Genomic DNA, 60,948 nt, shown 5'->3' on the forward strand with positions numbered 1-60,948 from the left:
TCCAGAAAATGAATGCACTGGAATTGACTAGGTGGTAACTCTGGACCCAGACTGCACATTTTAAAAAACTGTAGGAGTGATGGAGGTAACAAGAGGCTGAACTAAGGAGAGGCTACCAAGAGTTCAGCTGTTGCAAGTGAAAACCTCAACTAGCCCCCATTTTTCTCTCTGCACTATCAGCTGTGAAAATGGCAGTAGCTGCAGAAACACGGAGCAGATCCTGGGAGCTGTTGGCTGGGGCCAGGGTGGGCAGAGGAAACCTCCTTCTTTAAAAGTTGGGTTGAAGGTAGGTATGGGGGATTCCTGAGGGACCAGCAATAGTCCTCTGTGCTGGCCTCTATGCCTCCTACAAGCACCTGCTAGGACGTAATGAGACAGTGCACCTATTCTGGTGGTTATTCGAAAAAAAATCTTTCTTTTAATTACTATTTTTACAAACCAAACACTCTCACTTCTCCCCTGCCCCCCTTTTTCCATCTTCCTGTTAACTGCTAACCAGCTCTCTATCTCTATTTCTAATCATGTGTTATAGGTGATATCATATAATATTTATGTTTATGTGCCTTGATTATATCATTGAGCATAATGTTTTCAAGGTTATTCTGTATTTCAGTGTATCTCATAATTTCATTCTTTATGCCTGGATAATATGGTGTGCATGTACCACATTTTGTTTATCCATTCATTTGTTGATGGACACAGGTGTTCCACCTTTTGACTATTGTGAATAATGCTGCTATAAACATTGGTGTACAAGAAACTGTTTGAGACCTTGTTTTTACTCTCCTTGGGTATATAACTAGAAGTAGGATTGCAAGGTGATCTAGTAATTCTGTATTTACCTTTTTGATGAACTGCCATATTGCTTTCCAAAGTGGCTGCACCATTTTACATTTCCATAAACAATGCACTAGAATTCCCATTTTTCCACATCTTCTCCAACACTTGTTCTTTTCCATTTTTAAAACAATAGCCATCCTTTTGTGTGACTTGGTATCTTGTTGTGGTTTGATTTGCATTTCTATAATGATTAATGATGTTGAATATTCTTTTACGTGTTTTTTTTCCATTTGCATATCGTCTTTGAAGAAATGTCTATGCAAGTCCTTTGCCCATTTTCTAATTGTCTAATTTGTCTTTTTTATTGCTGCACTGTAAAAGTTCTTTATATGTTCAAGTTATTAAACCCTTGTCTGATATATGATTTGAAACTATTTGCTCTTTTCTGTAGGTAGTCTTTTCTCTTTCTTGATAATTTCCTTTGATGCACAAACATTTTTAATTTCGATGAAATCAAATTTATCAATTGTTTCTTTTGTTGCTTGTGCTTTTGGTGTCATATCTAAGAATCCATTGCTGAATCCTTTGTCAAGAAGGTTTGCTCCTATGTTATCTTATAAGAGTTTTATAGTTTTAACTCTTATATTTAGGTCATTGGTCCAGTTTGAGTTATTTTTGTATATGGTGTGAGCATTTAACTTCATTCTTATGAATGTGGATAACAAGTTTCCCCACCACCATTTGTTGAAGATACTATTCTTTCTTCAGTGCCTGAACCAGCATCCTTGTCAAAAATCAATTGGTCATGGATATGTGGGTCTATTTCTGGACTTTCAATTCTGTTCCACTGATCTGTCTGTTTATCTTTGTGGCAGTACCCCACTGTTTTGATTATTGTCACTTTTAGTGTAATTTGAAATCAGAAAATGATTCTGTTCTATATCAAGATTGTTTTGAGTATTCAGAGCCTTTTTTAGTTTGCTATGGCTGCCAGAATACAATATATCAGAAATGGATTGGCTTTTATAAAGGAAAAGAGTTTACAGTTCTAAGGCCATAAAAATATCTTGACTCAAGAAAGGCCGATCTGGGAAGGCTCATGACTGGCCTCTGCTGGTCCTTTGGCTTCTGGTTTCAAATAGCTTCCCTGGGAGCGTTTTCTTTCTGTATCTTCAAACAGCTTTTTCTGTGTCAGCTCTGAAGTTTTTTCCAGAATGGTTCCTTCTTTTTTTAAATTTTTTTAAATACAAAAAACCCCAATAAATGCAAATATTCCCATTTTGATCATTCCATTCTACATATATAATCAGTAATTCACAATATTGTCACATAGTTGTATATTCATCATCATGATAATTTCTTGGAACATTTGCATTTATTCAGAAAAAGAAATAAAACAAAAACAGAAAAAATTATACATGCCATACCCCTTACCCCTCCCTTTCATTGATTAGTAGCATTTCAAATTAAATTTATTTTAACATTTGTTCCCCCTATTATTTATTTTTATTCCATATGTTCTACTTGTCTGTTGACAAGGTAGATAAGAGGAGCATCAGACACAAGGTTGTCACAATCACACAGTCACATTGTGAAAGCTATATCATTATACAATCATCTTCAAGAAACATGGCTACTGGAACACAGCTCTACATTTTCAGGCAGTTCCTTCCAGCCTCTTCATTTCATCTTGAATAACAAGGTGATATCTACTGCATGCGTAAGAATAACCTCCAGGATAACCTCTCAACTCTGTTTGGAATCTCTCATCCCTTGACCCTTTGTCTCATTTCACTCTTCCCCCTTTTGGTCGAGAAGGTTTCCTTAATCCCTTGATGCTGAGTCTCAGCTCATTCTAGGGTTTTTCTCAATCCATTGATGCTGAGTCTCAGCTCCTTCTAGGATTTCTGTCCCACATTGCCAGGAAGGTCCACACCCCTGGGAGTCATGTCCCACATAGACAGGGGGAGGGCAGTGAGTTTTCTTGTTGTGTTGGCTGGAGAGAGAGGCCACATCTGAGCAACAAAAGAGGCTCTCTTGGGGGTGACTCTTAGGCCTAATTTTAAGCAGGCTTGACCTATCCTTTGTGGGGTTAAGTTTCATATGAACAAACCCCAAGACTGGGAGCTCAGCCTATAGCTTTGGTTGTCCACACTGCTTGTGATAATATCAAGAATTCAACTTGGGGAGGTTGAATTTTCCCCCATTCTCACCATTCCCCGAAGGGGACTTTGCAAATACTTTCCCATTCACTCATAAAATCACTCCGAGATTTATCGGGGCATCACTTTGGACAAACCAACAAAATCTCATGTCCTACCCAAGGTTCCATGTACTTACGGTGTTCAACCAAGCTATCTACATAAGTTATATTAAGAAATGCACTAGTCAAAATATAAATTTTGTACTAAACATTTTTTGCTTTAGTCTCGCACATAAATTGAAATTTTAAAATATTAATTACCATCTATTTTCAGTACCCTGCAGTAATGACATTCCTTTGTTCTTCCTCATGCAAAAACATTTTTAAAATTTGTACATTTAGTCACTATCATTATACACTTTAGGCATTCCTGATTATACCATCTCAATCTTTATCATCTATCTTTCTTTGTGATTTCATTTATGCCCCCAGCCATCCTCCCTCTATCATTCTCACATTCAGCTTCATTCAGTGTTTTAACATAATTGTATTACAGTTAGGTAGTATGGTGCTATCCATTTCTGAGTTTTTATATTCAGTCCTGTTGCACGATCTGTATCCCTTCAGCTCCAATTACCCAATATCTTACCCTATTTCTATCTCCTGATGGTGTCTGTTACCAATGAAATATTCCAAGTTTATTCACTAATGTCAGTTCATATCAGTGAGACCATACAGTATTTGTCCTTTTGTTTTGGCTAATCTCACTCAGCATAATGTCCTTAAGGTCCATCCATGTTGTTACATACTTCATACCTATATTCTGTCTTACAGCTGCATAATATTCCATTGTATATACATACCACAGTTTGTTTAGTCACTCGTCTGTTGATGGACATTTTGGCTGTTTCCATCTCTTTGCAATTGTAAATAATGCTGCTATAAACATTTGTGTGCAAATGTCTGTTTGTGTCCTTGCCCTCATGTCCTTTGAGCAGATTCCTAGCAATGGTATTGCAGGGTCATATGGCAATTCTATATTCAGCTTTTGAGGAACCGCCAAACTGCCTTCCACAGCGGTTGTACCATTTGACATTCCCACCAACAGTGGATAAGTGTGCCTCTTTCTCCACATCTTCTCCAGCACTTGTCATTTTCTGTTTTATTGATAATTGCCATTCTAGTGAGTGTGAGATGATATCTTATTGTAGTTTTGATTTGCATTTCTCTAATGGCCAGGAAAGTTGAGCATCTCTTCATGTGCCCTTTGGCCATTTATATTTCCTTTTCTGAGAAGTGTCTGTTCAAGTCTTTTTCCCATTTTGTAATTGGATTGGCTGTCTTTTTGTTGTTGAGTTGAACAATCTCTTATATAAATTCCGGATACTAGACCTTTATCTGATATATCATTTCCAAATATTGTCTCCCATTGTGTAGGCTGTCTTTTTACTTTCTTGATGAAGTTCTTTGATGTGCAAAAGTGTTTAATTTTGAGGAGTTCCCATTTCTTTCTTTCTTTCTTTAATGTTCTTGCTTTGGGTGTAAAGTCTATAAAACTGCCTCCAAGTAAAAGATTTATAAGATATTTCCCTACATTTTCTTCTAACAGTTTTATGGTCTTAGACCTAATTTTTAGGTCTTTGATCCATTTTGAGTTAACTTTTGTATAGGGTGTGAGATATGGGTCCTCTTTCATTCTTTTGCGTGTGGCTATCCAGTTCTCTAGGCACCATTTATTGAAGAGACTGTTCTGTCCCAGGTGAGTTGGCTTGACTGCCTTATCAAAAATCAGTTGTCCATAGATGATAGGGTCTATATCTGAACACTCTTTTTAATTCCATTGGTCAATATATCTATCTTTATGCCAGTATCATGCTGTTTTGACCACTGTAGCTTCATAGTATACCTTAAAGTCAGGTGGTGTGAGACCTCCGACTTCATTTTTCTTTCTCAGGATACTTTTAGCAATTCGGGGCACCCTGCCCTTCCAGATAAATTTGGTTATTGGTTTTTCTATTTCTGAAAAGTAAGTTGTTGGGATTTTGATTGGTATTGCATTGAATCTATAAATCAATTTAGGTAGAATTGGCATCTTAACTATATTTCGTCTTCCAATCCATGAACACAGTATGCTCTTCCATCTATTTAGGTCTTCTGTGATTTCTTTTAACAATTTCTTATAGTTTTGTTTGTATAGGTCTTTTGTCTCTTTAGTTAATTCATTCCTAAATATTTTTTTCTTTTGGTTGCAATTGTAAATGGAATTCATTTCTTGATTTCCCCCAGATTGTTCATTACCAGTGTATAGAAACACTACAGACTTTTGAGTGTTGATCTTGTAACCTGCCACTTTGCTGTACTCATTTATTAGCTCTAGTAGTTTTGCTGTGTTTTTTGGGGGGTTTTCAACATATAGTATCATATCATCTGCAAACAGTGAGGGTTTTACTTTTTCCTTTCCAATTTTGATGCCTTGTATTTCTTTTTCTTGTCTAATTGCTCTGGCTAGAACTTCCAACACAATGTTGAATAAAAGTGGTGATAGGCATTTAATTACCTTAATTAGTTTATTCTGTAGATTGCTTTCACTTCTTTTACCTAGGGTTTTCTTGCTGGATGAATTTGTTGTCTATCTATTCTTTGACATTCAGTTCAGTTCTTTCTGGACCTCTAGCTTAGGTTTTGTTTAACAGAGGAGAATTTTTCCATTCTTGTTTTCTTGTTTCTTGCCCTGCTTGTATGGTGCCTTTCCCCCCCACCCTTAGGAGGGTCTACATAGGTATTATAGACCCCAGCTGGATTTTCCTAGACCAAACTGGCCTCCTATCAGGAGGAAAGAGTCACCTGTGTCAGTTTACCCTGAGGGTGAGAGCCAGCAGGTTGAAAGACTTTCTTGTGAAGTCTCTGGGCTCTGTTTTTCTTATCCTGCCCAGTATGTGGTGCTTGTCTGCCTACAGGTCCCTCCAGCATAAGATGATGTAGTATCTTTAACTTTGGCCGACTCTCCCTGCTGGAGGCATGGTGGAGACAGAGGAGAGGTTGTAGGCTGGTTTTAATGGCTTCAAATTACCAAGACCTGGTGTCTGAATTCCTTAAGGGAGGGATTCCACCAGAGTTGGGATTCACCCCTCCCCTGGGGAAGGCACAGGCTCCAGACAAGCCCTCAAATGAGCTTGTTTCTGCCTATGTCTGGGGTAGTTGCAGCCTGAAAAGCCCTGCGGCAGTATCCAAAGACAGTCAAGCCTTTGTAGAAACACAGCCACAAAAAACTCTGTTTCTTTTCTTTTTTTCTTTTTCCATCAGCCCTGCCTCCTTGGAGCCAGGGCAAAAATGAGTGACCTCCGCTTTCACCAGGTTCACCTGAGCTGGGCGCCTATTTTAAGTAGTCAGAATTTGTTAATTAATTCCACAGTTGGTATTTGGTTGGGCTCAGCTCCTGCTGCTGGTAAAGTCTCTTTCCTTTCCCCTCTGGGAAGCAGGCTGTGGGGAAGGGGCACCAGCTGCCATGGCTTGGGGTACTCACGGTTCTGGGGAGGCTCACAGCCAGTCAGACTGGTCCAGAATGGGGTACGCTGTGTGTCTGGTCACTGACGTGGCCCCAGGAGCTGTTCTGTACTGTTTCTGGTTATTTAGTAGTTGTTCTGGAGGATGAACTAAAGCGCGCACATTGCTAAGCTGCCATCTTGGCCCACTAGTTTTCTGAGTGTTTAATCAAGATAGGGACTGGTTTTTTTTCAAATGTCTTTTCTGCATCTATTGAGATAAACATTTTTTTAAAATTTCATTTTATTTATGTAGTATATTACTTTGACTTTTTCATATGTTGTACCATGCTTGCATTTCTGGGAAAAATTCCACTTGGTCATAGTGAATAATCTTTAAATATGCTGTTGGAATTGGTTTGATAGTATTTTTGCATCAATATTCATTGAAATATTGTCTGTAATTTTCTTTACTTGTAATGTCTTTATCAGGCTTTGGTAATCAGAGTAATGCTCACCTCATAGAATGAATTAGGAAGTGTACCCTCCTCTGAGTTCTTTGGAAGAATTTGAGAAGGATTGATATTAATTCTTCTTTACATGTTTTGTAGAATTCACCAGTGTCTGTTCTTATTATAGGTTTATTGATGTTTTCTCTTTCTTCTTGGGTCAGTTTGGGTAACTGTTATATTTCTAGGAATTTTTCCATTCCTTTTAGAGTATCTAGTTTGTTGATGTACAACAACTATATACATATATATTATAATATTTTCTGAGAATATTTTTATTTCTCTAAGGTCAGTTGTGATATCACCATTTTCCCTTTCAATTTTAATTATTTGCATTTCTCTCTCTTTTTTTTCATATAGCTAAAGATTTGTCAATTTTATTGACTTTTCTCAAAGTACCAACTTTTAGTTTTGTTTATTCTCTCAATTATTTCTATTCTCTATTTTACTTATTCCCATTCGGATCATCTCAGTTGATGCAGAAAAGGAATTTGACAAAATCCAGCACCCTTTCTTGACAAAAACACTCAGAAAACTAGGACTAGAATGAAACTTTCTCAACAGGTTAAAGGGCAAATATGAAAAAGCCACAGCTAACATCCTACTCAATGATGAAAGACTGGAAGCTTTCCCTCTAAGATCAGGAACCAGACAAGGATTCCCACTGTCACCGCTGTCTCTTTTCTCTGACAAAAATTCTTTAACACCAGGATGAAATGTCGAAGGACCCTCTCTCCAAACCTGGCCACTAAACCAAGTTTGTGGAGTTATTTAAACTCTTTTGTTTCCTTTAAGTACACGTTAATCTCTGTAAATGGATGATGATTATTTAGACACATAGTCCCTGATTAAACCGAGAAACTTCTGTTACAAGATCTAATTATAATTTCTCCTTCCACAGGTACATGAAATTATCTAACTATTTTAACTAAAGTAAACTAACACAGTCTTGTGATCCAGGCTTTGTCATATGTTATATTAATAAGAAACAGTATGAGAGAAAATATATAATTTAAAGCAAGTAAGAACATTTTCTCAGTTTCTTAGGTAAATATATAATGGTAGTAGGGGGAAGTGAGCGTTGGGAAACAATTCTACATGAGTTTCTTGCATTTCTCATAAAGCACAGAACTGATGGCCCCTTGTGCTAGACTATCTTCTCAAGCATGTATATATAGCTAATAGACGTAAAAGATTGTTGTCTCTTTCTGGAGGAAAGGAGCAGGTTTTCTTATAGTCTTATGGTAGGCAGAATAATGGTCTCCCAAAGAAGTCCATTTCCTAATCCTGGTAACATGTGTTACTTTACATGGCAAAGGGGGATCAGTACTGAAGATTGAATTAAGATTGCTAATCAGCTGACTTGAAGATAGGGAAATGATTCTGTAATATCCAGGTTGTCCCAATAAAATTACAAGGGACCTTTAACATGGAAGAAGGAGACAGAAGAGAAGATCAGAATGATATGTGAGAAGAACTTGAATTGTTTTTGATAGCTTTGCAGATGGAATAAAGGGGGCTAAGACCAGGGAATGTGGGTAGCCTCTAGAAGCTGTATAAACAAGGATGTGGAATTTTTCATAGAGCCTGAAGAAGGAAGGCAGCCCAGCTGACACCTTGCTTTTAGTTTGGTGAGCCCCAGTTTGGACTTCTGAACTCCAGAACTGTTAGTGGTTGTGCCACTAAACTTGTGGCAATTTGTCACAGCATCGATAGGAAACTAATAAACTCGGAAGATAAAGACAGTGTTGCCCTCTGGAGCAGTGGGTAAACATGCTTTTTATATACTACAATAAGGATAATGTCTGCCTCCAGAGCAAAATGCAGACATGCTTATTTCTCGGTATAAAAGGTTTAGGTTCCCTAAATTCAGGTTTCCTCTGCTGTAACACAGCCCACTATGAATGCAGAAATTATCTGGCTCTCTATGCATCATAGTGTTAGAACTGGGGTTTGGAGGAACTGACTCAAATGCTGATATTCTGGCTACTGTTAAAAGTATTGACCTGTCCTTTTTCTGTTGTGACTATCGACCTGCCCTGCCTCCATAAAATTGTAGTAGACTGACTTGTTAACTTGCAAGCAGATTCTTCACACTTCTTAACAGTGTGTTCTTTGTTAATGCACCTCTAGAAAAATTTCTTAAAAATCCTTTAGACTGGGGCTAAGCAATTAGGTAAATATTACATTCAAGATACTTTTTGCTCTCTTTTTATACTTTAGGATAAAGTGCCTCAATGTCTCTATCTTTGCAAAGATCAGAAATCAATCTATCCACAGATTGGAAATAAAAAACAAAACCTAAAACTAGTTGTCTTCTCTTTCTCCATGCCATGCTGCATGGAAGAAAGGATCCTCAGGAACTTGCCTCTCATTCTTTTATCATGTCTTTGGATTTCTGGTGAATTAGATTTTTCTCTTGGTTATATCATCCCTGGTTTCTACAGACACTTTTTTGTTCTTATCCCAAATTCTGTGGCAAAGTTCCTGTCAGTGTTTCGAAAGTCATCCAGAACAGCTCTTGTGTTTCACAGATCTGAAAATCAAAGGTTCTACTGACCAAAAGACTTGTTGCCTTAAGGTTCTTTGGAGAAATTGTCTTAACCACTTTTATTCCCTTTCTCCCAGACAGAAGGCCTGGCTCAGGTATTGGCTTAATTTAATATTATGGCTTCTACTTTGGACCTCCAGAAATATAACTCTGAAATTGAAATTACTGTGTTCACAGTCTGACTGTGGCCAGAGAAACTGACATGAGAACAAGTTGGAAAGAAGCTCAGAACTGTGTTCATATTATAATTAATTATGTAATCCAAGAAACATTTATTGAAGGCACTGTTTTAAGTTGGGAACATTTTATTGGGAAAGAAACTGAGAAGGGGGATTCTAGAACCTGGAATTTTGACAAAGCTTGGGAATTCTAAGGAAAGGAGAACTTTCTGGTGTTCATCCTCAATTTTTTTGCATGGAATAATCCATTTTTTCCAGAATCAGATGTTTCATTGAAACCTTTCTTGATGTTAGCGAGAAAAGGGGTATAGATGTTCTTTTTCTTTTCCAATGCTTTTTCTTTGAGGGAAATATTAAAAAGCCTTATTTATCATGGTCCTAGAAATCCCCCATAAATAATATGGGCTAAGGCTTTGTCTGTTCAGCCTTGGACTCATTGAATTATTCACACTTGTCCTGGGTTATGTCTGAAATGTGTGCTTCTAGTATTTCAAGGAGCATAAAAAGACCATCTCCTTTCAGAGATTTGGAGGTAGCTGGAATTACCAGGTTGTTTAATCATTACTCTTAATGTGTTCCATGCAAAATACATTATGTGTGATATTCAAGTTTAAAGAAGAGAAGATTGGGTCATCTAGAAGTAGAAATTTGTTTTTTAGCAGAGTCTCTTTTTGATTGGAAAAACATAAACAAGGGATTTTATACATTCTGGAAAAGTTACATAATCTAAGCTTTTCTGTTCTGACCATGACAAAGAAAAGGGAGAAAAAGCTTCCATGTGTGGTAGAAATACATTCTGAAAGCAGGGCCCTGTCAACCCCCACCCTGGGTCCCTCCAGCCTTTGAATGTGAGGAGTATCTATAGAACAAAAGATACTTGAGAACAAACTATAAGCCCAAGTAATGTCTTTTGTATTCATTGCCAAGGAATGGCTCTTATAAAAAATATCCTGCCATGGTCTTATATCCTAAAGATGTCTCCCAGACTGAATTTATATGTAGGAAAGAGATCACATCTAGTTCATTGACTGATAAAGCCATAAGTGATAGCACATATGATTTCTACCATTTTTATGAGAACTGCTTTTAGATTTAGACATAATTTATGTTGGTTGATATTTAGCTATTTAAGATGGATTCATACAAATATTTAAAAACTGTTCCTTCAGTAGGCCATGGAGATCAATGCTTATGATCTAATAATTTTCATATGAAGACATTTTTCTATAAAAGAAACATCTATTGTTATTCATGCACCCATTCTTGGTATTGGCTTGGCAAGACATCTCCATTTACCTGGTTACTGTTCTGGAATTGGAATGGTAATCCCTGGAAAGAGATAAAATTTGGGGCAAATTTACTTTATAAGCTGTTCTAGTTTGCTAGCTGCCGGAATGCAATATACCAGAAATGGAATGGCTTTTAAAAAGGGGAATTTAATAGGTTGCTAGTTTACAGTTCTAAGGTTAAGAAAATGTCCCAGTTAAAGCAAGTCTATAGAAATGTCCAATCTAAGGCGTCCATGTAAAGATACCTTGATTCAAGAAGGCTGATGAAGTTCAGGGTTTTTCTCTCAAGTGGAAGGGCACATGGTGAATGCAGTCTGAGTGTCTCCTTCATTTGGAAAGGCACATGGTGAACACGGTCAGGGTTCCTCTCTCATCTGGAAGGGCACATGGCAAACATAGCATTATCTACTAACTTTCTCTCCTGGTTTCCTGTTTCATGAAGCACCCCTGGAGGCATCTTCCTTCTTCATCTCCAAAGGTCGCTGGCTGGTGGACTCTACTTCTTGTGGCTATGTCATTCTGCTCTGCTCTTCCTGAATCTCTTTCATTCTCCAAAATGTTTCCTCTTTTATAGTACTCTAGAAACTTATCAAGACCCACCCAAATGGGTGGAGACGCGCCTCCAGCTAATCCAGTTTAACAACCGTTCTTGATTGGGTTACATCTCCAGGGGGATGATCTAATTACAGATTCAAACATACAGTATTAAATATACTGTATTATATTTAATATAATTTAAGGGATTATTCTGCCTTTACAGAATAGGATTTAGATTAAAACATGGCTTTTCTAGGGGACATACATCCTTTCAAACCAGCACATAAGCCTATAACTTATCGGTAGATTTCTATGGTGGAAAAGAAGTTTGGGAAAACTTACTTTTTCACAGATGAGCAAGGCAAGAAAGTAAAGAGCAGGATAGAAATAATTAAGGAATAAGTAAAAATGCTACATTTCCTCTCATGGGACAGATTTTTCAAGAACTCCCAAGGGCCAAAAATAAACTATGACCTCTAAAATTCCTTTGCAGTTGTGTTCTAAGAAGTAATTAAATCCATTTAATATTCTTGTCTTTTCACAACATAATTTATTCCTACTCTGACATTAAAGATTCTAACAGAATGTGTTGTTAATTGTGTAAAATAAATCTTTAAGTAGTTAATATGGATGAGGCACTTAGAGCAGGATCTGGCACATGGTTGTACTAACATGTATTTGTTATTATTATTTATTCAAAAGACTAAAACAAATCTTAGGGAATCTAAGAGCATGTAAACTGTTTAGGGGTTGGTCTTTAGAAAGCTTTCTGGTCAAAAGTTTCTGCAGCCCAGCATGACATTAGATTGAATGAGTTGAACTGGTTTCCCAAAGGGCTTGATGACTGTTTTGACTTTTTAGGATGATTTTGAGGCAGTTTTTGTCTAATGGCTTAGGCCAAAGTCTCTCTTTTATGGTCTCTTGAGTTTGGGGGGAGCAATTGGGGGTGTTTTGAAGTAGCCAACCAATAGATGTCGCTTTCTACTCATCTTCTCTTGACTTTAGAAAATATGCCCTGGGTTTAAACTTTTTGATTTTCTTTCTTTTTTTTTTTTTTACGTCTATAAATAGTGTCTATGTCAAAGCTAAACGGGAAATTTAATTTTAGATTAGTAGATAAGAGACACAATACTCAACTCCTTGGAATGATTAAACTTTGTGCCTGTTTTAAGTGGCCTGACTCAATGTCCCTAGACAGCTAAATTTGGAAATGTAGTATTTGTGTTTTTCTTTCTACACCAGACCGTTTTGCCTGGGTTTGTCTTTATTCAGGCCAAAGTTCATGGGCCTTTAGCAATCTTTGGGTGAAAAGACTATTCTTCTGATATCTGTTCAGAGTTGCTCTGGTGAAAAACTGATGTGAGTTTGCTTACCTCACTCACTGCCAAAATCAATTAGGAAGAGCCTTTTGTTTATCTCTATCTTATCATTTATAATACCTTTTCGAAATTGTTCATTTATTTTTCACCTACAACGGCCCTTAAGTAACCTCTACAATGTAGACTCTTCCCTTTTACTCTTAATTTTTTCCCTAGTGCATTGTCCAGTACTCTTACATCAGATATGTCTTTAATATGTATTTGTTGATTGAGTGAATAAGTGATAAAGTAGAGCTAAAAAGTATCTAATGGTGCTTTGATCTTGTTACGTGCTATATATCTGAGGGTTTCTGTCTTTCCTAGCTTGGACTTTTCATGCAAAGACTTGTTTTGAAGTGTTAAATCACACTTTAAATGGCATGGAATGAGGAACTTTCTCCAGCAAAAGAGGCAGAATTTGGGACATACTGGTTTTCAATTGACTTAGAACCTTTTGTCAATTTTTAATTGGGCATTTCCTTTGGTGCATGTAGTACTATCTTCCAGATATGATGGGATCTTTTTCTGAGGAGTTGTTTATCAAAATAGTTCCTTGGAACTCTGACAAACAAAATTTTAATGAACAGAAAGTTGAGGGTCATTATAAATTAAAGTGAAGTTTTTACTTGCAGCTTAAGTAAATGTTTTATGATTCCGCTTTACTGTGCCTGACGAGGCCTGGCATGATGCCTACGTTGGCTTTGTCTATTAGAGGGGAGGAGTCTCACTTTTAAGCTGACAACTCATAAGGGATATGGAGACTTTGTCCCAATGTTTTGAGGAATATATTCCAAGACCATAGTAAATCTTCAGTTAGGAAATACCACTAGACAATATAATTTACCCCATGGAATACAATAAATTGAAAAAACAGTAAGTGACCTTCTTATACCTATAATGCTGGTATAAATAGCAGACTAGAGTCATTTATAAGGTTATCAAAATAAACACTGCCACATTAAATAAAGTCTACAATATGTTATATGACATTGTTACTATGGTACCTTAACGATGATATTACCTGAACTCATCAATACTAAAGTGAATGGTGCTTATTTCTTTGGTACATTGTACAATCAGATCTAGCCAGATTTAAGTAGTTTAAAAGGTCCCCTAGGCTTTCTGGAGGTTGCTCCGTGTCAGGCTTCTTCAGAAGAAGGAACTTAAACAGCAATGGAAAAGATTAGGGGACAATCATGAAGCAGAAGGTGTGACGCTAGAGAGAAGATATTCTTGAATCAGGCTCTTTCTTGAAACCATGATTGGCAGTATTTCTTCTCTTTTGCAAATTTTTATGTGCTTCTGTTATGGAGATAACTGAGACTCCTTTCCCTGGTAATCATAAGGCTTTATCCCATTGAAGAACTATCACTGGTGAAGATCATTAGCAACTTTGGCTATGAGAACATGTCCAAACTTTATGAAGATTTTAGCCAATGTGACAGGATTGAAATTTACACAGATGGGCTCCGTCTGGCCTGTGGCGCATGTCCCGGACTGGCGGCTCCTAGCTTTCGAGGCTGAGCTCGATGCTCGGCGTTACAGAGCTGGTGGTGACTCTCCTCTTCAACTAGAAAAATGGCAGTGTTCAGGAACTTAAAACTTCTTATCTGGAAGAATTTCATCCTAAAGAGATGCTGGAAGACACGAAAAGGTTCTTACTGGAAGAACAGTCATCATATTGCAACTTACATTTTTGTTCTTTTTTGGATTAACATACAGTTTTCACTTTTATTTTTGAAGCGGAAGACTCTGTTCTAGGCAGTCATTCAATGCCTTCATTTAATAGTTACATAATTAAGGATCCCAAACCTTTCTATGTGTTGGCTGGAATTTTTTTTGATCATAGCTTCAAAGACAGCAAGGAGCCCTTGCCACTTTAGGTTAAGTATCACTTGAGCTTCAGTTACATAAAGAGGAGTTATTTGTTGTCAGGGTTAATCTTCTTTCGAGATGATGGTGAAGGCTGGAGCACACCCTATCTTTATCCTCCTAACCCAGGACAAGAATCTCATAAATATTTATTTGCCAATGGGGAATGCCGTGGATACTACAAAGAAGGCTTCCTGGCCATATAGCATGCTATGAATAAAGCCATCATGTGGCACCATGCTCATGATGCGATGACCCAGATGTTCAAGGATGTCACTGTGCTTATGAAGAGATTCCCATGTGGAGCCTATGTCCAGGATTCTTTCTTCCTGGTCCTACAGAGCAAGTTCCCTCTGCTCCTCAGGCTCAGCTTTATCTGTATTGAGTTACTCATCAGCAACTCCACTGCACTGGAGAAAGAGAGAAAGCTGAAGGATTATATGTGCATGAGGAGACTGCACAACTAGCTGTGCTGGGTTGCCTGGTTCATAATGTTCTTCCTTTCTGTCTTGATTGCTGTCACCCTCATGATCATGCTTTTCTGCACAAAGGTGCAGAAATAATGTGGCAGTGTTCATCAGTAGTGACTCTGGTTTGATAATTCTTTTCCTAATGTGTTTTGCCATTGCCACAATTTTCTTTGCTTGTATGAACAGCACATTCTTCAGAAAAGGTGTAGGCATTCAGTGGAGGAATATAGGCAGTATAAATAGAGACTTTAACTTCACTCAGGTGCTGCTCATGCTGCTACTTGACTCTTATACAGTTTAGTGGCCTGGTATGTGGAGTCCATCTCCCCGGGGGAGTACGGTGTGTCCAAGCCCTGGTACTTCTTTGTCATCCCCTCCTACTGGAATGGAGCACCTAGAACTCTTGCCTACCCATTGCTGGATCCTGAAGAATCTCTGAAAAACGGGTTCATTCAGGATGGGCCTAGTGATTTAATAAAGGGAGTTGAAATTCAGCATCCATACAAGGTATTTCACGTAGGGAGGAGTAAACACACAGCAGTCAAAAACCTGATGATTAATCTGTACATGGGGCAGATCGCTGTTCTTCTGGGATATAATGGAGTAGGGAAAACCACTACCTGCTCTGTGCTCACAGGTCTTTGTCCCCCTTCAAGTGGACAAGTATTTATCAATGGGTGCGAGATTTCTCAAGACATGGTTAAAATCCAGAAGAGCTTGGGCTGGTGCCCCCAACATGATATCCTGTGTGATAACTTGACTGTAGCCAAACATCTTTATTTCTATGCTCAGCTGAAAAGATTACCCTGCCAAAAGTTCCCTGAAGAAGTCCAGCAGATGCTGCATGTCCTCAACCTTGAGGACAAGCAGAACTCTAGGAACAGGTTCCTTAGTGGGGGCTTGAGGCGCAAGCTGTCCATCGGCCTCGCCCTCATAGCAGGCTCCAAGGTGTTGATGCTGGATGAGCTCACCTCAGGCACGGATGCCATCTCCAGGAGGGCCATCTGGGACCTTCTGCAGCAGCAGAAAACTGACCGGACCATCCTGCTGACCATACACTTCATGGATGGGGCTGACCTGCAGGGGACCACATCGCCATCAGGGCCAAGGGTGAGCTGCAGTGCTGAGTTCCTTCCCACTCCTCAAGAAGAAGTATGGTGCAGGATATTGTATGACTTTAGTGAAAGAATCTTATTGTAACATAGAGAAGATTTCTCCTCTGATTTATGATCACATGCTAGATGCAGTTTTAGAGGATGACACTGGAGAAGAATTAACATTTGTACTTCTGAAAGAGAAGCGCACAGGTATGGACCCAGGAGGCCTGGAATAATTGTTTGCATGACCTGAGTGTTCCCATCTGTGTCATGGGTGCTCTGTGATGTCAGAGTCCAGGACCAGTACGCCTTTGGCACTGCCACTTCCTGTAAGATACCACACCACCATCAGAGTGAGCTTTCAAATACAGCCTTCTGATTATGTCACCTCCCTCCTTGAAAGCCATTTCTGGTTCCCAGTTTTCCCCAGGTTTAAGTCCAAATTCTGTAATAGAGCTTGCAAGGCCCCTTTATAGTATGAACTCTAATTACCTGTACTCACATTACTGGGTTCAGATGAACATTATACTTGACTTATTCTAAATTAATTATTTTAGACCTCAGGTTCACAGCACTTTCCTCTCTCCCTTTCCTCTGATGTCCCTCTCAGAGAGAATCTTGTCTTCATTTAGAAAATAAAAACCATCAGGCAGTAACTGTAGTATATCCCTTTCTCAATTCAACAAACCTGCTTGCTTCTGTATTCTTTTTTTTCCTCTTTTGTTACAGCTAAGAAAGTGATTCTCCTCTTATCAAAATCCTGTCCCTCAACAACAGCTCAGAATCCCATCCACCTCACCTTTTCAAGAATTTACTTGTTTAACATTCCCTCTCTCATCTGCCTTATAAATTTTTCTCTGTACTGAGTCATTGCCACCAACAGAGTAGCATAATCTGGATAAATAACTTATTAAAATATTTTTATTGACAAAGCAACAGACAAACACAGTCTTCATATACAAACATTCCATACATGGTGTACAATCAGTGGCTTACAACATCATCACAAAGTTGTGTGTTCATCATCATGATCATTTCTTAGAACACTTGCATCACTCCAGGAAAAGGAATAAAAAGAAAAAAGAAAAAACCATACATACTGTGCTGGTTTGAAAAGGCTTCTGTAACCTAGAAAATCCCAGTTTTAATCCTAATCAACCTTGTGGGAACAATGGTTTCTTCTAATCCCTGTTCAGTGCTGTATGTTGGAAACTTTAATTAGCTTATCTCCATGGAGATGTGACTCAATCAAGTGTGGGTATTAAACTTGATTAGGTAGAAATGTGTCTCCACCCATTCCAGGTGGGTCTTGCTTGATTTTACTGGAATCCTTTAAAAGAAGAAGCACTTTGGGAAAAGCTAGAGAACAACAAGAGAGAAAGCCTCAAGATTCTGAGAGAGCAGAGAACAGAACCATGAAGCAGAGAGTCTACCAGCCAGCGACCTTTGGAGATGAAGAAGGAAAGCTCCTCCCGGGGAGCTTCATGAAACAAGAAACCAGACCAGGTGCCCCTCCAGCCAAGAGAGAAACGAAAGTCATTGACCTTCTTGAACCAAGGTTTCTTTGATGCCTTAGATCGAATATTCTATAGTCTTGTTTTATTTGGGACATTTTCTCAGCCTTAGAACTGTAAACTAGCAACTTATTAAATTCCCCTTTTGAAAAGCCAAAAAAAAAGAAGAAATTACACAGATGTGTAATTTTTGCATTTTATATAACTGACCTTATCTTGCTCTTGTGCCTCCTGATGGGGAAGGAAAACAAAACAAAACTTCTTAAACTGGTCAATTAAAAGTAAGCCAGTTTCTACTGGTTTGAAAGAGTCTCTTTCTGTTAAGTATTTATTAGTAATTTAACCTTCCCAACTCTGCTTCTCAAGGGATCCTTCCCATGATGGTGTCTGGATTTAAGAAGCTTTGTATCTTGATGAGGGTAGGAGAAGGAGCCTCTGTTCCTGGACTCCTACTGGCATCATCTTCTGTCTTTCATCCCACTCTGGTAACGAAGCATCTGTACTGGTGTCCCTGGTGGGCTAGTTGGATCCTGTTCCTGGGTATTGTCCTGTCTTCCGCTGCTGATGACCGTGAGATCTGCAGTTACCTTGGGATGTGAGATCTCTGCAGGCTCTTGCCTTCTCCTGATCCTAGGCCTCTGCCAGTCATTGTGAACAACTTTGAACTGCACCAATAGGTTACTGGGTATCTTTGGTGGAAAACAAGGTATAATCTAGAATACTCTTCCAGTTACCTGATTTTATGCAGGCTTTTTCCTTTCATTGTCTGTGAACTTTTTATAATTCTGTAATAGTAGAAAACTAATAATGATGCAAATGATTCTTGACTATAGCAATGAAAATTAACTTGTACTATGAAATGCAATAGATTATTGTCCTGTGGACAGATTCATTTGCCTCTATTTTTGAATGTATTTCAGCATTCATATATATAGATATGTTTATATATATTCATATATATGACTATTATAATAAAAATACATACATACATTTTTAAATTCTCCTTTAAACCAGTTGTAACATCAAATTGGTTTGTTCTTTAATTGATGAATTAAATAAAATCATTGACACATGCTCATTTTTGTATTTGTATGAAGTTATTACACTTTTTTTAAAAAAAATTATGCTTTAACAAATCAACTGCTCCTCTCAGAATTTCCATGTTCCTCACGGAGGCATTTGAAAGATCCATGATATTCTGCACACTATGCAGGAGCTGTGGGCAGCTAGAAGTGCTGTCTCCGTCTCATCTGACGAGACACACCCTCTCTCTACCAGCCTTCCTCTACTAGCCTATACTTTGCTGGGCACTCTGGGAAAGTGGAGCTGCAGTCTGGATGTTCACAGATTTTCTCTCCTTCATCTGTGTTTTTCAGGGTTTCTTTCATGTTGTGGCTCAAGAGGGAGGATGTAACCCCTAAGTTTTTCCTTGGGACTTCAGTCAACATGCATCACTAGTCTTTGTACTTCTAATTCTTTCTACCTTCTGCATGCTACTTGAATCTTTGTTTCCTTTTCTAGGCACAGGAAAGCTGTTTCAACGTAATAACCTGCATCCTCTCTAACTTATGTCTTATAGTAAACTCTATAACTTTGTTTTATGTAATCAAAGTTATCAATGTTTCAATAGGATTCAAAGGGAAGGAAAACCTTGGAACAAAAGGGATCTAGAGATTACTGATGTGAAAATACATTGACTTTACATCTAAAAATATTATCCTGCTTCCATATGACTGTGATTTTTTTGTCTGTACTGATTATTTCTTGCAATAAATAACCAGTGTGTTCTTTGGTACTGGAGAAAATGCTTATATAACATGTTCAATGAATGCTGCATATCATATTTACTTCATATTCTGAGAAAAATGCTCTGTTAACATTTCGAATCTACCTTTAATCATGCAAAGTTTAGTCTCGCTGGAATTATTTTTTACAAGCTTCTGACTTTTTCTCTAATTACATTTATCTGAAGAGTCATCTGTTTTTTTATGCATCTCTTCATTCTGTAAGTTGACCCCTTTTTATTTTTAGTACAGTATGATTTCTCATGTATATGCAATTTTTGCACTTGGTATGCTCCTTGACACAGTCTTAAGAATTGCTTTATCTTTTTATATAGGGTGCATGGTGAAATTTACATAATATATTCCAGTGTTTGCTGAATTCAACATTATTCTTTAATTTATCCAAAACTTAAATTCTCTGGCTTCTGTCATCTCTTTCTTAGATTTATTTACTTTATCTTTTCTTGCATAATCAGTCAACTTTATCAGGTGGTAGGTGTGAAAGGGCACTTTCCACTGAGAATCAAAGAAGTTGTATTACCTGACAAGAATAACCCCATAGGTCAGACCTTGGAAGCTGTGTTGGATTATAGATATTGAGCTGTTCTCCAGGGCCACTCGCTAAAATCTTATTCCCCTTAGACTCAGTTTAATTCCTCCCTTTGCAAAATTAGATATTATTAAGATCACAAAACTTCTGCATTTCTCATGTATGGTTAAACCCTTGGATGCTAAATCTATGAATGTCAAACTAAATTAATCCATAATTTACAATGTATACTGATTTAGACTGCTAATTTAGAATAAACTATTTCTATGACATTAATCATGATAAAAATAGCTAAACAGCTGTTGTTCATGCCCTGTGTATGGGGTACTAGTCTAAATATTTTTTATTGTGCTAACTATTTAAACGTCTTAATTTTATAAGGTAATACAAAACATTATTTGTTTGATACAAAACATCAATATAAGGAACTATTACATTTAAAGGGGAAAACAGTTTATGGAATTAAAAAAACACTGTTAAAGAACAGTTCTTTTACCTTCCTGTTTAAACCAATGGACTGATATCTGATAAACTAGGAGACCAAAAGAACCCTTTTGAATTGTAATCTCTCCACCTGCTTTTTGTTGTCCTCATTGACTAGTAGGTCTTGTGGATCCCATTAACCAGGAAATATAGACCAAGGTGCAAGGGTCAGAAACATGCTTTAGATAAAGCAAAATTTACATAGAAAGGTTTTGGACATAAGTGTGGGGGTATGTTTTAGGACTTAAACACTTTTTATATAATTTTCTTAGTACTTTGAGGCAGATAAAACTATTACTTTTTATTGTAAACATGAGGAACCTAAGTTACAGGGAGGTTAAGAAACTTCTCCAAGGTCACACAGCTAGCAAATAGTGGAGCAAGGATTCATCAGCAATATTTTGATCTGGGACTTTCTGAATTCCTCTTGGTTGATACTGATGAATTCTAGACAATTAGAAAATGTGACAGATGGATAAAATGTCTTCCAGTATAATTACCATGCCCCCTTCGAAACTAAATGAAGAGCTTTAAAAAGATTTAATAATGCTTCTCTAAGATTTTTTAAAATTTATTTTTTGCTCCCTATTCCCTACCCCCACCCTGTTCTGTGGTAACCTGATTCTGACTCTATGATTATGTTTATGTTCTAAAGCTATTTTATGCTTATTGGTTCCTGACAGTTCTCAGGTGGGGGCCGGGGCTGGTCCTACTTTGGAGACTGATTGACTTTGGTTGTGACCATCAGCTGGTCATGATGGACAAAAGCTAGCAGATTATCAGCACTTTTAGGTTATGAGAATCACTATAAAAAATCATCCTGATACATATTTTAATGCAATACTGTAGTGGATCATTATAAAAGTGTCTTTTATGAATTTATTTAAGTGACTTTTTTTTTTTTGCATGCTGTATGATGGGGTCATAGTTCATTCTTTTTCCATATGAGTATCCTGTTATTGCAGCACCATTTGTTGAATTTTTGTTTGGTTGGTGTGCTTGTTTGAAAGGATTATGTACCTTAGAAAAGCCATGTTTTAATCCTAATCAATCTCGTGGGAGCAACAGTTTCTTCTAATCTCTATTCAGTACTATAGGTTGGAAACTTCCTGAGATTATCTCCACAGAGATGTGACTCAATCAAGTGTGAGTATTAAACCTGATTAGATGGAGACACATCTCCACCCATTCTATGTGGGTCTTGATTAGCTTACTGGAATCCTGTAAAAGAAGAGGTATTTTGGAGAAAGCTACAGAATGCCACAGAACCATGAAACAGAGAGTCCACCAGCCAGTGACTTTTGGAGATGAAGAAAGAGAACACCTCTTGGGGAGCTTCATGAAACAAGAGGCCTGGAGAGAAAGCCAGCAGATACCACAGTGTTCACCATGTGCCCTTCCAGCTGAGAGAGAAATGTTGAACGTCATTGACCTTTTGAACCAAGGTATCTTTCCCTGGATGCCTTAGATTGAACATTTCTATAGACTTATTTTAATTGGGACATTTTCTTGGCCTTAGACCTGGAAACTAACAACTTATTAAACCTCCCCTTTTAAAAGCCATTCCGTTTCTGGTATATTGCATTCCGGCAGCTAACAAACTAGAACAGTTGGTTTTTTTCTTTGTTTTTTGGGAAGTGCCTGGGCCAGGAAATGAATCCAGGTCTTCCACATGGTAGGCGAGAATTATTTTTTTTTTCCAACTTTTTTATTGTATAGTATAACATATATATAAAGCAAAGAAATAAAAAAGCAAAAGTTTTCAAAGCACTCTTCAACAAGTGGTTACAGGTCAGATCCCAGAGTTTGTCATGGGCTGCCATACCATGCTCTCATATTTTTCCTTCTAGCTGCTCTAAAATATAGGAGGCTAGAGGGCTTAAATATCTTTTTATCATCACAGTCGTCTTTTTTTTTTTAGTAGGTGAGAATTTTACCACTAAACTATCCTCACACCTCCATTCAAATGACTTTTAAGCTGGAATTTTCAAACTTCGTCACTTTTTTCCCAGCTCTGTTGAAGATGCTTTAGGAAAAATAAAAAAATATTTGCTCTGCTATGTCCCCCAATTTGATGGACAGAACAGATCAGAAGGACAATGAATAAATGTCAATCTTTAGGTAATACGGCCTAAAACTGCAATGTGAATTTAAATAAAATAATTCAGATGTTTTGAGATGAGATTAATCAGTTTAATGTCTTTGAGACTCAGCTGATTTATTTGTAAAATCAGAACCATTATACCTAATTCCCAGCATTGTTGTGAGATGTAAGTGAAATAATATATGTTAAATGCACAGTGGTGCTTGTAATTATAACTCCGTACATATGGGCTGCTATTATTATACTTATAATGAGGAGGCAGGTATAAAAGGAACAGTATAGGATACAATTTAAATATCTTAACTTTTCTAACATAGGTCTGTCTGAAAGCTTTCCCCTGTAGCCTTGTCTCATATTTCATTCCCACCTGCTTGCACCTTCCACTTCAGTTGTGTTGGGTGGACTGGATCTTAGCCAGTGTTTTTCTACGCTATGCCTCATGGTGCTTCCTCTTCCTGAAATACCCCTCCCGCAATCTAGCACCTCTAGAGCCCAAGCCTTCCCAAACTCTCCTGCACAAAGCCTGCCACTGGTCACACTCCCTTCTTTGTTGTTCCACTGTATTTTCCAAACGTTATTAAAAGTACCGCTAACACTCTCTTTCATGTTCTTGTTTGAATGCCCACCTTCTGGTACTGGAATCTAAGTTTTTTGGTGGCAAGGGCTCTATGTACCCAGTGCTAAACAATGGCCATTTATAATTAGATATAAAAAGTGCTACAGAAACTTACTTTCTATATAGAGAGGGACTAGTTCTTCATGGGAAAAGCTTGGACATCTGGGTATAATCTGAGAAACAATGGGGACTTAATTAGGGGAACAATGTGATGGTGATAGTGTATTTGGAGTTTATTTCTGGAGGTGTACATTGGGCATGAGAAGGGAACAAGCAGATAGGGAGACCAGCTCTTTGGTGAGGGTCTGGAATTGGCAGATGGAATTGAGAAGAAGGGCTGAATCTGGGAGACACTGCAGATGACATCACCAGATGGGATCACATCAAGGGAAAATGCAGAGATGCCTCATGTTCTGGGGTCCAATGGCCTGGTTTGTATCCTGGCTTTGTCACTCCCTAGTTATGTGACTTTGGGAAGTTTACTTAGATCTCTGTGCTTTAATTACCTCAACTCCAAATGTGAATAAAAGTTACCTGAGAGGATTGAAATGAGAATTAAATGAAACAATACATTTAAAGCTGACAGACAGCATCCCACAAGTAAGTGCTATGTATGTTAATGTGAATATATTTTAAAAGAGTTTATATTATATTTGAGATATTTGACAGATATAATATAAACATTTGTTTGTTTGTTTGTGTTTGGAGAGGGTGGAGTGAGGTGGGATTGGAGGGCCAGATATGCCAGCTTGCAATATTCCAAGGAAGTAATTATCTGAGAGTTTTATTAAAATGTGGGAGGATTGCAGTGTCATAAATGCCAGGATAAATGTACAAACAAGATACATAACAGTACAGGAGAGGGGATAATTAAATCTGATGTGGAAGGGGATATGTTGAAAGGTAAAAGGTCAGAAATAGAAGTTAAAAAACAATATTAGGGAGGACTTTTCTTTTTTTTTAAAGCAATACATCACAGCTAAAATTAAGGGTCTCCAACACAGGTCTAAAATTCAAGTTCTGTGAATCTTTCGAATCAGTTGGTCTGAGCATTCTAATGGCTCTGTTAACAGTGACAGGAATGGGCTTGCTATACATGCTTTGTCATTTGTAATTTCCTATGATGACAAGAGGAGGAATGGGTTTTAATGGAGGGAAATTGGACATAGCAGATTTTAGGAAAAGATCTTTAAGAAAAGCTTGCAAATAGGCATTTTTCTTTGTGTTTCTTTTTTGGGTTTCTATTAAGAAACAGCTGAATTATAAAGTTTGCATTATTTGATTATTCCACATGGAATTATATGTTATGATGAGATTTTTATTTTTGCAGGTTATTTCTTTGAATGACATTCTCATAGGATTAAAATGAAGAGTAAATTTCAGAAAAATTGACTTGGTTCTACTTTTTTGAATCTTTGTCTCCTTCTACAACTATTTTTATTAATTAGTTTCAGAAGTGGTTTTTCCTAAGAATAACCTGCATATTGTGTCTCTATTTACATATTTTCATTTAAAGTATACATGTGTATATACATGCAATTATTAAGCATTATATGTATACTTTATATATGTGTAGCTCTACATATATACATATATATCTATTTATCTGTATCTATATGTATATATAGCACCTGGACAGAATAGTTTCACTATTAAGATGTTAGATCTCCTTTTTTCCTTCCTTCCTCCCTCTCTTTTACTTTCTTTATCTTCTCCTTCCTATCAGTAAGGATATATATGCAAGTAAAGACATGTTATTTCTAAAATTACATTTGTGTTGTACAATATAAAGAACTGATGCAGATATTCTCTACCCCATAATGCAAGATACAGAATGGGAATTGATAACTGACAAGAATACAAATACACTCACTCTTTCCCTATAAAAACAATGCAATATTCCTAGCTATTCTGAGCTAGTTATAGAATGTACAGTCCTGTTGGATACATTGGAGTGTTGGTACTTCTGTCCCAATTTTCTTATCAGGAAAGACCTGTCCTCTTCAGTCATCACAGGACAAAGGGACTCCTTGGGTTCTGGGTTCTTCCACATCGGGAAACCAACCTTGTGCCCAAGAAGGTCCTTGTACTTCATGAAATGAATGCAATTTTATAGCCATGTTTTTAATGGGAATTTTTTTGGAAGAAGTCTGTAGGTTTCTGTTATATTCTCAAAGGATATGAAATCCAAACCAAGTTAAGTACCTGTGCCAGTTTGAAACTGTCATGCACCCCAGAAAAGCCATGTTCTTTAATCCTGATTTAATATTGTAGAATGGGATCTTTTTGATTAAGTTGTTTCCATGGAGATGTGACCCACTCAGTTGTGGGAGAATCTTTTGTTTAGGTGGTTTCCATAGAGATGTGTCTCTACCACTTTAAGGTGGGTCTCTTACTGGAATTCTTTAAGAGGGTACCATTTTGGAAAAAGCTTCAGTGCTGACATGGACAGAAGCCTTTGGAGATGCAGAACGAAAACACTCCCAGAGAAGCTGTTTGAAACCAAAGGCCAAAGGACCAGTAGACACCAGCCGTGTGTCTTCCCAGCTGACATAGGTGTTCCAGACCCATCAGTCTTTCTTGAATCAAGGTATCTTTCTCTGGATGCCTTGGTTTGGACACTTTTATAGCTTTAGAACTTGAAACTTGTAACTTAATAAATTTCCTTTATAAAAGTGAACCCATTTTGGTATACTGCAGTTTCAGTGGCATTAACAAAGTAAAACAAAATCATTACATTAAGGGAAGGTCTAACTCTGAACAAACTCATCATAGGTTAAATTTGCCTTTCTCCTTCCATATTTGTGCCTGTTCCAGATAAGTAATGTGCTTGTGCCACTCTTTTTCCTGCCCAAAACTTAAAAAAAGTTTTTTCCCCTGTAGTTGCTCACTTCACTATTCTCTTTCTAGGTAGAGTCTCAATAGGGACACTGCCATTTTATCCTATGAAAACATATTTATTCCTTTTCCTCAGAGTACTGCTCTTTGCAAGGGAAATGAAAACAAACTGAGCCTAGACGTAATGGCTTATCTTCCTCAGATATGAGTATTTCTACAGGGAATTTCAATAACCTAAGCTGGGTGAAAGTCAATAGTGGAGATTTGGCACATAAGGGCAAATTGAAGTGGTGGATAACATTATGACAGGGAAGTTCATTCCAGCTCTTTTAGGTCATGGAACATATGCCTTTTTCACATGCGAGACAGATCAACCTATTAAAAAAGAAAACTTAGTAACTAAATAACTTAGTTATTTAGTAAAACTTGTATAATCCATATAATGAAGACAGCTAATATAAAGGTACATTAGAAAGCTTGGGTATTTCCTATAGATTTTATGTGTTAGATAAGCTCATAAATATTAAGTATAGAATATTTATTTCATGGAATTTAAATCACTTTTGATCCAGAAACTAAAGGATAACCTAATCATTGACTTATAGATTGATTAGGAACATTCTTGTAGAAACAGTGTTTCCCATCTCAACTTCATTCCTATCTTACCTCTGTCTTTTCCTTACATAACAGACGTGACATTTAAATGTTTCTCTAATGTTATTGGCAAAATCAACTTTGTCAAAGAGCCATATGGTTTATGCAAACACAAAGATAATCTTGGAACACTGACATATGTAAGCTTAATTTAAAAAGCCTGTGAAAATAGTGGAAAGCAGATGGAGAGTTGCCATGGAAATCACTAACTCTTAGAGGAAAAAAAATGTTACTTTAGGGCCATTGTCACTTCCAAAGGAATGGTTAGACTTGCAAGGATTTATTTGTTACCCAATTGGCTATAATAAAGTAGTTGTGGGTGTGTAAATGTATTTTTTTATTTGCCTACGATTATATAATGTTTTTATTATACTCTTAATATATTGCAAGTTTGCACATTTTCATTGGCAAATATTTTTGGTAGTGAGAAAGAATTAAAGTAACTCTTCACTACTGTTTTAAAATCTTTTTTGGCATAGGAAGACTCCGGGAATTTAACCCAGGTCCCTAGCAGGGAAGAGGAGAACTCTGTCAGGGAGCCACTGTTGCACTACCCTTCACTACTGTTTTAAATCAGAAATGTTTTATCCATTTTTCTGAATGAATTTCTTTTTTTTTTTTAATATCCGAGTACATTTTAACAAATAATTATACAACAAATTTTAAAGTTTGGTATGGGTTACAGTTTTAACTGATTTTGATGGGATTTTTTTTACTTCATATTGTTAATAAAGTAATTTAAGCCTTTTTTTGCATAGTCATCATCATGATAATTTCTTGGAACATTTACATCTATTCAGAAAAAGAAATAAACAGACAAAATTCGTACATACCATACACCCCCCCACACCGATCACCAACATTTCACTCTAAATTTATTTTAACATTTATTCACCCTACTATTCATCTTTATTCCATATGTTTTACTCATCTATTGATAAGGTAAGTAAAAGGAGCATGAGACACAATGTTTTTCACAATCACACAGTCACATTGTGAAAGCTATATCATTGTGAACGCTATATCATTGTACAATCATCTTCAAGAAACATGGCCACTGGAACATAGCTCCACATTTTCAGGCAGTTCCCTCCAGCCTCTCCATTACATCTTGACTAACAAGGTGATATCAATTTAATGCGAAAGAATAACCTCCAGGATAACCTCTCGACTCTGTTTGGAATCTCTCAGCCATTGACACTTTATTTTGTCTCATTTCACTCTTCCCCCTTCTGGTTGCAAAGGTTTTCTCAATCCCTTGATGCTGAGTCTCAGCTCATTCCAGGATTTCTGTCCTACGTTGCCAGGAAGGTCGACACCCCTGGGAGTCATGTCCCACATAGACAGGGGAAGGGTGGTGAGTTTGCTTGTTTGTGTTGGCTGGAGAGAGAGGCCACATCTGAGCAACAAAAGAGGTTCTCTTGGGGGTGACTCTTAGGCCTAATTTTAAGTAGGCTTGACCTATCCTTTGTGGGGTTAAGTTTCAGATGAACAACCCCCAAGATTGGGGGCTTAGCCTATTGCTTTGATTGTCTGCACTGCTTGTGAGAATATAAAAAATTCAACTTGGGGAAGCTGACTTTGCAAATACTTTTTTATTCACTGTTCAAATCACTCTGGGATTTATCGGGGCATCACTCTGGACAAACTTAACAAAATCTCATGTCCTACTCAAGGTTCCATGTACTTATGGTGTTCAATTAAGCTGTCTACATAAGTTATATTAGGAAATGCACTAGTCAAAATATAAATTTTGTACCAAATGAACGTTTTTTGCTCTAGTCTCACACAAAAGGTAAAATTTTAAAATATCAATTACCGTCTATTTTTTCTGAATGAATTTCTAAGCTGTGGTTAATTAATTTTTCTGCTTCTGTAGACTTTTATCTGTATATAACATATTTGTCTCAGAATTACAGTCTTTAAAACAAATGGACTCAAATTTGAATTCATGGATTGATTCTATTAGCTGTCAAAAATAGAGACTTCAGTTTGAATAGTTCAATAAAAGTAATAACAAATTTCTTAGGCTGGATTTTTATTGGAAATTATAATTGCTAGGTATTGTTCTTTACCGTAGTTTTAATGTAGAAAAAGTTAAAAAAAAAAATCCCAATAGGAAATCATTCGCACTGCTCATTTTGCATGAGTGATTATTTACCAACTGACTGTTTCATATATTCATTACTATGCCCTTTGGAAAAATAAAAAGTTTAATTCAAATTTTCATTTCTTCTAAGACAATTTTAGTTGCTGTGATTCTAATGGAGTAGAATAATCAAAAGTCAGTAAGGAATTAGAGCTGGGGCCAAAGGAATTTGGAACATTAATGTAACATTTAATAACATGTGAAGTTGAATTAATGCTGTGTTTGACCTTAGAAAGTGGAACATCAAAAAATAAAGGGACAAATATATAACCATTATTCTGATTTTTATCTTTGCAAAAACTGAAATTCCACAATGAAACTCAATAGAAATTTAAAATGAGAATGCTGGAATCAAAGTAAAACCATGACAAGTATTCAAAAGAATGCAGATGAGTTAACATCCAAACAATTAGCTTTTTTTGGGGGGGGAGATAGTTTTGGTTGGCAAATTGCCTTTCTGCAATTGTATAATGGTTACCATTCAAATTAAGGCATGGAAAATGAAATTCTGAGGTCCAACCAAGTCTGGTCTCATCAGCATCAGAACCAAGTAAGGAGAGAGAAAACAAAACACAGATTTAAGAGGATGGCATAAGAGAAAGACCAAGAAGAAGGGGAAAAATACGCATAAGTATTTCGGTTGAACATTGCTAATGAATTAGCCTTAGGGAAATTGCAGCTTGGAGCCATCTGTGTTTTGTGACTGTGCAAAGAGTTAGTTGGCTTCATACCAGAGCTTGGGGGTCTTGAGAGTCCCTCATTTGTTGTAGGCAAAGAAAAATCAATATTTCTTGTTATTGTAAAATGCTCTGGGAATTTTTAAATAAATGTTATATGGAAGTATAGCATACATATGGAAGAGCACACATACCAGATGTGCACAGTTCAATCTGTTTCCACAAACTGAAGGCACCTGAAGCCAGAACAAGAAGTAGACTAGTAGTAGAGACCTAGAGGTGCCCTGCTAAAACCCCTGGCCAGAACAGCCCTAAATGTAACCACCACTTGACTTCTAAGCCAGTTTCGCCTGTTTTTGACTTTTCTATAAATGTAATCATAAAGGATGGACCTTTTTTGTCTGGTTAGCTGAAATTATGTTTGTGAGATTTATTCCTGTTGTTGCATTAACAATAGTTTGTTCAATTGCATTCCTCTGTAGTATTATGTTTTATGAACAGTCCACAATTTTTGGCTAATACTAAAATTGCTGTTATAAATATTCTTGTACTAGTCTTCATGTTTTATTAGAGCAGTCATAGATTTGTTTAAAACTCATGCAGAAAGCACAGAGTTCACATATACCCCCCCATATACTCTTTCCAATTATTAACATTTTGCATTAGGATGATACCTTTGTTACAATTGATATACATTATTATTATGATTATATTATTAACTACAGACCATAGTTTACATTGGGGTTCACTCAGTGTTGTACAGTTCTATTCTGGTAACCTAAAATTATTCATTTAGCCACTTTCAAGTATAAAAAATCCAGTGGTTTCTTTTTTTTTTCACATGGGCAGGCACCGGGAATTGAACCCGGGCCCTCGGGCATGGCAGGTAAGCACTCTTACCTGCTGAGCCACCATGGCCCACCCACCCCCAGTGGTTTTAAATACATTCACAATGTTGTGTTACCATCATCACCATCTATTACCAAAACTTTTCCATCATCCCAACTAGAAACTCTTCTTGTGCATGTTTTTTAGGGGACATAAGCATGTATTTACGTGTATGCTTAGGAGCGGAATTCCTGGGGTATACGGTATAATCATATTTAGTGAATAGTTTTTCCCAAGTAGTTTTATAAAAGTTCTACTTGCTCTACATCCTTGCCAACACTTAGTATCATCATTCATTTTTGCTATCTGCTATAGTTGTAATAGCAGATGGTAATGGCAACTCATTGTGGTTTTAATTCGTGTTTCAACTAAAGAAGTTAATCACTCTTAGAAGTTTATTGACTTTTTGGATACCCACTTTTGTAACATGCATGTTCAATTTCTTGCTTGGTTTTTCTATCGGATTTTCTCTTTCTTATTAATTTTAGGTGTTCACTTGTATTCTGGATATGAGCCATTTGTCAGTAACATGTACTGCAGACATCTTTTTCCACTCTAGGGCTTGACCACTTCTTATTGGTGTGTTTTATGAAGAGACATTCTTAATTTTAATATAGTACAATTTATCAATTTCGTTTCTTTTATGGTTAGTGCTTTTTGTATTCTAAGAAATTTTTGCCTATCCAAAAGTCATTTAAATATTCCTTTATGATTTCTCCCAGAAGTCCTGTTGTTTTAGTGTTCACATGTAGGAACTGATATTTGCCTACAGTATGAGGTAAATGTTCAGGATCCAGAATTTTTTTTGCATATGGATATCCAATTGACCCCACAACATTTACTAAAATGACCCTCCTTTTCCCAATTCACTGTGTGCCATCTTCATCATAAAATTAAGTGGATCCTACTTTCTTTTCCATTGGTCTATCTAGCCTTTCGCTAGTACCAGACTTTCCTAATTACTATAACTTTATAATGACTCTTGATACCTGAAGTGAAAGACCTCTGACTTTGTTCTTCTTTAAGATTGTTTTGCTTGGTTTTATATGACTGTATACATATTAGTATCAGGTTGTCAAGTTATACATTGCTCATTATATTAATTTCTAAGTATTTGATGCTTTTAAAATATTAAAAAATTTCTTTTTCTATTTGTGTATTGCTAATATAAATAAGTACAATTGTATTTTGTATATTGGCCTTCCATCTAGAGAACTAATAAAATTCCACCAATTTGTCTGTAAATTTTTTTGAATTTTCTACCTACATGATCATATCATCTGCCAATAATGAAGGTTTTGCGGTTTTATTTCTTCTTTTCCAATACTCGTATCTTTTATTATTGTTTTCTTGCCTTTTTTCTGCAGTGACCGTGCCCAGAACCTCCACTTTAGTGTTGAATAGAAGTAGTGATAACAGTTTTTTTGTCTCTTCTATCTCGAAGAGAAAGCTTTCAATATTTTATCATTTAAATATGATGCTTCTGTTCAGCTAGATATTGCTGATTACCACTGTTTGCCAAACTCCAATCAGAACCATTCCTGTTAACCTTAAAGAAAACCTAGGGCTCTGTCTGAGATTCTGCAAGAGTTTTACACACTAAGTTTACTCTCCAGAAACCTACAACCTCCAGATGGGTTCCTTGGCCAGATAAGTCCTGAAACCCAGAGGGGCCAGCCTCTCCAAGAACATCAACTAGTTCCATCCCCCTATTGCATATTGTTAACAGCCTTTTCAGCATGAAAATGTTAGATACCCCTAACAGTTGGGAGAAGGATCAAAGGAGAAGGAGGAGTTATAAAGAGAAGATAGGATTTAACAAATGAATATTACTGCTAAATCATTATATTGACATTTCCTTTAGAATCCAGTGTTTTGGAGCAACTAGAAGGAAAAACCTGAAATTGTGGAACTGACACCCATACCAAATTCTGAAATCTGTTCTATAACTACTTGTTACATTGTACTGTGAAATTTATTGCTTTTTTTGTATGTATGTTATATTTCATAATAAAGAATGTTAAAGAGAGAAACATGTTGCTTCTGTTAGTCTAGAAGTCTTTTAAAAAATGTTAACTTTCTTATGGAAGAAGTTTTTTTTAAAGGTCTGAAATTTTAATGGTGCCTTCGGAGCATTGGCCTTAGATTCATTTCTGAGATCCCTGACAGTACATGTGAGGGCATCTTCAGAGCTGTTTGTGTTCTTCATGAAATATGCAATTCTAGAAGCTGCTACCAGGTGAAGGTGGTTGTCTGGCTAAATCATCTGTGTAGGCTTTTATTCTAATGTAAATGACAAAAAGGGAGGTAGTATATTATCTAGTCATGTTTATTTTGTAGCATGATAGAACTTTAATAGGAACAAATATAAATTTACTTCTATAAAATACTATAATGGCAGACCTATTTAAAGGTGACAATTTAGAGCAACACTTGAAATCTTCAACTATTCTCAGCCATTGCCTAGTCTGGTCACAGTTCTTATTCTGCCTTGAGCAGAAATACATAATAGTTTCACTTTCTTGAGGTCTTTAAGGGCATGAAGTTAATACAACTTTCAACTGTTGACTCTTACACACTGATGGACTTTTGGTGATAAACTTATGACCAGTGTGACGAGCTTTTGGTAACTAAACAGACCCTTATTGTATCTTCTTTTCCTTTTTGCCTGGGGCAAAAGTTATTTTCCTGCACTGTAAAGTTTACAGATTTTTCTCTCAGTGGGAAGAGCTTATGAGCTCCATTTGCACATCTGTGATCCTCCTTTATTCTAATTAAGAGATTTCTCTTCTACCCACATTCTTTCTTATTCTCAGAGGTCTTGAAAGTATAAACTTGTATATGCAATATTTGTTCATTTATATATGTACATATATTATATGTATTCACTCATTGCCTAAGATGATCTTTTAATCCACTTTTTCTCAAAACAGTTTGGGAATCATAATTCTTAGCTCCACTCTGGGATATATGGATCAGTAATTCTGGAGATAGGGCTCAGGGGCTCTATATTTTAAAAATATTATGCAAGTTAATTCTTGGGCACAGTAAATCTTAACATTATTACTTAAGTCCCTTGGGTAAACTTCTAGGTGGTTTATTTTATTTTGTTTTGTTTTTTTGTATTTTTCTAACTTGCATTTAAAAATGTAACTTTTTTTTGGAGAAGATAATGAAAAAACATGGAAAATGTAGTAAAGTTGAAAGTTCAGCCTTGTGGGGTGGTAATATTTTTTATTTCATCTATGAATGTAAGGTTATTAACTCTCAATCAGCAGGATGGGTCCTCTCTTTGGCCAAGGGTGGCAATAAGTTGTGCCTGTCCTTGTCCCTGTGTGGGCTTTAGCTAACTTCGCTTGCTCAGTCTATGACTGTAGAGCAGTCATTTCTTTCTTTCCCTACCTTCTGTGAAGAAAATCCCTGTACCATTTGCACCAAAAACTTAATTAAAATTTATCTAGTAACAAAACTGAAAATAATTAACAATAAAAATTAGTAAGTCGTTCAAAATGACTTACCTTTTTATTAATGGCTTTCAAGATCGGATGATATCAGGAACAAGACAAGGATGTCCACTATCACCACTATTATTCAACATTGTGTTGGAGGTTCTAGCCAGAGCAATTAGACAAGAAAAAGAAATACAAGGCATCAAAATTGGAAAGGAAGAAGTAAAACTATCACTGTTTGCAGATGATATGATACTATACGTCGAAAACCCAGAAAAATCCACAACAGAACTACTAGAGCTAATAAATGAGTACAGCAAAGTAGCAGGTTACAAGATCAACATTCAAAAATCTGTAGCATTTCTATACACTAGTAATGAACAAGCTGAGGGGGAAATCAAGAAACGAATCCCATTTACAATTGCAACTAAAAGAATAAAATACCTAGGAATAAATTTAACTAAAGAGACAAAAAACCTATATAAAGAAAACTACAAAAAACTGCTAAAAGAAATCACAGAAGACCTAAATAGATGGAAGGGCATACCGTGTTCATGGATTGGAAGACTAAATATAGTTAAGATGTCAATCCTACCTAAATTGATTTACAGATTCAATGCAATACCAATCAAAATCCCAACAACTTATTTTTCAGAAATAGAAAAACCAATAAGCAAATTTATCTGGAAGGGCAGGGTGCCCCGAATTGCTAAAAACATCTTGAGGAAAAAAAACGAAGCTGGAGGTCTCGCGCTGCCTGACTTTAAGGCATATTATGAAGCCACAGTGGTCAAAACAGCATGGTATTGGCATAAAGATAGATATATCGACCAATGGAATCGAATAGAGTGCTCAGATATAGACCCTCTCATCTATGGACATTTGATCTTTGATAAGGCAGTCAAGCCAACTCACCTGGGACAGAGCAGTCTCTTCAATAAATGGTGCCTAGAGAACTGGATATCCATGTGCAAAAGAATGAAAGAAGACCCATATCTCACACCTTATACAAAAATTAACTCAAAATGGATCAAAGATCTAAACATTAGGTCTAAGACCATAAAACAGAGGAAAATGTAGGGAGATATCTTATGAAACTTACACTGTTTATCCCACTAAGATATAAACCCCTAAAGTTCATGTGAACTCCAGTTCAGTGTGAAGAAAGAGCAACATATATTCAACCTGGGAGATCAAAGACCTCTGGAGAAGTTGTCTGAGCCCAGAATCACCTTCGATAGAATAGAGGATGAGCAGGAGTTCATGGGGAAGTGATTGTGCTGTACCTTGAGGTCCAGGGCTTGCCAGTAGCTGAATCAGATCCCCATGTGGCTCTGGAGGAATAACTCCTTGTGGCTTATCCAGTTGAACATTTTTACTATAAGGACCCATCATCAGTGTCTGTGTTTCTTACCAGAGCCTAAAGGGAAAAGAGAAAATAGGCAAGGGGATCAGGGCGATTGGGAGGAAGCTGTTCATTATCTACATGTGCTGTTTTTTTTGTTCCCTCTATTACTTATTTATTTTTAATCCATGTATTTTACTCATCTGTCCATTAGGTAGATAAAAGAAGCATCAGACACAAGATTTTCACAATCACACAGTCATATTGAAAGAGCTATATCATTGTACAATCATCTTCAAGAAACATAGCTACTGGAACACAGCTCTACATTTTCAGGCCGTTCCCTCCAGCCTCTCTGTTATGCCTTAACTAAAAAGGTGGTATCTATTTAATGGGAAAGAATAACCTCCAGAATAACCTCCGGACTCTGTTTGGAATCTCTCAGCCATTGACACTTTATTTTGTCTCATTTCTCTCTTACCCCTTTCGGTCGAGAAGGTTTTCTCAATCCCTTGGTGCTGAGTCCCAGCTCATTCTAGGATTTCTGTCCCACATTGCCAGGAAGGTCCACACCCCTGGGAGTCATGTCCCACATAGAGAGGGGGCAGGGCAGTGAGTTTGCTTATTCTGTTGGCTGAGAGAGAGGCCACATCTGAACAACAAAAGAGGGTCTCTTGGGGGTGACTCTTAGGCCTAATTTTAAGTAGGCTTAGCCTATCCTTTGTGAGGTTAAGTTTCATATGAACCACCCCCAAGCCCCAATATGCAAGGGGCTCAGCATATTGCTTTGGTTGTCCCCACTGCTTGTGAGAATATCAAGAATTCTCCACTTGGGGAAGTTGAATTTTCCACCTTTCTCACTATTCCCCCAAGGGGACTTTCTACATGTGCTTTTAATGGCTTAAGATCAAGGTTCTTCACCGAACATGAAGGTCCTGGGAGTCTAGTGCTTATGACATAGAAAGTGTGTGATAAATGGAATGAACGAGGAATGAAGCTGCCCTTTAAATAGGTGCTAACAATTACCTCTCTGTGGATGGAGATATGTCTAGTAATCTGTGGAACATTTAGTGAAACATTACCAGACTCTCCATGACCAATGCAGGGAAAAGTTCCCATGAGAACTGCCCTCGGATGGCCAGACTGACGCAAGAGACTGACACAGAGTTCTATCATTGGAGGCTATTCAAGCAAAGTATGGATTGCCTATTGTTCCTGCAGGGGATTTCTGCATAAGGAAGGATGTTTAACTAGATAATCTGGAGGTATCTATGATGCAAAAGGCAGATGGGGGATTTATATGTTCAGAGAGGAGAGAGGAAATCTCAGTGGGAACACTTAAAAAAGGCCTGAGAACATTTAGCTCTGACGCTCGTCAGATCAACCATGGATAAGGGCATAACCTCTGGTAGGCCTGTGGTCAAAAATGATGGACGCTATGGCCAATCGCAAGTGGAGAGGGCAATACAGGAAAGCTGTGTGTGTGTGTGTGACACAGCATAAGTGGTGTCTCTCCCACCCTATGCCCTGGTTAGTTCACATAGCCAGATTCCTCTGGGATTCTAATTAGGAGAGTAGAGCAGTTTTTCTTAATGAAATTCAATCCTTTTGCTTCAGAAATATACTCAGAACTAAAAAGAGGATTATATGGTCTTATAGAACAACTCAATATAGGTCACAGTGGGATAAATTTCATATACTTAACTGAATCTTTTTATGAGTGGCGTTCTTTAATGAACTTTTTAATGGAAGATATAATGTTTTCATTTACTAGCAACAAAAGGGAGAAATGTTTCATAAACACTGTAACACAGAATTTATATGTTGAAAGTTGTGCTGCTTACTCAAGTGATTATACTGTGATATTCCCCCAGAGTAGATGGTCTATCAGGATGTGGTGTCCTTCAACGGCTCCAATGTCTAGAATTATGTGAATGGACACATGACCCATTTTTACCTTTTTGGAAAGGAAGCCGTTTGAGGAATGGATTATCAAGGTAACTTTTGAAGGCAAATATTCAGTCATTTTGATTTGTGCTCAATGAATGGGAAATGAAGTGTGGTATATTGGAAAGAATAGTGAGATAATGATTCTGGGATTGGTGGCATTCCCATTAATTAGGTGCACAGTCATGGACAAATCTCTTCTCCTTTTAAATATTGGATTTCTTCATCTGTAAAGTGTTGGAATAGCTGGTCTTCAGGAGTACTTTCAGTTGTAAAATAGAGTTGCCTATTATCAGCAAACTACTTACTTGTTTCTACTACATGTAGAAGATAGACCTTGGATCCCTGCTCTTAACCACTACTGCAGATAATATCTATGTCGTATAGACACTCTGAGGAGTAAAATGAGATAGTATATTTAAAGCAATTAGTGTAGTGCCAAATACACAGAAAACATACAATGAATGGTATTTTTTTTTATTATCTTACGGGTTATACTACCTTGAGAAGTTATCTGCACAAATCTCTTTATTATTTATTTGTGCTTGCTAACCTTAGTGACAATGAGGGTAGGTGTTATCCAAGCCTAAATGTTCCTAAATGGACATTTTGGTTTTTCTGGTAGTTATAACAAATGTAAAGTTATAACTAAGGTCCCTGTTTTTCAAGATCTTATTTGCAGTTTGGTGTAACTTCTGTGACTGGAGTAGGCTATATGGGCATTTAGGGGCAAATATAATATGTTTTCATTTAAAATTTTTCATTATAAAACTAACATTGATATAAAATAAAATTTATGAAATAAAGAAAAAATCCATTACTCAAATACAATGACCATTAACGTTTAGTATGCCGCTTTAGTCATTTATTTCATTTTTAAGTTTTGTTAAAAACTTTGAGAAATCATGTTAGGCATAATTTATATTTCTGTTTTTAAATCAATTCCTGTTGCTGTATCACAAGCATATCTCACATAATTTGATATATTTACAAACACCATTTTAATGAATGCGAATATTTTAAGTATTCCCTAAGCTCTTGTTTTTCAGGTGATTCTTCGGTATTTCCTAGAGTTTTGGTGGAAACAGACTCTGAAAACCAAAGTACAGAAGAGGTTTATGGAACTAAAGTAGCATTAATGTGGAACAGCAACAAGTTATTGCTCAAAAGACAAGTTCTGGGCAGGCAGTATATATGGCTACTAGGAACAAAGGGAGGGAGTGGAGAGGGGAAGCAAGGGAAAGTGAGCCAAAGTTGTTGCTTGGGGCAGGATGTCCTTGGGCCGTGTTCATTAGTTTTGCAACTTGGACAGGCAAAATGTCTTTGCAGGAGCTGGGCTATTTAGTGAATATAAGCAAGCTGAACTTCCTTGTTTCTTTTCTGCAGGAGCAGAGCTCTTCATAAGTTCTGTGAAGGACTATTGGTATGTCAGTCTGACTGAGTGTTCTTTGTTTTTTCTTTGCTGTTCTTTGGATAAAAAGGAAGCTCAAGCATGTCAAGTTGATTAGTGAAGTTACTAACCATTCCATTTTCATATTCCCTCCTTTTGGTCAAGGGAGTCCTTGGACTCCCTGAAGATCAAGTACAGCCAGTGTGTGATTTTATAGGCTGGTACCCTAAAGCTACAGGGGGGAGGGGAAAGAGTAGGGTGGTTTTGAGTTGTGTGTGCAGTGAAGTTGGTGATGATGCAGATGAAGACAGGTCCATGGAGTAGGATGATGATTAACATGATGAGTGGTGAGACTAGGGAATATAACCAGGAGGCCATAGACAGAAACCCTTTGATTGGTTCCCATGTGTCTCTGGGTTGCTGCTTCACGCTGTGAAACCATTAGCTTGTTTGAAGGTATCTTGGATGTTGGTTACAACTTCTCTGGTGATGTTGATCCAGGTGCAGCAGGAGGTATTGACAACAGCACAAATGTTACCTTCTTCAGCCAAAAAATAATTTGAAGCTAGTCAATTACCATAACTACAGCTGTGAGGGAATTGAGAGAAGTGGTAAATTCTGAGAAGGCTTGTCTGATTTTGGACGTTTAATTTTTTAAGGGTAACCAGTTAGATTTCATAGGGTATTTTCATGCATTCTAAACCCAATCCAAGGAATAGCTAAGTCTATGAGGCCTAGTGCTTTCAATGTCATGGGTGAAAGTGGATGGAATTGTATATATTGAGTTTGGGGTGCGAGAGGAAACTGATAGCGCATTATCCTGTGGGTATGACTGTGTGGAGGCAAGGAAGACTGAGAAATCCTTCAGAACTATTATACAGAAAAGTAAAACTTACATGCTGTTCAGATGGATAAAGTTGGGGGGGGTGAGGGTGGGTATCAGGCTTGAGAGAGTTGTTTGAAACACAAAGACTACCTTCACTTTCGCTGAATTTTTCTGTGTAATACAGTGAGTTCTGGAGTTGGAAGTTACACATGGTTGATTGGAGTGGGCTGGGGCAGGAATATATAAATGCCTGGGGAAATAGAGATGTCACTGGAGGTATTAAAAGTAACTGGCCAGTGGGAAATATTGCTGGTCGAGGGGAGGAGTACTTGTGGTGGGTTGCTAGAGAGATCCAGTAGTTAGTTAAATTTTCTCTAGTAGCCACTCTTTGAGATAATTGAACAATGGCATTATTATTCCAAGAAGGTACATTAGTAGGAAAGGGGGACAGGGCAAGATTTAGGGTTAAGATAAGAGAAATAGAGGCAATATTGAGGGAGAAAGATAAGTGGTAATTGCCTACATTAGGGTTACAATGATAATAAAGGCAAGAAGCAGATAGTGTGCTAGCAGGGGTGGCTTTCATTATTACATAGGGTCTTAGTCATGGGGAATGTGTACTTAGCCTTTGTCTATAGTCTTGGGAGAGCAGTCTGTTTCTGATAGGCATCAAATTTCATCTGCTTCTGGACTCGGTAGAATTGCAGAGTCAGGTCTCTGGAGGCTCCCGTGGCCCACTCAAGTGGAGGAGATGGCTTCAGGGGCAACAAATGGATCTTGAGCATTATTCCTCGAAGTTTGGTAGCTTTGGTGGTGATGAGGAAGACTTTGTAGGATCCTTTCCACTGGAGGTCAAGCCTATGTTTTTGGAAGTGTTGTTTCCAATAGATCCAATCTCCTGGGCTAATGGGGGGTTTAGTGACCAGTGCTTTATAGAGAGAGATTCATAAACAATTTTATGAAGTTCAAAGAGGATTTTTCAGTTTTGACAATAAGTTCTAAGAAAGAACTGACTTTTGCAGATTGAGACCAAAGAAATAAGGGCATAGTCTACTGGTGGTTATTTCATAGGGAGAAAGGTGATGAAGACTAAAAGCCCATCCCCATAAATTCATAAGGACAAGGGGAAAAATTTTAACCCAGGGAAGAGCAAATTATTCAGAGAGTTTTCTTTCTTTCTTCTTTTTGGGGGCGTGCATGGTCCGGGAATCAAACCTGGGTCTCACGCTTGAAAGGCTGGCATTCTAACCACTGAACTACCTGTGCACCCCAGAGAGTTTTCTTTACTGGGTTTTGATTATGCCATTAATGCATTCAATCAACTCTGATGACAGGGTTTAGAAAGAGGCAGTTCAGTAAAGTGGGTGCCACGATCACTGTGGATTTCATGGTGCACTCCCCATCATGGAATAATTGTCTCTACGAGAATTTTGGCCACTGCAGTTGCAGTTCTCTGTCTTACTGGGAAAACTTTTACCCATTGAGAGAACATTCAAACCATAATAGGACAATATTTGGCAGAGGGGAAGCTGGATGAAATCTATTTGCCAGATTTCAAAAGGGCCCCATGGTGGTGGGAATTTTCCAGGAGGCAAGTGGAAAGGTTGTGCTGGGTTGTGTCGGGGACAGAGGCTGCAGTGAGTGGTGGCTTGCTGTGCTGCTCTTTCAAAGTTGTCCCACCAGTGTTTTCTTGCTAAGTTTGTCAGTTTGTTGGGGCTTCAGTGCATCTGAGCATGAAGAGAGCTCATTATAGGAAGGATGAGAACATCAGGGAGAGCAAGGAGGCCATTTGGTCCAACCCATAATCCAGATTTGGAGTTTCGATGCCCACCCTGTTTTTAAAGTTTTCAGTGTCAAGGGTGAGCATAGTTTAAAAAGAGCCCTTGAGGAATGATTTCTTATACCTGAAGAACTTGAATAGAGTGTCGTTTTATACAAAGAACCATAATGGCTCCTTGGCGGGCTGCAGAATTGGCTAAGGCATTTCCTTGTGCTTCTTCTGAACCTATTCTACTACGTTTTTCAATTTTGACCATGACAACAGCTTTGGCGACCAGCAGCTGTCTAGGAGATGGCTTACCCAGACTTTTTTTTAGATTGGTTGCCCAGAAGAGGTTAGGAAGCTGCAGTGTTTCCAGAAAACCCAAATATCATGGACAGCTCTAAAGGCAAAGTGGCTATCAGTGTAAATGGTGACAGCTTTTCATTGGGCTAGTTCACATGATTGGGCAATGGAAGCAAGAACTGCCTGCTGTGCGGAGGAGGCATCCAGCAGCGGCCCATTTTCAATAACTTCGGAGAAGGTTGTTAATCCATACCCTGAAATCAAATCTTCATGGTCCTCATGGTACAAGAGCCACCAGTAAACTAGGCATAGTCAGGGGTTTCTAGCAGTTTAAATCTTGTCTTGGACTGAGAACAGAATTAAGAAAGAGACAGTCATGAGGTTAATTATCTTCAACAGATTCAGGGAAGAAGGTTGCTGGGTTCAGAGTTTTAGCATGCTTGATGTAAATTTTGGGGTTACTTAATAAGCAAATTTCAAGGTGTGATGGACAGCTGGCAGAGAAGTACTGGGTGTGGTGACTATTTAGCCAAGTTTCCACAGCATGAGGCACAAAGATTGTGAAAACCAAGTGTAGGGTTTCTTTGGAAACTGCTTGAGCCGAAGTTGCTGTGGATATAACTGCACATAGGCAAGAGGGGAGGCCCTGAGTCACTTCATCCAAGGTCTGGCTATAATGGCTGTAATAGCTGATGGGACAGTACTGATCTGCAACCTTCTGGGGTAGCACTCACATGCACTCCCATCCATTTTCATCCACAAAAAAGCTGAAAGGGGAGAGAGTAATTAGGGAGCCCTAGGGAAGGGGGTTTTAGCAGCTCTAGCAGGGGTTGCTGGAAAGATTGGAAAGCTGGGAAGGCAGAGCCAGAAAATGAGAAGGGTTCAGGCTGGGAGTTTGTGAGGCAATCTGAGGAGTCAAACAGTGGAGAAGAAGGGGGGGATCCACAAGCAGCAGTACCCAGTGAGTGCGAGAAATGTGTGGAGTGGCTGGTTTGGGGGAAATTGAGAATGGGTTTGACATATGGGAGTGAGAACCTTTGAGAAGAGACCATGTGGCCAAGAAAGTTAACTGAAGGCTGGGCAAACTAAAGTGGTTTTTTTGAGGCTTTGTGCCCTTTTGATGCTAAAGTAATCAGGAGTGTTAAGGTGTTTTGAATACGGGAATTAACATAAGGGGAACAGAGTAAAAGATCATCGACATATTGGAGCAGAGTTGGTTGTGAAAAGGAAATGTCTGTAAAATCTTTTTTTAAAATTTGGGAGAAATAAACAGGAGACTCAGTGTACCTTTGGGGAAGTACAGTCCAGGTGTACTATTGATTATTCTAGGTGAATGTAAAAAGGTATTGATTTTCAGATGAAATTTTACAGAAAAGAAAGTGCTACAGAGGGATACACAAAGAATTTGGCTTCAGGGGGTATTATGTTGAGGAGCATATGTGGATTAGGAACAATGGGAGTTTTAGGTACAACAATAGCATTAACTGTGTGGAGATCATGCACAAGCCACCATTCATGATTGTTTTTCTGCACTGGTAAGGTGGGGATATTACACCGGTTGGTGCAAGGGATAAGACCTTTAGCATGTAAATTTTGGATTATGGGTCTGCCCTCTTCTGTTGCTCCTTCTGCTGGGTTTAGAGGGTATAGAAAGAAAGGGGAGGGGAACCGAGGGCTTTACTTGAATAACAATTGGAGAAACACTAAGGATATGGCTAATGTCCATGGAATTAGTAGCCCATAGGGTACAGGGAACAGATGCAAGGGGGTTAAAGGAACTGATGGAGCATTTAAAAACTGCACAAAATGGGGGGGGGCAAGATGAGGCTTGGGGGGGAGTAACTGTTAGTGAAATTCTTCCTTGTATCTGAAAATTGATAGGCATGAAACTTTGGGAGGAAATTTTGCCCCAGGAGACATGTTTTAGAGTGGGAGGAAAGGAGGAAAAGGTGAGTTCCAGTAAGGCCTCAGAGCACACACAAAAAGAGAGGTTTAGAAAGGGAGACAGAAAAGGGATACTAGTGATCCTTACATCAGTGTAAACTTCAGTCCTTTGGGGAAGCTCTTGGGACAATAAAGTAGGATTCAGTATAGATAGAGCAGCCCAAGAGTTAATGAGAATGGAAAGAAGGCTACTATAAATAGTTATTGGGATAAGCTCTAGAGGAGTAGCTGAAATGGTGGTAGCAATACATATATGCTAATTTCCCCGGAGCACCTTCATGCTGAAAAATTAGGATTAAATGTCCAGGGTATATTTTCCTCACATGGGAAAGGTGGGGCGTTCAATGAATTAGTGTGCATGAGGTCCCTCTCAGTGAGATTTACAGACACTCATTTTCTCGTGCCCAAGAACTTTGCAGTAGAAGCAGTCTCCTGCTTTAGGAAGGGTGAGGGACTGTCTTTGAGGTAATTAAGAGGCAGGTTTAGTAATGGGCAGCCTTGCTGAAATTGAAACTGGTTTAGCTGCAGCTGTAGGACTTTAGTGTTTTTATCCTTTTGTTCTTATTGGAGGGAGTCTTGAAATGAGCAATTGTTTGAAGGAAGGCTTTGGGTATTGAGAGTTTGCCAAGCAACAATATTGTACATGCGCAGAGTGGAGAGTTCGGGATGAAGACTTCTTAAAAGCATGGAATGATAGTTAATGAGAACTCTGAGATGGCTGTGGTTTAGATGAGAGTTTGCATCATAAGCTTCCATGAAGCAAGAGCAATATTCATAGAGAGATTCACCCTCCTTTTGTTTTATGGCCCAGATCTTTGAGAGGTCTACTGATTTAGGGAAAGCAGTGAGGAGACTATCTAATAAAATTTTTGTAGTGCCTTGGGCTACAACCCAATGTTCTTCAGGGGTCCATTCTTGCTTAAAGTAGGATTGGAAGTTTGATATGCCCCCTGCAGCAAACCAGTAGAGAGCATGTTCTTGGCCAACAGCAAGGTGAGCTAACTGAAAAAGCCAGGGGATACCTGGCTTGTAAGTGAGACAGAGGATTTCAAACTGCCAGAGGAAGCTGGTAGATCTTCTTCAGAGTTGGGGAGGCTTTTTGCAAAACTGTTTAATTTGCTTTGAGTCTATAAGCATACAGGGCACATCTCTAGGTACATTGTTTTTACCCCAGGTGGTATGTGTTTTACTTTAAAGGGCAACTGAGAGACAAAATTGGGCAAGGGGGAAGAGGGAAAAGCTTGGGAGTAAAGGGAAGGGGGTAATTAGGCTTAAGTAATGAGGGATAAAGAGGTTTGTGGGGCTTGGGAAGGGTATGGGACATGGCCTGTGAAGGGAAGGATGATGGCTTTTAACTGAAGCAAGAAGTCATGCTTCCAATTTCTCTGCCGAGATCAGGGGACTCTGTTTTCAAAATTTCCACTAGATTATGAGCCTCTGCTTTTAAGAGTCCTTTATGAGATTGTGGGGTTTTGTTTTGAAGTCTTTCATAAGGTCATGAATTTCTATTTTAAAGTCTTTCATTTTTTCTTTGACACATTCCAACTGGGCTTTGTGCTCATGTTTGTTAGTTTCCGAAAACTATTTATTAAAATCAGCCCATTTGGGGAACTTGGTAGAGACTTTGGAAGAACTTCACTTTTCCCTGAAATTATTTAATTTAGGACATTCAAAACATCCCCACTGAAGTCAAATAAACCTAGGGTCATCAGAGGTTAATTTTGTCCACTTTTTGAAGAAAAGAACAAGAATTAGGTACAAAGTTAGAGAACATAAAAGAGCAGCCATCTTTTGTGGAAGTGCTTCCCCAGAGTCGACTGGCTGACTGTTTGCCATAATAATACTAGAAGAACAAGAGAGAAACAGTAAAGAATTCTTTTACCTGGTGGCAAAAAAAAAAAAAAAAAATCGTACCAGAAGGTCTGATCAGACTTTACTCGATAGACAGATTTGACCTTAACTGCAAATCAGTGGGGCTTCAAAGAGGGCCGAGCCAAGATAGCCAGACAATGAACCCAGAGAAGATGGAACATAAAGGATTCCTGCAGCTACCAAGGTCTTCCCTGAACTGTCATCCTGGAGCCATCCCAACATCCACCTTCAATACCCACTTCTGACATCCGACTGTTTTGATTAAACAGGCTCTGAAAACTGAAGCATAGAAGAAGCTTATTGAACTAAAGTTGCATTAATGGAGAACAGCAACAAAATTTACTGCTCAAAAGGCAAGTTTTGGGCAAGCAGTATATATGGCTGTTAGGAACAAAGCTCCTCCTGGGGAATTCATTGAGGACTTTGATGAAAATTCCCAGCTTGCAGCCTGCTCATTGAAATTTGGATTCATGCATCTCCACGGTTTTGTGAGACACTATTATAAAGGCTTATAATATTTCCAGGTATCTTCTGTTGTTACAGTATATAAGAGAGCCCTTACTAATGCAGTATATAAGAAAGTGGAAAGTGCTGTCTTTTCCTGGATCATGCTCAGAATTCAGCCCTGGTCTTCTTTTTCTATTAATATTTCTTCCCTTGGTGATCTTACGCAGTTTTTTTGGCATTTAAATATAGCATTTATAGTTGATAGCACCCAAGATTTTTTTACATGTTCATATATATAATTGCTTACATGACAGCTTTACTTGGTGTCTAACAAGCAACTAAAACTTAGCAAATTCAAAACTAAACTCCTGATTTCTGCCCCTCAAACCTGCTCCACCCAAATTCCCCTCTTTCAAATCTTGACAATTCCATCCAAGCAGTTGCTTATAATTTGGCTTCCTAGTGCATTCTGAATCCATTTCCTATTATCTTCCCTATGTGCTCCAGCCTCACAGGGCTCCTTGTACTTCTTAACCCCTAGACAGACTCCTACTGAAGGTCCTTGGCACTGTTTGTTTCCTCTGCCTAAAATATTCTTCTCTCAGATATCCACATGGTTCTCTCTTACCTTTTCAAAGTCTTTGCAAAAATGCTATTTTCTCAATGAGGCAACTGCACTATGTGACTTTACAGCCATTCATCATTATTTCCTAAATTTATGATTTCATTAGAGGTTTCAAATGGTGATATTTAAATTCTATAATTTCTTCCTCATTTATTGGCTGGAATACTTTATTTAAAAGAAATGTAACTCATCAAATATTTGGTTTCCATGAGATACAATTTATACTGTGAAAGTGGAATAAATGCTTTATTTTTCCTATGAGAAAGATTTTAAACTATTGAGAGAATTTTTTTAATAGTTACAGAATCATTCAGGTTTGTCTTAATCCCCTTGTGAATTTTATTCTAATTTGTTCAGAATTTTGTTTTTACATTAATTTTTAACCCCATAAGCTAGGCATTATAATAATAACTAATAATTTAATTGTTTATATTTTATATTATTAAAATAGTTTTAAGGTTAATGCGTTCTTAAATTGGAGGTGTTTTTATTATAAACAGCAAATGGCTGATTTTGTCCTTTAACATAATAGTTATACTTAATTATAATTACTGATACATTTAATTCATCTGCTGTCATATATTTGGTCTGCTTTCTTCCTTTTTTCTTCTCTGTTCTGTTTACTTTTGAATTAAGTGGTTTTTCCTCTTTCTAATTTTATCCTCTACTAATAGGGATAAATTATTAGAATAAAGATTTATTCTAATCTTTTTGTAGTTACTCTCCTCTCAGACAGAGACTTAGAATGCCCCAATTTTTATCAATCTGTGTACAGGTAATACTTTGCTTTTGTTTAGCGTTTTAGTTCTATCTGAATTTTTAACTCCAAATCAGATCCCATTGCTTTTGATTTATCCAATATTTCTTCACATTCACCACGTTTGCCATTTGCTTTGATTGGTGGTCCACCTTGCATCTCAACCCTTCGCTAGAGATTATTTACCTTTTTCATGAAGTACATCTTTTAGACATTTCTCTCATGATGGCTGTTGGTAATAAACTCTTTGAGTTACTGTTATTTTATAAGTGTCCTTACTTCAATATTAAAATATATTGTTTTAATAATAATTTTCATTGTAGCAACATATACATATATATATATATGACAAAATTTCCCATTTTAACTCCTAGATTATGGTATTAATTACATGTGCAATGTTGTTCTGCCATTACCACTATCCATCACCAAGATTTTTCATGACTCCAAACAGAAACTCTATTCCTAGTAGGCAAAAACTCCCCATTACCCCCTCCTTCTGGCCTCTGGTGAACTTTGATCTACTTTCTATCTAAGTGAATTTGCTTATTCTAGCTTTTTCATATGAATAGAATCTTATAATATTTGTCCTTTTGTGTCTGGTTTATTTCACTCAACATAATATCTCAAGGCTCATCCATGTTATAGACTGGCTTCTTTTTTATGGCTATATAATGTTCCACCATATGTATATACTACATTTTGTTTATCTGTTTGTATGATGATGGATGCTTGGGTTGTTTCCACCTTTTGGCTACTGTGCATAATGCTGCTATGAACATTGGTGTACAAGTATCTGTTTGAGTTCCAGTTTTCAATTCTTTTGGGTATATAACTAGAAGTGGAATTGCTAAGTCGTATGATGAACATTTTGAGAAAACACTAAAATATTTTCCCAGGTGGTTGCACCATTTTACATTTCCACCAATAATGTACAAGTGTTCAAATTTCTCTGCATTCTATCCAACACTTATTTTCATCTTTTAAAAAATTAGAAGCCATTCTAATGGGTGAGGAGTGGCATCTTGTGATTTTGATTTCAGTTTACCTGATGGGTAGTGATATTGAGCATCTTTCCATATGTTTATTGGTCATTTGTATACCATGTGGGGGAAATGTGTGTTAAAGTCCTTCGCCCATTCTGTAATTGGGATGTTTGTCTTTTTGTTTTTGAGTTATTGCAGTCCTTTATATATTCTGGATATTATACACTTCTCGGATATATGATTCACAATTATTTTCTCCCATTTAGTAGGTTATCTTTTCACTTTTTTTTGTCATTTCCTTGGAGGCACAAAAGTTTTTAATTTTGATGAAGTCCAGTGTATTATATTTTCTTTTGTTGCTTGTGCTTTTAGTGTTATATGTAAGAAATTATTAATGAATGCAAGGCTGTTAAGGTTTCCCCTATATTTTCTTTCTAGGAGTGCCATGGCTTTGACTTTAAATTCAGGTGTTTGAATCATTTGAGTTAATTTTTTTTTTTTTTGGTTTCAGCTTTTTTTAAAATTAATTTTTAAAATAAAAAAATATGACAAGAAATAAACACAAACATTTTTTACGTATTCTTAACTCAATAAATTGAGTTAATTTTTGAACATATGAAGTAGGGGTCTGTTTCAGTTTGTTAATGCTTCTGGAAAGTGATATGTCAGAAATTAATTGGCTTTAAAAAAATTTTTATTTTGAGATATAACATATATACAAAGAAGCAATAAAATTTAAAGTATATTTTAAAAAGTAGTTATAGAACAGATTTCAAAGTTTGGTTTGGGTGACAGTTCCACAATTTCAGGTTTTTCCTTCTAGCTGCTCCAAGATACTAGAGACTAAAACACAATATCAATATAATGATTCTTTGTTATAATGCCTCCTTTTGCTCAGATCCTTCTCCCAATCTTTAGGTATATTTGTGCTTTGCCCATTCTAACTTTTTCATGTTAAAAAGGGCTGTCAACAATATGGAATAAGGGGATGGAACTGGTTGGTGTTCTTGGAGAGACTGGCTTCAGGACTTGTCTGGCCTAGGAACCATCTGAAGGTTTTAGTGTTCCTGAAAAGTAATCTTATTGTGTGAAGCTTTTGTAGAATCTCAAATAAAGCTCTGGGTGTTCTTTAGTGTTAATAGGAATGATGTTGGTTGGAGTTTGGCAAACACGGCAATTAGCAATATCTAGCTTAAGCTTACATAGGAGTAGCCTCCAAATAGCCTCTTGACACCATTTGAACTCTCTTAGCCACTGATAACTTATTTTGTTACACTTCTTTCCCTGCTTTTGGTCCAGCAGGTCTTGTCAATCCCATTGTATCAGACCAGGTTATACCTGGAAATCATGTCCCATGCTTTCAGGGGGACTTTCACCCTTGGATGTCCTGTCCCATGTAGGGGGGAGGGTAATAATTTTCCTTGAAAAGTTAGGCTTAGAAAGAGAGAGAGGCCACATCTGAGCAACAAAAGAAGTTTCCTGGAAGCAATTCTTAGGCATAATTATAAGTAGTCTTAGCTTCTCTGCCTCAGAAATGAATTTCAAAGGGAAATCCTCAAAATCAAGGGCTTGGCCCATTTTCTTGGGAGTCCCAAATATTTGAGAGAATACCGGGTATTTCCCATATGGGGAAATTTAATAGTTCCATACTTTCCTTCAGTCCCAGAAGAGACTCTACCAATACCTTTTAATTATCAGCCCACCATAGTCGGGAATGTATCTGGGTATTACTAAGCCCTATAAAATTACAAGGCCTCATTCTCATTCTGGTTTCCATGTATTTAGGTTGTTAAAATTAGCTATCCAGGCAGGTTGATTTAGATTGGATATTACATTAAATTGGGTTCTAGACACAATAAATCTCTCTGCCTTTGGTCTCACGCATTAGGTGAAGTTGTAGAATACATATCCAATCATCCTTTGTTTTGCATTCTGATTTTAATTTGTCCTGACCAGATTGGCCTTATTTTTATACCTAATGGAAGTCTGACCTCTTTTTTTGTTACTTTAACATTTGTATGTACAATGCTGACTTTCCGAGCTTCAAAACTCCAGCTCTTTCAGTGGTAGAACGCTTGTTTTCGTGCAGGAGACTTGGGTTCGATTCTTGGACCATGCACCCAAAACAAAACTCCAGCTGTGAGTCTCTGGTGTCACAGGAGTACCCAAACTTCTAGGGAGATACCAGTTTATACACATATAGCACAGCATCTCAGAATCTAGAAACACGCTTACAACTCCAGCTAAGTGTGACTGCTATAAGAGCTTACAATCGAGGCTCCAGTTTTTTTATAAGTATTTTCTAAAAGAGACTGTACTATACTTGGTCATTTGTTTCTGGCTTATTTTGTACTACGCAATGTCCCCAAGGTTCATTCACTTTGTTGCTTGCCTCATGACTTTATTCCTTTTTGTAGTTGTACAATATTCCATCATGTATATACATCATGATTCAACATTCTGCTTCTAAATCATTGTAAATTTCAGCCCTCTCCATCTATTGCTATCATGGATAATGTCCAGAATAAACAATCCATGTCTCAGATGTCCCTGCTTAGTTTTACAATCATCAGCACTCTCAATTTTATACAGTTTTCATTGGTCCAAAGAGACAACCAATAAACACAGCCTCACCAAATATCACATCTGTACTTCCCCTTATCACTTGTCCCTCCCCCCAGTTATTTACCCTTGGTATTGCTGTAGCAACGTTTTCCTATTAACATAGCATTCAATGTTAGTTTCTTCTAACATTCAATATTTGGTTTTCTGAGAAACCACCAAACTGTCTTTCACAGCAGGTGTACATTCCCACCAGCAATGAATAAGCATTCCAATTTCTTCACATCCTCTCTAGCATTTGTAGTTTTCTGTTTGTTTAATAACAGCCATTCTTACAGTTGTGAGGTGATGTTTCATTGTAATCTTGATCTGCATTTCCCTTATAGCTAATGAAGATGAGCATCTCTTCATGTGCTTTTTAGCCATTTGTATTTGCTCTTCAGAAAATGTCTTTTTATGTCCTTTGCCCATTTTATAATTGGATTGTTCTTTTGTTGTCAAGTTGTATAATTTCTGTATGCGTACACAGTATATCAAACCTTTGTCTGATACGTTGTTTCCAAATATTTTCTCACCTTAAGTTGGCTGCCTCCTCACCTTTTTGACAAAGTCTTTTGAGGCACAGAAGCTTTTGATTTTGAGAGTTCCCATTCATCTAATTTTTCTTTCATTGCTTATGCTTTGCGTGTAAAGTTTAAGAAGCTGTCTCCTATTACTAGGTCTTGAAGATGTTTCCCAATATTTTCATCTAAGAGTTTTATGGTACTGTCTTTTATATTTAGGTCTTTGATCCATTTTGAATTAATTTTTGTACAGGGTGTACGGTAGGGGTTCTCTTTTATTCTTTTGGCTATTAATATCTAGTTCTCTTATGCCTATTTTTTGAAAAGACTATTCTGTCCCAGCTCAGTAGATTTGGGGGTCTTGTCAAAGATCAATTGATCATAGATAGATTCAGTGGTCTTGTCAAAGATCAATTGATCATAGATTCAGTGGTCTATCTTTGTACTCTTGATTCAATTCCATTGGTCAATATTTCTGTTTTTGTGCCAGCACTATGCTGTTTTGACCACTGCGGCTTTATAATAAGCTTTATAAAAGCTTAAAAATCAGTTAGTCCTTCCACTTCACCCTTTCTATTTCTAGGATATTTTTAGACATTTGAGGTCTCTTTCCCTTCCAAGTGAATTTGCTAACTAGTTTTTCCAAGTCTTCCAAGGGGGTTGTTGGAATTTTTATTGGTATTGTATTGAATCTGTAGATCAATTTGGGTAGAACTACATCTTATAAGATTCACCTTCCTATCCATGAGCACAGAATGTCTTTCCACCTGTTTAGATCTTCTTTGATCTTCTTTTAGCAATGTTTGTATTTTTCTGTGTACAGGTCCTTAACATGCATGGTAAGCTAATTCCTAGATACTCGACTCTTTTAGTTGTTATTTTGAAAGGAATATTTTCCTTATTTACTCCTCAGCTAGGTCATTACTTCTGTATAGAAACATTGCTGACTTTTGTACATTAAACTCGTATGCTGCCACTTTGCTGATATTTTTTATTAGCTTATGTAGCTTTGTCATAGATTTTTCAGGACTTTCTGAGTACAGGCTTATATTATCTGCAAATAATGAAAGCTTTACATCTTCCTGTACTATTTGGATGCCTTTTATTCATTTCTCCTGCTTGACCACCCTAGCTAGAACTTCTAATACAATATTGAATAACAGTGGTGGCAATGGGCCTCCTTGTCTCATTCCTAATTTTATGAGGAATGCTTTCAATCTCTCACTGTTAGGTATGATGCTTGCTGTGGATTTTTCATATATGCCCTTTATGATACTGAGGAAGTTTTCAGTGATTCCCACCTTTTGAAGTGTTTTTATCAGAAAAGGATGCTGAATTTTTGTTGAATGCTTTGTCATCATCAATTGATATGATCATATGACCTTTCCATTTCAATTTGTTAATGTGATGTATTACATTGATTGATTTTTCTTGTGTTTAACCATCCTTGCATTCCTGGTATAAAACCCACTTGGCAGTGGTGTATAATACTTTTAATGATGTTGAATTTGATCTGCTAGTATTTTGTTGAGAATTTTTATATCTATGTTAATTGGGGAGATTGGCCTATAGTTTTCCCTTCTTGTAACATCTTTATTTGGTTTTGGTATTAGAGTGATGCTAGTGTCATAAAATGAGTTAGATAGCATTCCTTTTTCCTCAATTTTTTGGAAGAGTTTAAGCAAGATTCTTTTTAGAATGTTTGATAAAATTCCCCTGTGAAGCCATCTGGCCCTGGGCTTTTCTTTGTAGGTAGATTTTTGATGACTGATTGAATTTCTTTACTTGTAATTGGTTTGTTGAGGTCTTCTGTTTCTTTTCAAGCCAAATTAGGTTGTTCATGTGTTTCTAGGAACTTGTCCATTTCATCTAAATTGTCTAGTTTCTTGGCATATAGTTGTTCATAGTACCCTCTTATGATTTTAAAATTTCTTCAGGATCCATAATAACGGCCCTCCTCTCATTTTTCTGATTTTGTTTATTTGCATCCTCTCTCTTTTTATCTTTGTCAATCTAGCAAGGGGTTCATTGATTTTATTGATTTTTCCAAAGAACCAACTTTTGGTTTTGTTGATTCTATTACTTTTTTTGGCCCTCCAGTTCATTTATTTATACTTTAATCTTTGTTATTTCTCTACTTCTATTTACTTTGGGTTGGTTTGCTTTTCTTTCTTGCTTACTCTCCAGGTAAGCTGGTAAGTCCTTGATTTTTGCTCATTCTTCTTTTTAATATAGGCATTTAGGGCAATAAATTTCCCTCTCAGCCATAAGTTCTAATATTCTGTATTCTAATTTTCATTCATCTCCAGATATTTACCTATTTTTCTAGGAATTTCTTTTTAACCCACTGATTATTTAAGAGTGTGCTGTTTAATCTCCATGTATCTGTGAAAGTACTGTTTCCTTGGTGATTACTAATTTTCAATTTCATTCTATTGTGGTCAGATAAAGTCCTTTGAATAACTTCAATCTTATTAAATATATAAAGATCTGTTTTGTGTCCAGTAGACCATATTTCCTTGAATGTTTGATGAGCACTAGAGAAGAATGTATATCCTGGTGTTTTGGGGTATAAAGATATATATCTATTAGGTCTAATTCCTCTATCATTTTGTTTAAATTCTCTGTTTCCTTGTTGATCCTCTGTCTGGTTGTACTGTCTGTAGAAGAGAGTGGTATATTGAAGTCTCCCACTATTATCATTGAAAAGTCTATTGCTCCCTTCAGTTTTGCCAATGTCTGCCTCATGTACTTTGGAGCTCCTTGATTGGGAGCATAAATATTTATGATTGTTATTTCTTCTTTGTGAATTGTCCTTGTTATTAATATTTGGTGTCCTTCCTTGTTTCCCATGACATCTTTACATTTAAAGTCTATTTTATCTGATAGTAGTATAGCTACTCCTGTTTCTTTTTGTTACAACTTGCATAGAAAATCTTTTTCCACCCTTCACTTTCAATCTATTTGTGTACTTCAGTCTGAAATGGGTCTCTTGTGAACAGCATATAGATGGATCATGTTTTTAAATCCATTCTACTGATCTGTATGTTTTAATTATCAAGTTTAGTCTATTAACATTCAATGTTATTACTGTAAAAGCATTTCTTGAATCTACTATTTATCCTTTAGTTTTTATTTGTCAGATCCATATGTTCTTTTCCCTCTCTCTCTTTTTACCCTTTAATTACCCTTACTGATACTCTTCAATTCTGTGCCCTCCTCCAAACATCCATCTCCTGACTTTTCTTTCAGCTGAGAGAGCTCCCTTTTGTATTTCTTGTGGGGCTGACAAATTCTCATAGCCTTTGTTTGTATGAGAAGATTTTAATCTCTCCCTCAATTTTGAAGGAAACTTGGTTGGATAAAGAATTCTTGCCTGGAAGTCTTTCTCATTCAGGAACTTAAATATATCATGTCATTGTCTTCTCACCTCCATGGTGCCTGTTGAGTAGTCCAAACTCAGTCTTACGTGGTTTCCTTTGTTTATCGTGAATCACTTTTCTCTTGCTATTTTCAGGACTTTCTGATTCTCTTCAGCATTGCCAATCTGATTAGAGTGTATCTTGGAGTAGGCCTATTTGGATTTACTGCATTTGCAGTTCATTGGATTGTTGAAGAGATTATTGGGGAAACTTCCCAACTATTATAAAAGACACAAATATGCAAATCAAAGAAATTCAGTAATCTCTTCAACTAACCTTCCTAGCCCTTTACTCTACTGTTCTCTTTCTGATGATTCTTTGTATTGTCAATCATTTACCTGAAATCTCAATCCATTTTTTCCCCATCTTTCTTGCCATTTGTTCTTTTGTGTGCTCAATTCAATTGTCCTGTCTTCTAGGTCACTTATTCTTTCTTCTGCTTGTTCAGCTCTGCTGTTGTGTGTCTGTACTATATTTTACATCTGGTCTACAGTATCTTTCATCTCTGTGAGATCTGTTATTTTTCTATTTATTCTTCCAAATTCTTCTTTATACTTTCCCAGTGTCTTCTTGATGTTCTTTATGTCCTTATGAACATCCTTGATTAGGTGTTCCAAATTCTGTGCCCCTTCTGGGACTTTACTTTGTTCATTTGGATGGGCCGTATCTGCCTGAATCTTCATGTGCTTTGTGATTTTCTGTTGCATTTGGGACATTTGATTATCTTGACAAGGTTAATTTGCAAGTTGGTTTTCTTCACTTGTCTAAGGTTTTGTATTTGCTTAGGTTTTCTAAGAAGGTTGACTTTTGCACTTGTCAGTAATTCCCTGCCAAATCAGGGCCCATATCTCATGGAGGGGATACAGTTCTACTCGAGACTTCCCAACAGATGGCACTCTTGAATCACCTCTTGCCTCAAGCCTGCCTCTCCCTGACTTTAGTGGCCATTTGAACAAGATAGAGACCTGATGTAATTCCAGCCAAGGCTGCTGATCATGGTGCACACTGAGAGCCACAAAGCATGGTTGAACAGTGTACAATTCAGTGGAGGCTCAATTTATGGACCTGATATGTTTGGTGGTCCCCAGGCTCCCACTTGGGGTGACCTTGGGTTGTGGAGCTGAGTATCTCAGCTGCCCCTGCCCACAGCCAACCTGGAAATGCCTGGTGGCTAGTCCTTGTGTGCAGCATGCAGCTGGTCCTGGCACTTGGCAGGACTGCTGTTCATGGCACCCAGCAGGGCCTCTGTTCATGGCATCTGGCAGGATGGCCATTCATAGTGCCAGGCAGGATAGCTCTTCACAGCATCCAATGGAGTGGCTGTTCACAGCTTCTCATGGGACAACTGTTCATGTGCATATGGCCAAAGTAGCCACAGAGCTGTGGGTGCCTCCTCTGTGGGTCCTGAAGGAATGAAGTATTTCTGATTGGCTTTTATAAAGGGGATTTATTAAGTTATGTGTTTCAACTCCAAGGCCATGAAAATGTTCAAATTAAGGCATCACCAAGAGGATACAATCATTTAAGAAAGACCAATCGAGTCTGGTGTTTCTCTGTCACATGGGAAGGCAGATGATGACATCTGCTGTCCTTCTCTCTAGGCTTCTGGTGTCAAATGGCTCTCTCAGCATCTCCAAGCATCTGTATCTGAGCTTTCTTCAAAATACTCCCCTCCTAAAGGACTCCTGTTAGCTAATTAAGAACCACCTTGGATAGATAGGGTCACATCTCCATGAAAACAACCTAATCAAGAGGCCCCGCCCACAATAGGTCTATACCCACAAGATTGGATTAAAGGACCATGCCTTTTCTGGCATATATACAGTTTCAAACCAGCACAGGGTCCAAATTCATTCTTTTGCATGTGGATATCCAGTTGTCCCAGAACCTTTTCTTGAAGAGATTAGATTATTCTTTCCCTACTGAATGTATTTGGCAGTTTGTTGAAAATCAAGTTGAAAATGGGTCAATTTCTGGGCTCTCAATTCTATATTACTGGTCTTTATGTCAATCCTTATGCCAACATCACACTGTTTTGATTACCATACTTTGTAGTAAATTTTGAAATTAGGAAGTGTGAGACTTTCAGCTTTGTTCTTTTTTATACATCATTCTGGCTATTCAGGACCCTTTATAATTCCATGTGAATTTGAGTATCAGTTTTTCCATTTCTGCAAAAATGGCTGCTGGATTGTCCCTGGCATTGTGGAATCAACAATGCCACCCTAACCAAAAGGGTAAAAGAAGTGTGACAAAAAAGGTATCAGTGGCTGAGAGAGCTCAAATAGAGTCAAAAGGCTACTCTGGAGGTCACTCTTATGCACACTTCAGTTAGACATTGCTACCTATCATAACTTGCCAAAGCCAAACCAAAACCATTCCTGTCAAACCTAGAGGACACCTAGGGCATTATATAAGATTCTACAAAGGTTCCATACACTATGGAAACCTACAACCTCCAGGTGGGTTACCCAGAGCAGATAAGTCCTGAAATGCAAAGGGGCCAGCCCTTCCAGAATATCAACTAGTTCCATTCCCCTATCCAATATTATCAACAGCCCCTTCCAGTGTGAAAAGGTTTGAACGGGCATAGCCCAAATACCCCTAAACAGTGGGAGAAAAATCAAAGGCGATGGTAGAGTTATACAGAGAAGGTCGGGTTTAACAAATGAATATGACTGCTGAATCATTATATTTATATTTCTTTTGGTCTTCAGTATCTTAGGGCAGTTAGAAGTAAAAACTTAAAATTGTGGCACTGAAACCTATACCAAACTCTGAAGTCTGTTCTACAACTAATTGTTGCAATGTGCTTTGAAATTTATTGTTTTTTTAAACATGCTATTTTTCACAAAAAAGGAAAAAAAGTTAATTTGTAATAAATATTCAGCTATATGGTGATATTGTGAACCACTGATTGTACACTTTGGATGATTACATGGTGTGTGAATATATAGTATATATCAGTAAAAGTAAATAATTAAAAAAAGATCAAAGGAGAAGGTAGAGTTATAAAAGAGAACATAAGATTTAACAGACAAGTATGACTCCTGAATCATATTGCTATTTCTTTTAGTCTCCAGTGTCCTAGAGCAGCCAGAAGGAAAAACTTAAAATTGTGGCACTGCAACCCATGCCAAACTCTGAAATCTTATGTAACAAATTGTGTTATGCTTTGAAATTAGTTGCGTTTTTGTATATATGTTATTTTTTCACAATAAAAAAATAGAAAAAAGTTGTTTGAATTTTTATAGGGATTATATCGAATCTCTACATTGCTTTAAGTAGTATTGGTATCTTAACAATATTGTTTCATAATCTGTGAACCCAAGATATCTTGTCATTTATTTAGGTCTTTTATTTTTTTCAGCAGTGTTTTGTGCTTTTCAGTGCACAAGTCTTTCACTTGCCTGGTCAAATTTATTCCTAGATATTTTATAAGCTAGGTAAATGGGCTTGTATTCTTAATTTTCATTTTGAGCTCTTCATTGCTCATGCATAGAATAACAACCGGTTTTTATGGGTTAATCTTGCATTCTACAGTTTGGGTTGAATTTGTTTATTAGCTCTATTAGCTTTTTGTGGATTCTTTTGGGCTTTTCTCTATCATAACTTGCCAAAGCCAGCCTGTGAGTAGAGTAGGGATAGTTTTAGTTCTTTTCCAATTTGGATGACTAGGGTTCTTTTTTTTTTTTTTTTTTTTGACTAATTGCTCTGGCTAGTAAATTGTTGAATAGTGGTCAGGTAAACAGACATCTTTGTCTTGTTCCCGATCTTAAGGAGAAAGCTTTTGAGTATAATGTTACTTGTCAGTTTTTCACAAATGCCCTTTATTATGTTGAGGAAGTTTCCTTCTATTACCATTTTTTTGGAGTGTTTTTGTCATTAAATGTTGGATTTGGTCAAGTGAAGTTTCTGCATCAATTTAAATGATCATATGGTTACCCCCTTTATTCTCCTAGTGTGGTGTATAACATTGATTGATTTTCTTTTGTGGGACTGTACTTGCATTTTTGGGATAAATCCTCCTTGATTAAGGTGTACAATACTTTTAATGGTCTGTTGAATTTGACTTGTTAATATATTGTGAAGGATTTTTGTATCTGTATTCATAAGGAATTTTAGTCTATAATTTTCTTTTCTTGTGATGTCTTTATCTTTGTTGGTTATGAAGGTAGAGATAGAATGAGTTAGTAAGTATTTCCTTTTCACATTTCTTGTAAAAGTTTGAGAAAGATTGGCATTAATTCTTCTTGGACTATTTGGTAGAATTCACCAGTAAAGCCATTTGGTCCTGGACATTTCATTTTCAAGAGATTTTTGATTATTTATTCAAATCTTTATTTGCTATAGGTCTGTTGAAATTTTATATTTCTTCTTGAGTCAGTTAGATGATTTTTGTTGTGTTGAGGACTGAATCATATCCCCCACAAAAGGCATTTCCGATCCAAACCCCTGGTCCTATGGGTGTGAACCTTTGATGATATTATTAGTTAAGGTGTGTCCAAATTGAATGAGGGTGGGCCTTAATCCTATACAGTTGAAGTCCTTATAAGCAAAGGAAATTGAACAAAGAGAAGTCATAGGGAGCAGCCAGGAGTTAGAAGTCTACAGAACCCAAAGGAGAAAGTAGACAGCATTCCCATGTGCAGTCCTACATGATGGAAGAGCCAAGGAATCCCAAACATTTCTGGACAGCTTGAAGATACCGACTCTAGGCAGAAACAAACCTTCTAGCCTCTGAAACCAGAAGCCAATAAATTCCTGTTTTTAAGACAACAGGTTTTATAATATTTGTCTTAGCAGGTAGGAAACTAAAACATGTTTCAAGAATTTTTCCATTTCATCCATATTATCTATTTTGTTGGTGTACAACTTATTCATCATATTCTCTTGTAGTCTTTTTTTGTTTTGTAAGAATAGCAATAATGTCCCCACTTTCAATTTTGATTTCAGTTATTAGCATCCTCTCTTTTTTCCTTTTTCAGTCTAACTAAAAATTTGTCAGTTTTATTGTTCTTTTCAAAGAACTAATTTTGGGGGTTGGAGATTATCTTAATTTTTTTTGTTGTTCTCTATTTCATTTGTCTCCACTCCAACTTTTATTGTTTCCTTCTTTAGGTTTAGTTTGCTCTTCTTTTTCTAGTTCCTCAAGGTATAAGTTAGGTTATTATTATTTTGTACACAAATAACATATTTTTAATAAAATACACCATTCTATTAACATGAGCTAACAATAGAAACCTGTTATAGGGTAGTGAAGTTAGAGGGTAGAGTTGGTGAAAAACAGATTTTAATCTAAACTTCCATAGTGAACAATCATGAGTCTGGATTCACCATAGTTATATATATATATATAATATATATATATATATATATAAGACTATCATTTAAACCAGATCAACCTAGAAGAAACAAAAACCTTCCCAACTCAGGAACAAACTTAATCTTAAAATTTGTAAAATTTTTAGTTTAGCAAAAATATTTGGTTCCAAGTAAGTTATTTCATTTAACTAAACTTTCAAATTTGTTTCTTAATTCTCTCACATATAAAATTATTACATAAGAAGACAAAATGTGAAAATGGGTACATAAAGAGCCTTTATACTAAAGGTTATTATTTCATATAATTTCTTAGATTACTTTCTTTTTACCTTGCACCATATTAAGATATTACACTTAATGTCAATTTTCTCATGTTTCTTTGTTATATGCCTTGCATTTCTCTTTTCTATATTAATTATACAGGTAATACATGCTCATGGTTGCGGCGTTCGGGCTTGCCTAGCCCGACTGCACTGGGGTCTCGTCCTCGGATGTGGTTCGGCTGGAGAGCGACGTCAGTCGAAACCACGGGGCTCGAAGATCTGGAGGGCGCGCGAGCACAATAAACTGAGACTAAAGAATAATAGCAGTAGTTTATTGCATAGGTGGCTCGTGGGACCTAGCTGGCTGGCAAGGCTTACAGGCTAGGCTCCTCAGATGAGGGAGCACATGGAATATAAAGGGTTGGTGAGGGGGAGTTAATGGAGGTGGAGAAACTTTGATGGACAGCTGGTATGGTGTCGTGTAGGATGTGGATTGGTTAGGGGGTGTGTTAAACAAAAGTGAAGTAATGTAAGTATTATAATGGGTGGAGAGATGAGGAGTGTGCCTGGTCCAATGAAGAAGGGGTGAAAGGTTAGTGTGATATAGATGCAGCAATTTATCCTTCACCTTAGAAG

The 60,948-nt window shown here is 37.2% G+C and overlaps 1 pseudogene; it reads left to right on the forward strand.

Annotated features, from left to right (window-relative positions):
* The first annotated feature begins 14,290 nt into the window (after positions 1 to 14,290).
* Positions 14,291 to 60,615, forward strand: LOC143690515 (ATP-binding cassette sub-family A member 17 pseudogene; annotated as a pseudogene).
* The last annotated feature ends 333 nt before the right edge of the window (positions 60,616 to 60,948 follow it).

Source organism: Tamandua tetradactyla, chromosome 7 (assembly GCF_023851605.1).
Source record: "Tamandua tetradactyla isolate mTamTet1 chromosome 7, mTamTet1.pri, whole genome shotgun sequence".
NCBI classification, from domain to species: domain Eukaryota; kingdom Metazoa; phylum Chordata; class Mammalia; order Pilosa; family Myrmecophagidae; genus Tamandua; species Tamandua tetradactyla.